The 71,791-nt window shown below is 41.8% G+C and overlaps 4 protein-coding genes across 8 annotated transcripts in view; 2 read left to right on the top strand and 2 right to left on the bottom strand.

Annotated features, from left to right (window-relative positions):
* Positions 1–2,482, top strand: part of pex7 (peroxisomal biogenesis factor 7) — a 49,547-nt gene extending 47,065 nt beyond the window's left edge. The window contains exon 10 of the mRNA XM_078289819.1: positions 1,825–2,482. Coding sequence (XP_078145945.1) covers positions 1,825–1,908 — 84 coding nt within the window. The 3' untranslated portion in view covers positions 1,909–2,482. The remainder of the gene's footprint in view (positions 1–1,824) is intronic.
* A 5,615-nt stretch (positions 2,483–8,097) lies between these two features.
* Positions 8,098–16,475, top strand: slc35d3 (solute carrier family 35 member D3). 4 transcript variants are annotated; one of them, XM_078290052.1, is made up of 5 exons: positions 8,098–8,322; positions 11,168–11,378; positions 14,725–14,882; positions 15,690–16,170; positions 16,273–16,475. In XM_078290052.1, exons 1-5 carry the CDS (start codon positions 8,098–8,100, stop codon positions 16,473–16,475), a joined length of 1,278 nt encoding a protein of 425 aa, XP_078146178.1. The 4 variants fall into 4 exon arrangements, with proteins under 4 accessions (XP_078146178.1, XP_078146177.1, XP_071772122.2 ...); XM_078290051.1 differs by having other exon boundaries at positions 16,240–16,475; XM_071916021.2 differs by having other exon boundaries at positions 15,690–16,199; positions 16,302–16,475.
* Positions 16,476–44,187: 27,712 nt separating this feature from the next.
* On the bottom strand, positions 44,188–56,978 carry txlnba (taxilin beta a). Of its 2 annotated transcripts, none has more exons than XM_071916018.2 (10): positions 56,791–56,978; positions 56,256–56,328; positions 55,739–55,824; positions 55,141–55,311; positions 52,823–53,017; positions 51,979–52,098; positions 50,840–50,914; positions 47,531–47,623; positions 46,592–46,687; positions 44,188–45,900 (listed from the first exon to the last, which is right to left on the bottom strand). In XM_071916018.2, exons 1-10 carry the CDS (start codon positions 56,968–56,970, stop codon positions 44,761–44,763), a joined length of 2,229 nt encoding a protein of 742 aa, XP_071772119.2. In that variant the 5' UTR covers positions 56,971–56,978; the 3' UTR covers positions 44,188–44,760. The 2 variants fall into 2 exon arrangements, with proteins under 2 accessions (XP_071772119.2, XP_078145942.1); XM_078289816.1 differs by lacking the exon at positions 50,840–50,914 and adding an exon at positions 50,700–50,774.
* An 8,704-nt stretch (positions 56,979–65,682) lies between these two features.
* cited2 (Cbp/p300-interacting transactivator, with Glu/Asp-rich carboxy-terminal domain, 2) lies at positions 65,683–66,411 on the bottom strand. Its single transcript, XM_071919189.2, has one exon. The coding sequence runs from the start codon at positions 66,409–66,411 to the stop codon at positions 65,683–65,685; it is 729 nt and encodes a 242-aa protein (XP_071775290.2).
* Between the last annotated feature and the right edge of the window lie 5,380 nt (positions 66,412–71,791).

Genomic DNA, 71,791 nt, shown 5'->3' with positions numbered 1-71,791 from the left:
TGAGTGAGGAGGGGAGAAAGGAAGGAAGGAAGAAAGAGATGAAGGAAGAAAAAAGAAAGAAAGAAAGAAAGATGAAGGAAGGATGGTAGAAAGAGATGATGGAAGGATGGAAGAAAGAGATGAATAATAGAAGAAAGAGATAAAGGAAGGATGGAAGAAAGAGATGAAGGAAGAAAGAAAGAGATAAAGGAAGGATGGAAGAAAGAGATGAAGGAAGGAAGAAAGATGAAGGAAGGATGGAAGAAAGAGATGAAGGATGGAAGAAAGAGATGAAGGAAGGAAGAAAGAAAGAGATGAAGGAAGGATGGAAGAAAGATGAATAATAGAAGAAAGAGATAAAGGAAAGATGGAAGAAAGAGATGAAGGAAGGGTGGAAGAAAGAGATGAAGGATGGAAGAAATAGATGAAGGAAGGATGGAAGAGATGAAGGAAGGATGGAAGAAAGAGATGAAGGAAGGATGGAAGAAAGATGAAGGAAGGATGGAAGAAAGAGATGAAGGATGGAAGAAAGAGATGAAGGAAGGAAGAAAGAAAGAGATGAAGGAAGGATGGAAGAAAGATGAATAATAAAAGAAAGAGATAAAGGAAAGATGGAAGAAAGATGAAGGAAGGATGGAAGAAAGAGATGAAGAATGGAAGAAAGAGATGAAGGAAGGAAGAAAGAAAGAGATGAAGGAAGGATGGAAGAAAGATGAATAATAGAAGAAAGAGATAAAGGAAAGATGGAAGAAAGAGATGAAGGATGGAAGAAAGAGATGAAGGAAGGAAGAAAGAAAGAGATGAAGGAAGGATGGAAGAAAGATGAATAATAGAAGAAAGAGATGAAGGAAGGATGGAAGAAAGAGATGAAGGAAGGATGGAAGAAAGAGATGAAGGAAGGATGGAAGAAAGAGATGAAGGAAGGATGGAAGAAAGAAAGGGAGCAAGGAGTGAAGGAAGGAAAGGAGGACGAGAGACAGACGGACAGTTCGGTCTGCAGAGTTGCGGCCAGCAGCCAGTCGGCCATCTTCCTAAACGTCTTTGTCCCAGACTTGATAATGGAAGGTAATGAAAGCCGAACCCTTTGATGTAAGTCTGATCTTCTCCTCTCTCAGCTGTCTTTCCTCCCTGAGCGCCCGCTCCTCACCTGCAGCTCCGACACGCACAACAACAACAACAACAACAACAACAACAACAACAACAACAACACAGAGGATTTCATTTCATTTCATTTCAGCAACAAGCACAAGTGGCATCGCACTTAGAAAGATCTGAAAACTACTGCTGCTGCTGCTGAGAGCCAAACACTCCACACTGTCTGGTCTGGAGTGTGTGTGTGTGTGTGTGTGTGTGTGTGTGTGTGTGTGTGTGTGTGTTGTGTGTGAGGCAGCCTCCCAGTCACCTCTTTCCTATTCTGTCACTCCTTTGTTCTCTTACAATAGAGCACATTCAGTCCATATGGTGTTAAAGCAGCTCTTCTCTGGCTTCTAGTGTGTGTGTGTGTGTGTGTGTGTGTGTGTGTATGTGTGTGTACACTTCACCAATGCAAGACTATGCTCTCTCTCATTCATACATGCACACACACACACACACACACACACACACACACAGTATATTAGGTGGCAAGATACATGTGTGTTTCTTCTCAACAGGGATGGCAGCACCTTACAGGTTAGAGAAGCTTATGACCGCAGGGTTGCAGGTTTGAATCCCAGTCCAGCTACGCTCTCCCGTAAATCTAGTACTACTACTGCTGATGTGCCCTTGAGCAAGGCACTCAGCCCCCTCACTTCCTTATCTCTACAGTATGTGTAATGTGTGTGTGTGTGTGTGTTGTGTTGGCAGGTAGTGGACTGCTCCTGGGACGAGACGGTGAAGATCTACTCACCTGCCTGTCTGTCTGCTGGAACACACAGTGCCGCACCGTAGAGTGCACACACACACACACACACACACACACACACACACACACAAACCATCATCACCATCATTTCCACCCAAATGGACTCTCTACGTTATCAGTCACATATTATTTTTGTTCATATTTCCATATTGAAAGGATTCGAAATGTTGGATTTTTATCATGAGAACTCAAATTTTCTTTCTGTTTGTTTCTTTTCTGTTTGTGTCGAGGGAATCAGCTGAGCGTGGTGTGATTATACTTTAGAAAAGCAGATAACGTGTACAAATGTGAAACAGAAAATTCATTCCTCTGTCGCATAATAAAGAATGCTTTCCTTTTAGCAGAAAAAAAAGGGAGGGAAGTATCATTTGAGCTGAAATTGAATTTGATGTATCAGAGTCCCCATAATAAGCCCGATTGTTTCCATAATAAATGCAGAAAAAACAAGATCTGCAAATGTCCTTCGTATGGTTGACAACACAAGTTCAGCTGAGTCTAAATGTATCATGTTCACTGAGATGTTTTACAGCTGTGTGTGTGTGTGTGTGTGTGTGTGTGTGTGTGTGTGTGTGTGTGTGTGTGTGTGTGTGTGTGTGTGATCCATGATATCCATGTCATTGTCCTGCTTTCCCTTATCTTACTGATATTCAGTAAGAACGGAGAGCAAATGTCATCTGTGACTGATACGACTTCACGGCTTAAATGTCACCATTGTAGTTGTGGTTGATGATGATGATGATGATGATGATGATGATGATGATGATGATGATATGGAACGTGCCATGCCTTGAATAAAGATGATGATGATAATTGTCAAAAATGCTATATATATTCATTTTTATTGGTTTATTATTTCATTCCAAAAACACACATGATTCTATCCTTAAAAGCACATCTATTTTTTTCAGTAAAGGATGTAAAGTGACTCATAAATCTAATAGGAACAGACTGGGTTCAAATCGTTTAATTCCAAAACATTTTACATTAATTTTGGAAAATTCACCTGAAATTCATCAGTTAATGTTTCAAAAGCACCAACGACTCTAAACTTGAAGCTGTAACTGTTCTCTATAAGGTCTTAAGATGACTCCTAACTCAACTTGTAATCCATGAGAGTAAGTGTCTGTGTTTTATTAAATGTCGGATATCTCATTTTGGAATGGAATCGTTATAATAAATGTGGCTTGGCAATCTGTCATTTCCTTTAATTTCATCCTCTGACACTTGAAAGAGAGTAATTAAATCCACCAAGGAGGTTGTTTTCCACACATTTAGTTTGTCTGTCTGCCAGCAGGATATCTCCAAACCTTGAAATCAATCAAATTGATTCGTTTTTTTGTAGTCATCTGGATCTGGGATTTCTGCCATTAGATGTTATCATTTTTTTGTTGTTGCCATAATTATGAAACCAATGGCTATAGAGACTTGATTCAAAGTCCCATGGGTATGTTTGCAGGGTCAAAAAATCAATAAAACTTAAAATGTAAGTGTTAGGAATGATGCGTTTAGGTGTAACAGCAAGTTGGGTAATTGTTGAGCGTTGGCACCCTCTTTCTTATTTGTCGTCTTCTCTGCCTGTTGCCTCTGAACAGATAACCCAGCTTCTCAGGGTGAGAAGTTAGGACGCTCTTCCTCTGAATGTTAAATACCAATAATACAATACTGATCCATGTCAATAATCTTCTCCTCCATTTTTGCATCCTACCATTGCCACTCCTCAAAATACATACGAATTGGGCCAATGGTGCTTAAAGTCTCCTGACAGGTTTCGACCCAGTTTCCACACACAAAATGCGTGTGTGCACCGGTTACCAGATCAAAATCGGCACTTTTTACGCACGCAACTACATTAATGACAATGCAAACTCTTGGAAAATAAGGCACTGAGTTGGCAGGTCGGTCCAGAGCAACATGATCTCATAAAAACGCAAAAACACAAACCAGGAAGCGCAATTTACGTGCTGTGGACACAAATTAAGTGAAGATTACGTTCCTCCAACATGAACTGGATTCTGTGACATAAAAAACACGAATTGGACACGACATTGTCAGCTAAAGGTCGACTAACAGTTAAGTTTAGGCAACTAAAACAACTCGGTTAAGGTTAGGGAAAGGCTTTGGTCATGGTTAAATAAGAAAAACGTTCGCTAAAAATTTTAATTCCACTCACGGTAGAAATTCAAACTCATCCGCCCCTCCACCACCCGACCACAACACCATTACTTTCCACTGACCTGCTCCAATGTGACTCTACCTCCTGTTTATAGTCGTGCCCCCTTCACGTCACCGTTTTGTGCTGGGAAAACTGAATTTTAACACTTAACATGCCACCAACACGTAATGTGGTGTCAACAAGTCGTGGTCATTTCATGTATTTGTGTCTCCATCAGTCTTCAGTCTTCAGCCGGACTGTGGAACAAGAGACAAATGATGAAGAGAGATGATGAGGATGATAATGAGGTGGAACGGCCCTGATGATGATGGTGATGATGGTGATGGAAGGTCCCATTTCCCCCAGAGGGGTTTGTGTTTTATTGACCCCACCCCCATCCCCCTCCTCCACTCGTCGTTGTAGCCAATCAGAGCTCGCTTGCTGGTGATGCGTAAAGGTTTCCCCTCCGCCTCCAGCCAATCACCCTGCAGGGAAAACACCATGAAGACAGATTCCCTACTCTACTTGTCATTTTCCTCTTCTTCTATCCTCCCTTATTTTCACCTCTCCTCTTTTTTTCTTCTCTTCTCTTTTCCTCTCCTTTACCCTCCTCTCCTCCTCTCCTTTCTATCATCTTCTTCCCTCTTCCAGCCCGTTCCTCTCCTCCCCTCCTCTCTTCTCCTTTCCTTCACTACTCCTTCCCATCCTCTCCTCCTGTTTTTTCCTTTCACCTCCTCTCCTGGCTTTACCTCTCCTCTCTTATCCTCTCCTCCATTCCTCTCATCTTCTGTTTTCCTCTCCTTTACTTTTTCAATCTTCCATCTTTTTCCTATCCTTACTTCCTTTCCTTTCATCCTCTCTTCTATTCCCCTTTTCCACTCCTCTTCTCATTTCCAGTTTCCTCCTTTCCCCCTGTTCTCTCCTTCTGTTCTCCTCTGCCTTCTTCCCTTTACTCTATCCCCTCTTTCCTCTTTTTATTTCAGCTATTCAGCCTCCTCCTTAGTCGTTTTCTGTGTGTGGGGGGGTTGATTTTCCCCGAACCAATCACTAGTGACCGACGTATCTGAACCGATCACTAGTGACCGACGTATCTGAACCGATCACTAGTGACCGACGTATCTGAACCGATCACTAGTGACTGACGTATTCGGTGCTCTGACATTATTTCAGTCACACTCTACATCCATGGTTAGCCAGCGGATTTACACTTCTGCACCAAGAATGTCGTCCATTTTCACAAAAATCTTGTTTTTGCAAAGACAATTTGTTGGTTAAGGAGGTGATTTCAACAAATCTATTCTGCGGAAACACCAATGAAAAACCGCTGCACGAACGGTTCAAACTTTAGTCCCGCCCACAAAGGCTCCGATTGGCTCGATTGTTTCTCCGAGCGAGAACAAGCCGCTGACGAGGGAAACTCTCTGAATCGCTCAACAAAATCTGAAAAGATGAGGATCCAGGAGTCTGGAACCAGGCTAGGATTTCTGGGTAATGAAGTACTTCAAACATTCAAAAATTCTAACAATTATCTCTCGCTGCCACTTGGGGCCGCCAAAGTGCGAAGCTGCCTACCGGAGCTTTAATTACGTCTGTAAACCATCATTCAGCTGTAGTGTTTTCTTATTTATTTCTCTCCTTGAATAGTGCATTAATTTGAAAACTCGTGTTAAAATGGACTCACACCATTTATCTGACTGTGTTTTAAGTTAAATTACGGTGGACTTAATCTGTTTTACCTACAGTTTGTGGAATAATGGATGTGTGCGTTGGGGTTTTTCCCTCCAGAGAGCGGTCCTGGTCTAAATCCTCGGCCCGGTCCTAATCTCTTAACGTCGAAAGCGTCTTCTTCTTCTACTGTCTTGGTGTGTTAATTGGAAGCTAATGGTCTGTGGTTGATAAGGGCGGATCTTCCTCCCTCGCGGCCTGGAAACTGATTTTCTGATGAAATATTTCAATTAAAATATTGTCCAAGCCATTTCCACGCCTGTTATGAATGATGCTAATGTCTCCATGTCTGATTGCTTCGTGGGGAGAGAGAGAGAGAGAGAGAGAGAGAGAGAGAGAGAGAAACAAAGAGAAATACAGAGAGAAAGGGAGAGACTTAGAAAAACACAGAAGAGGAGAGAGTGAACGAAAGGCAGAGAGCTAGAAAAACAGACAAAAAGAGAGAGAGAGACCAAACCAAGTGGAAAGAGAGAGAAGTAGAGAAAGAGACCTAGAGACAAAAAGAGAGAGAAAGAAAGAGAGACAGACTGAGAGAGAGAGAGAAAAGGGGGGGTAGAGAGACCTAGAAAAAACAGAAAAAGAGGGGGAGAGAGAGACAGAGAAAGAGAGAGAACGAGATGCAGAGAGCGATAGACAAACCGGGAGAAAGAGAGAGAGAGAAAGACAGGAGTGGGAGAGAAAAAGGAGAGAGAGGAAGAGAGAGGGGTGGGGCGAGAGAGACATGAAGAGAGGGAGAAAGACAGACAGAGAGGGGGAGAGAGAGAGAAAGGAAGGAGAGGGACAGATCTCGAAAGACAAATAGAGAGGGAGAGTGTGTGTGTGTGTGTGTGTGTGTGTGTGAGTGAGAGAGAGAAAGAGAGAGAGAGAGAGGGAGGGAGAGAGACATAGAGACAGAGTAGAGTCCAGGATTCCTTCACCTCTGGAGGGAAAACCCAGAAATAAAGAAATATTACAATCTGGAAATGAACAAACCGGTAAAGCGGGAAATGTTCATCCGGTGTGTGTGTGTGTGTGTGTGTGTGTGTGTGTGTGTGTGTCCGCTTCAGTCATTTACCGGTAGTGCTTTACACACACACACACACACACACACACCCCGACACACACACGCACACAGTCCTGTACTGTAGATTACAGTACTGCAATATGGATATATTTGAGAGAGAGAGGAGGGGAAGTCTATCAAAGTAAATGAGCTGGTCTCTCTCTCTCTCTCTCTCTCTCTCTCTCTCTCTCTCTCTCTCTCATTTCAGTTCATTTCAATCTGCTTTATTGGCATGAGAGCAAAGAGCAATATTGCCAATGATATTGCCAAGATAAAAGAACATGAAACATTGCTTGTCTCTCTTTTTCACACATTCTCATTCTAGGTCTCTCTCCTCTCTCTCTCTCTCTTTCTCAACGTTTTAACATGAAACCCTTTTGACCCTTCTCTCTCTCTCTCTCTCTCTCTCTCTCTCTCTCTCTCTCTCTCTCTCTCTCTCTCTCTCTCTCACACACACACACACACACACACACACACACACACACACTCCCCCTCTCTCTCTCTTGGGTACAAAGCCAAGAGGCGCTGCGGCAAAATGTCATATTTCACTTCCAGCGCTTACAGAGGACGACCTCCCTTTACTGTACATCTACTGTACTCTACTGTACTCTGCTGTAGTCTCTTCTACTGCAAGACATCTACTTTCTCTCTCTCTCTCCCTCTCTCTCTCTTCCTCTTCTCGTCTTCATCCCTCTGGACGTGAAAGGAGGAAAGAGAAGAACAAGAGAAGAGGAGAAAAGAGCGCAAAGAGGGAAAGAAAAGCCGCTGATGAAGTCTTATCCCGCTGCTGCGTGAATGGAAACTAATACAAAAAAATGACTGAATATCGCAGCTTATGAATGGAAGAACTGAATTGAAGTGAACTGAACTGAGCTGAACTACTGCAATTTCAATTAACGAGAAAGGAGCAGAGAGAGAGCGACCGGAGAGAAGCGTCAGCAGAACCGGACCGAGGATCTCCTCCTCCTCCTCCTCCTCCTCCTCTTCCTCCCTCTTTCTCTTCCCCCCTTTCAGATCGGACGTTTTGACTGAAAGCTCCTGAATGCAGATTGATTTTCCTGCCCAGACGGTAATAACTTGCGGGACGTTTTACAGCCGCGCGTCCTTCCCTCTCCTCCCGTTCCTCCATCCAGCAGCGGCAGCGCGTCGCGGCTGTGCGTAAAAACCAACCAACCCCCCACCCCTCCCCTCCCCTCCCCCAAAACCCCTCTCCAAACCCGGCTGTGAACGGGACCAGCATCCTCGCAGTACTTTTTATCCCTTGTTTTACTTTATTTTCCACCCGGTACCGGCACCATGGATGTGTGTAAGGGCCGCATGCTGGGGATCTCCGTGGCCGTTGCGCACGGTATTTTCTCCGGTTCCCTGAACATCCTGCTGAAGTTCCTCATCAGCAACTACAACTTCAACTTCCTCACCCTCATCCAGTTCCTGACCAGCAGCACCGCGGCGCTCAGCCTGGAGACCCTCCGGCGGCTGGGGAAGGTCGAGATCCCCCCCTTCAGCCTGCAGCTGTCCAAGGTAAAAAAAAATAAAGGGAATATTTTGGATTTAAGCAGTGTATTCCAGTGATTCCTGCCTCCTTATTTTGGGAAGTAGTGTGTTTTATCTTAAGTGATGTTGGGACTTTTTAACCTGCAACTGGCCATGTAAAAAACAGGCTAAAAATAATGGCTAAAACAGTCTAAAAAGTCAAGTTTCAGTGGTTCCCAAACTGCGGTCTTGGGACTTCCAGCGGTCCTTGTTTTGGAAAGTAGCTTCAAAAGTATTTTATACATGTATCATTAAATATTTTCCAGGTATTATTTACACACTAATGAAAGTTATTTTTTGTTACAATTACTAAATGAGTTAAAAATGACAGCTTTGTTTTCCGTTATTATCATTAGAAAGTTTATAGTGCTGTTCTTCCTTTACAAGGAACCTGCAACTGGGCATGTAAAAACAGGCTGAAAATAATAGAATTATTCTATTATTATTATTATTATTATTACAGATTTCTGTTTCTCAGTGACTCAGTGACATCTCAAACTGAATTTTTATTCTGCATCTGACCAATAAAGTGACCTGTGCCAATGTGAAAAAAGGGCAAAACGTTCTCAAGCTGCCACATCAGTACATCAGTGCATCAAAATAAGTTAATGTACAATGCACAGTTAATCTGCAGGGTATTAATGACTGAAAATTGGATAGAAATTCACACATTTGGTTTTAACATTTATCGTCTGTCAGTGGAATCATATGGTGATGACATGGTGATTTTGGGATATCATGATTCATGACAATTCTGCTGTCTGAACTGCTGATAACACGATATTTATATTTAAAAACTGTTTGACATCACACCTAACATTACCATTCAGTTCAATGGGATGAACATTAGTTTGATTATTTAACATGTGATTTTGCATATGTAAGCCATATCCATATCCATATCGAAATGATTATGGTGGGAGCTGCCCAGTAAAACCACCGTCTTCCACTGGAACAGCTGGTTTGAATTTGTGTGGCTCAAAAGCACCTAAATGTTAATTACTGAGTGAGAAGGTTCATCCCTGGTAAACCTTGGTAAAACTGCCTGTTGGCATTTTCCAGCTGGTGATTGGCTGACTGATTGATGGACTGATTGATTGAATGAACGAATGATTGACTGGCTAACTGACCGACTGACAGATTGGCTGACTAGCTGGCTGACTGATTAACTGATACAATTCATTAACTTTACTGGCACGACTGTTTATCAGAAACAATATTTCCAAAGCACTTTACAAAATGTCATTTGTCAAAAACCAACGCAGTCGTACTGAGATGATGAATGATTTGGTTTGAAAACATGCAATATACAATAGTCCATAATCATCAGGTCATCACACAGGAAGGAGAGGGCTGTGTTTCCTGTTACACTGCGAAAAATACAAAGATGTGAAAACCAAAATGGAAGAAAAAGACGATGAATTTGACATCAGTGGAGGTTCAATGATTCAGAGCCTCTTGGGAGAAAAAAATAAACCAGAAGCTGGAGGAAGAGCGAACCAAGCACATTAGATTCATTATATATTTCAGCATGTTCAGTGGTCATTACAGTAAATGTTGTCACCCGGTTTGATTATCCAATAACTTATCATATAATAACTTGAAATGTATTGTGTCTTCAGTGGTTGAAGTTCCACTGGTGAGTTATATTCAGAGCCCTTTCTTATCTGTGTTTTGTTGTCTTGCTGTTGTTGTGTAGCTGCTTTCTCCAGATGAGTCTCTCCAGTCGATCACACTGTGAGAAACGCCGGGCCTCGCTCCTCTTGAGAGTCAGCTCACTTTGGGGCGTTGCTGCCTTGCGGTATTTAAATACTTAAACCAATCAGAACGATGAGTCACAGTGTGCCGCCAGATTAGCTGAGCTGGTAAACAATGTTATGTATCTTAGCACATGAAAGCAATATTTACATGAACTTCATCCACAGCGATCCCCAATCAGATTTTCTTGATGCAACGTAGATGACAGCATGCGCCGCCATTTTTCGTTCAGCAACCAACATTCCTGGCAACCAACATTCCTTACATAAAACATTTGATTCGGAGCAAAAAAAAAAAAAAAAAACGTTGCCTTTTTTTCTGTTTTCCATTTTTTTTTGCTCCGAATCAAATGTTTTATGGTCACGATTCATCTCGTAGTTGGTTGGCTTGGTTACAGGCTTAAAACTCTTTATAGTATAAGGATTTTCTGAAACGTCAATGGAGGAATGAATGGGAAATTCACTTCCTGGAACCGGAGCCGTTCAAAAGTGGGCGGTCACTGTTGAGCTCTATAATAGACTAACAAAGTGTTTTTTTCAAAGCGGTCGAGCGGTTGTCGTTGTTTATTACCGGAGAGTTTTCCCTACCTGTAGCCGCCGGGCCGCGGCGTCTCACGTTTCACTCTCGAAACGGTTAGCCAATCGGAACAGAGGGGTCGTTAATATTAATGAGCCTTAAAGACACGGCGACAGAAACGGCCTGTTCTTGGTAAGGCTCAGAGAGATGCTGGAAAATGAACGTGGAGAAATGGATTGAGAGTGTTTTTGGTTCATGACACCACACACACAGCTTTGAATGGACCTCAGGACACAAAATAAAACTCTGGAGAGTGGAGAATATGGGACCTTTAAGGTGGTTAGACAACTAAAACAACTTGGTTAAGGTTGTGCCTCCTTCATGGAACCGTTTTATGCTGGGAAAACAGAATTCTAACACTTTTTAAAAATTTGGTGTTAAAAAGTCGTGTTCATTTGTGTGAGATCAGGTTTAATTCATCAGACCGGCTGACATGCACATTGATCTTCTTCCCTCTGTGTGTGTGTGTGTGTGTGTGTGTGTGTGTGTGTGTGAGCAGGAGTTTGGCAGTGTGTGTATCCTGTCCACGCTGCAGTCCACGCTGACGCTGTGGTCCCTGCGCGGCCTCAGCCTGCCCATGTACGTGGTGTTCAAGCGCTGCCTGCCGCTCTTCACGCTCAGCATCGGCGTGTGCGTGCTGCGGAACGGCGTGCCGTCCGCCGGCGTCATCACCGCCGTCATCATCACCACCGGGGGAGCCGCGCTGGCCGGTAAACACACACGCACGCAACACACACACACGCACACACACACACACACACACACACACACACACAAAGATGCTGTCTCTCTCCGATTGGGTTTCCCCCTAGTCTCTCTCTCTTTCATTCTTTTCCTATGTCTCTCGCTCGCTCAATTTCTTGATTTCTGTCTTTTTTACTCCTCTCTCTCTCTCTCTCTCTCTCTCTCTCTCTCACTTTTAGTCTCTCTGTCCCTCTCTCTTTTCACCCTCCCTCTATCTCTCTCTCTCTCTCTCTCTCTCTCTCTCTCACTTTTAGTCTCTGTCCCTCTCTCTTTTCACCCTCCCTCTATCTCTCTCTCTGCCTTTCTCTGTCTCTTTCTCTCTCTGTGTCACTTTCTCTCTCCCTCTCTCATTTCCTCTTACTTTCTCTCATAACTCTCTCCATCTTTTTCTCTGTCTCTCTCCCTTTGTCTCTCTATCTCTCCCTCCTTTCCCTCTTTCCTCCCTCTCTGGTTTTTACTCTCTCTCTCTCTCTCTATTGCTCAATGTCTCTCCCTCTCCCTTTTTGTCTGTCCCTCCCTCTTTTTTACTCTCTCTCTACCTGTCTCTCTCCTTCCCTCTCTCCCTCCCTCCCTCTTTTCTTCTTTCTCTCAAATTCTACCTGCTCTCTCTCTCCCTCTCTCTCCCTGTTACTCTCTCTCTCACTATTCCCCTCCCTCTCTTTCTCACTTTTACTCTCTCTTTTTACCCTTTCTCCCTCCACCTCTCTCTCAATCTCCTTTTCTCTCTTTAACTCTTGCAACAATAGAAAATACAAAACAAATGGCCCCTAAAAGCATTTGTTTTTCTATATAATCCCAGTTTCGCAGTGTTTCTGGTTCTATATAAACTTGTTTTTAATATTTCTTTACCTTTTGGATCCTATAAAGATCCTTCAAGCATCTTTCCCAGCAGTAAATTCTCATTCCTGCTCATTTTCCCTAATGATCCTGAAAATCATGAGCAACACCTACAGTCGATAATTCATTTCCTGACATAATCTCCATCGCTGTTTGTCCATTAACCCGGTGGATCTCAGCCTGTTTGGTCGTAATATGATTCGATAAATGTGCAAAATTGACGCAAATTTACCGTTCTGTCATAAATCTCTGCCTTTTCCCCTGTGAAATAGTAAATATTTGCAGCTTCTAGGCTTCTTCCAATGATTAATCAAGTAAGATAACGTCAAAAGAGAAAAGAAAAATCATCATTTAAACACCATTTTGCATGTTTACGCCTGAAAAAGTGGATCACAAGCGGCTGAGAAGCGCTACATTAGCCAAAACACTTAAACACTTGATTTTAATTGGTGTCACCCTAATGTAGAATGGACTTTTTAATGTTTGGTGTGGGTGTTGAACCTTTGTGTTCATTATCTGGAAGTACTTATCTGCACACACACACACACACACACACACACACACACACACACGTACATGCTCTTTCCCAGTTCCTTGCAGGCTGTGATGTATTTGTTCTATCTCTTGTTCTCATTATCTGTTGTTTTATGTCTTGTTTTTATCTGCTTTTTCATGTCTTCTGTTTTCTGTGAAGCACTTTGTGACCTGTTTGTTTAAAGTAATGAACCTCTTCAAGGGGATTATGGCATTTATGCAACAATTACCAGCTCATGTGTCGTGACGGAAGCGTTTTAGTGGACATGCATGAGAATAAAACATAGGTAGCTCTGGATGATACAAGAGTTTTTTAATATTGCACTGATTGGCCTGAGGGGGGCGCCACAGAGTTTGTTTAATTGTCTGTACGTCACGCACGATATCTCGGACGCCATTGATCGCATTCAGATGAAACTTTGTGAAATTATGTGTCTCATTAGGCTGCTGTGTTCTGCCAATTTCAAAACTTCGGTAATTGGCCTGAGGGGGGGCACCACAGTGTTTAATTATCTGTATATCTTGCACCTCCACCTCCTCCGCCTCACAACATGAAGTAACATATTTTCTACTTATTGCCCTGCTACAACTCTGCATCATTCGTTGGGGACGACATTTCCTAAACGTTTAACATTTCCTGTTTACTTTTTGCATTTTTAAACGTACGACTTGTCCGTCTCAACAGAATTCAATAGACCTGGTTAACTGATAAATTTGCTTGATTTTGTGTTTAGATAATGTGCGCTTGTTAGCTAGCTAACCATAGCATCTGGTCAGCTAACCATCACTGTCTTGTTGTTAACACATCTGACACATATCTCCACACTAGCTATCTAGGAAGCTAGCGTTAGTAGTGGCTAGTAGTCAGATGTGGTCATTCACACTTCAAATTTAGACTATTTTTGACACAAAAATTACCAAATTTTACGAAATATTCAGAATCGTCACGAAATATTCAGAATTGTCACGAAATATCAGCGGTTTTGATCCAAAATACATCAGTATTGGCCTGATCCAAAAACTCATAGGCACCCGGTCAAATCTTATTGGATATTTGACTAACCAGAAACTGAAACTGTGAAGTTATATTTAGCTTGTTGTGTATTTTAAGCAGGTGTGGGTGTGTTGGTTTATGCCGTCTCAGTCTGTGTGTGTTTCCAGCCTACATACACACTCAGCACAGGATTAACTCTCCCTGTCGTCTTTCTCCCTTCTCTTTCATTCTTCCACTTAATTCAACACTTGTCTTTTCCCTTCCCACATTCAAACACCCGCGCCTTCTCTCTCTCTCCTTTTTCTTTTTCCTCTCTTTTTACCTCGCTTTCCCTCCCTCTCTCTATCCCGCCTCTTTCCGTCTCTTTCGTCATCTTTCCCTCTTTCTCATGGACCTTTCTCGCCTCTTTCGCTCTCTCAATCTTTCTCTACACCTCTTCCTTCGCTTCTCCCTCCCTCTCATTCTCTATATACACAAACACAAAATTTCTCTCTTTCCACTTTCCTTCCTCTTCCTCTCTTTACCTTGCCTCGCACCTCTCTCCTTTCTCCCTCTTTTACTTGTGATTTGATTACATACACAAACACACATACTTTCTCTCTCTCTTTCCTCCCTCTCTCCCTCATTTTCTTTCTTACCTCTTTGCCTAATTTTTTCTCTTCATCTCTCTTCCTCCTCTCTCTTTTACTCCTCATTCGACTCTCCCTCCTTCTCCACATACACAAACACACACATACTTTCTCTCTTCCCTCCCTCTCTCCCTCATTTTCTTTCTTACCTCTTTGCCTAATTTTTTCTTCCTCCTCTCTCTTTTACTCCTCATTCGACTCTCCCTCCTTCTCTACATACACAAACACACACTTTCTCTCTTTCCTCCCTTTCTTCCCTCCTTTTCTTTCTCTAACCTTCTACTCTCCTCTGTTTTTCTCTCTCTCCGTCCCCGCCAGGCGCCGGCGATCTGACCGGCGATCCGTTTGGTTACGTCACCGGCGTTTTGGCGGTGATCATCCACGCCTCCTACCTGGTTCTGATCCAGAAAACCAGTTTGGACAGCGGCCACGGCCCGCTCACCGCCCAGTACGCCATCGCCATCATGGCCTCGCCGGTAATGAACGTTAAGCAAGGCACTAACACTGCCGGGGTTAGGGGTTCAATTCCCACTGTGCATTAATTTGGATTCAAATGTATGTTGTGTTTGTTTGCAATTACAAGGTTCAATTCCGCGTTTTTCGCTTTCTCTGCCCCTTCTCTTTTCTATCACTTTGTCTCTCTCCCTTTTTTTTCTCTCTTTCCCTCTGTCTCCATCTTTCTCTCTGTCTCTATCTCTCTCTCTCCATGTCTTTTCTCCATTTCTTTTTCCTTGTTTCTTTCTCTCCTGTTCTCTTTCCTTCTCTCCATCTTTCTCTCTGTCTCTCTACCTCTCTCTCCATGTCTTTCTCCCTTTCTTTTTCCCTCTTTCTTCATCTCTCCCTTTCTCTTTTCCCTCTTTCTTCATCTCTCCCTTTCTCTTTTCCTTCTCTCTTCGTGTCTCTCTATCTCTTTCTTTCACTCTGTCTCTCTACCTCTTCTTTATCTACCTTTCTCTTTTCTCTTTTTTCCTTTGTCTCTAACTCTTTCTTTCCCTCTCTATGTCTTTCTCTCTCTCTCTCCCTCTCTCGCTGTCTTTTCTCCATCTCTCTTTCTCTGCCTCTCTACCTGTTTCTCTCTTTCCTCCGTGTCTTCTTTTTCTCTCTACCTCACTTTCTCTTTCCCTCTATCTCCATGTATTTCTCTTTGTCTCTCTGCCTCTCTCTGTCTCTTTTTGTCTTTCCATCTCTCTCCATGTCTCTCCACCTCTCTCTTTCTCTCTCTTTCCCTCTGCCTGTCTCCGTCGCCAACCCTTCCCACCCACCACCTCTCCCCCCACCCACAGGTGCTGCTGGTGTGCGCCATGATCTCCATGGACGCGATCAATATGTGGTCGTACGAGGGCTGGCACAACCCCAACATCACGGGGATCTTCGTCGTCTGCATCGCCATCGGCTGCGCCATGAACTTCACCACGCTGCACTGCACCTACATCAACTCCGCCGTCACCACCAGCTTCGTGGGCGTGGTCAAGAGCATCGCCACCATCACCGTCGGCATGCTGGCGTTCAACGACGTGGAGCCGACCCGCCTGTTCATCGGAGGCGTGGTGGTCAACACGGTGGGCTCCATCACCTACTGCGTGGTCAAGTACTTCGAGACCAAGAAGAAGAGCATGTACCAGGACCTGGAGGAGGCCGGGAAGGACGGCTCGCTGCCCGGGGAGCCTTACCGGGAGAAACCCCCGCTGAACGGCGCCGGGCCCGGTGGCGATGCCGCGGTCCAATCCGAATCTGGGCGACCGGAGAGAGAGGGAGCGCCCGGAGGTGACGGGGAGGAGGCGCGGACCGGCTTGGCTAACGGAGAGTTGTGGACGGGAGATGGAGGAGAAGGAGAAGGAGGCGGAGGAGAAGGAGAAGGAGGAGGAGGAGGAGGAGGAGGAGGAGCGAACCCCAAGTTCATGACGGACAAGGAGGCGGTGGAGATGCAGAGGGAGCACCTCCACAGAGAGAGCGCCCCCTCCGGCCAGGCGGTCAGTGACAGCTACGTCGGCGTGTGGAGGTCCGTCAGACATCTGCAGTTCATGAAGAAAGACACTTTGCTCGATAACATGGAGCAGCAGAGTCCCTAAGAGCAGGAGAGAGAACTAGAAAGACACTAGAAAACAGAAGAGCGAGGGGAAGAGGGAGGGAATTAAAGGTGGAAAAACTGTTGATGGAGCGAATGGAGGGGCAGAAAAAAAACCCCGAGGAGAGGAGAGGAGAGGAGAGGAGATGGGTTGAATAAAAACACAAATACCTGGAGGCAGAGGACGACAGACTGAGGCTCTGTGTCCGTCGGGAACCTCTTTCTTTAGCTGGCACCGCTGAACAGATGCTCACGGGAAGCACTGGTCATGGCTGCTGCTGTTGCTATGAGACTATCGAAAAGCCTCTTTGAAGCTCTGCGCTCTTTTTTGCTAAAAAGTTCAAACATTTTCAACGTGCGCGGCTCTGTGTACTGAGAACAGACTCTTGAGCGGGCAACAGCAAGCTCTTTCCTTTGTTAATGAAGAGAAAAACGAGTAGAAAAAAAGGAGGTTCCCGGAGGAGATAGAAGACAGTGGAGGGCAAACTAGACGAAAACTGAATGAAAACTTTTGGGAGAAGCTGCCTGTGAGTGATAACTTACTGTATGCCTTGTCTCCTCCAGCTTGGTCTCTAGCCATGGCATGGTGTGATTAGGTTTGGTTTGCATTTCCATTGATTAGCCAGGTCTTGAAAAAAAATTAGTATATTACCAGTCGAGTCAGAGGACAGCAAAACAAACAGCAAAAGTTTCAGGTTTGTTATTCCTCTCCTAATTACTTTTGCGAAGCAGATATACATTTAAAGACTCCATGAAATAGCATCTTTATGTAGGGGCGGGATCATTCAAAAGTGTAAACCAATGGGATATCAGGGAAAGAAAGGCAGTTTTATTTGATGGGAGGGGCAGAGGGGCGGGATTGTTCAAAAATCTGTGATGGTTTTATTGGTTGGAATTTATATTTACGCCTCCTGGTGCAGAATGAGGTCATTAAAGATGCTCCAGTTTCCCAGGAAGTAAAAGTAATGGGAGTTCATTTCATGGGGACTTTAATAACTGTCTAACTGTTAGAACAAGAAACCGGAAGCTGTTAATCCTGCATGTCGGAGCTCACAGACCAGCTTTATCCAGGTTTGGACGGGTTGTGAAAGGTGATTGGCTCAACTGTCGTCCAACCAAATTTGGCCTAGTTTTGAGACTTTGGAGACCCTGTCAGTGCCGTGGCATGGCTAGACCGAGGCCAGAGGAGACAAGACGTTACCGTTAATGTAGGATTGTTTTACTGCAACTATACCTCCTGCTCCGACTTTAAAGGCAGACTCAGCAAGTTGTGATGGAAAATGTAAATCGACTAGTGATTACTCCCCTAAACAAGAGTCGGGATCCTGAGTATTTTTGGAAACGCATCTGGACAAACTGACGTCACATTTCTGAGACTGCCTTTAGGCTTAATGTGGGCTGAAGAGATTAAACACACTGTTTTCAATCATATTGAGACTATAGGGCTGGGTATCGTTTGGAAATTTGAGATACTGGTACCAAATTCATGCCGGCGGCAAAACGGTACTTTTCTCAATACCTATGTTGAATAAAAGCTTATTTTTGTTTTCCCAGCTAAAATAAATAACATTTAAACTCTTAAGTCTGAAATTTTATACATTTATTTTTCTCCAAACTATCAGATTTAAACCTTACTATAACTATTAAAGCTTAAATTTGAAATATTTACAACTGTAGCCTTCTCCAGACGACATTAGTATTACCAGGGGAGGTTGGTAAATTAGATTTTGCCCATGCACATCAGTATTTTCAGCTAGTCATCTGGATCGTTTTCTTGTCACAAAAGTTGCATAATCAAATTTAGTGGAGGAACAAATCTTCTGCACACTTAGGCCCACGTGACTTTCTTTATTTAACCAAGCTTTCAGTCTATTTTATCATCAGTTTTAGTAAAATGCAGCAAGACTTTGGGCTGTCTTACTTACTTTGCGCAAACCAGAGATGCGTTTGAACGAGCCAATCAGCAGTCACTTCAGGAAAAAGAACAAGTATGGTGATTGGATGAAAGACGATGTAAGATTGACCATTAAAGTACCAAAGTTTGGCACCGAACATTTCACATTTTTCTGTAGTTTTCTGTCCTGACGTGATGCACCAACCGTCGGTACCCAGCCCTAAATTAGACTCTCTCTCTACCAAGTGACATCTATAGTTGGGACTTGACCCAAAATGGCCGTGTGATGTGAATAATTCCTCCAGACATTTCCTCTGTTCCCCCGGCCCACGCGTGTCCCTTCAAAAAGACTTTGCGTGGGATCATTGACAAAGTTTATTAGAAATCGTCTCCGGGCGGCCTCGAGGTGGACAGATGGTCTCCTCACTCGGAGAACAGTGGTTATGTTGAAACCTGTTATTTGTTGTTATGTGATGTCTGGATGCCTGGATTCATGAAGCAGCTCTGCCTGAAATTACACAGGAACAAAAAGTCTGATTTCTAGGTCTTTATGGAGCAGATCTGAACTTTTTTTTTAGATAAGATTCTGTATAGTTTCTTCCCGTTTAGACCACTGATATGTTTAAAAAATAGATGAAGCCTCTGTTCGTTCCTAAAATGCTGACGATGCTGCTTCTGTGTGGGAAATTTTGGGTAAATGAGTCCCAAGAGCTTGTACTCAACTCCACCAATCAGAAGAAATGTATTAACACAAAGAGTAAATTCTGGCTCAGTTGCCTTGATCCAAGATGGTGATACGCCAGCAAAGAACTCGTAAATTATGTTCCACTGCCTGATTTTGACAGCGAAATCGAAAGACCCACAAGATCAAATTAATATACATTGATTGCTGATTATTAAAGAATTACAAACATGATGAGTTACTTAATAATTGACACTTTTTCTCTGGTTTACACAGCTACAAAAATCGGATCTGTGCCACAAAGTATTAAGCAAATCAAAACCTTTTTGTACCTGTGTATCTCTAGCCAATGCTTAATGCTGTCTGTACTTGTATTGACGCTGCATTTCAAATTTGGATAGGAAATCACCCAAAGAAAATGTAAAAATGTCAATCTAGGGTATAATCCACTTTCTGAATTTCGGTTCAGCCAGCAGGGTCTGCTGTCCCATCAGCCTGCAGCTGAGATGGAGGGTGAGGTTGGAAATTATTGTCTGAGAAAGTGAAGACCTAGATGAAGGTGTTGAGTAGGTTAGTTTCGAGAGGTCTGATGAATGTGTGTGGGTGGGATTTGGTGGTCCTGGGACAACAGAATAAATTGTTGATCCTTTAAATTCAACCAAACATCAGCGATGGGAGGTGACTACTTCATAACCCCAATTTCAAACCCATACCACTCCCTTCTTTCCTCTAAGATCCAAGCCAAGTTCCTAAACAAGCGTTCACCCTAAATATCAAAAGGGGGAATCACTACATGACATCCAGTGGATTGGTACAATGGCAGCAGGTTATCCACTTCAAAATCTGACCTAAATCATGTGTTTTCATGTATATTTGCAACACATTAATCTATTTTCCCCTCTTGTAAACTCTTTCAAGTGTATGTTTGTTTAGGCCTCTTGTATGTGGATTGTCTGGAGAATACTGGACGTCAAGGAACAAGCAGCGTTATTGATTTTTTCCCCCCAATCTCCAAAGTTCATTTACCAGAACACAGGATGTGATGTACCTTTCCCTCGAGCTATAACAGGATTGATATGACTATTGAAATGCAACGGTTTACTGTAAGCCAGTGGTTCTCAACCTTGAAGCAATACCTCCTTGTTGCAGGTGCAAACATGCTGAATTTCCAATTTTGACACTAAATTATCAGTTTTATTTCCCCCTTTTCAGGCTTTTTGATTGATTTAATTGATAATTAGTTGTTGGAAGAATCCCAAAGTTGTATATGAATGTATCTGAAATGTGTTTTCTCCCAAACTAAGATTTGATAACCACTGCTAAAACAATCTGTGGTTGATATCAATAGATGGACAAGCATGATGAAATGAGCATAAAAATTCATTCTGGTATAAATACTATTCATACCAAAAACTGAGGTTTGAATGAATAAGCAGGTATTAGTGGAAGTTGACTCTGGGTCCAGTTGTCTGAAGGTTGCAGTCTGTCTGTCTGCATGTGCAGGGAGCCGCTGTAAAAGTCCTGCTTCATGCATTTATCCTGCATCCATCCTGCATCAGTACTGCGGACGATTCTTTCTTGAGCGATATACAGTACAGTAGAACTAAATCAGTTGATAGTAACACAAAACTGGAGTGTCTGTCAACCAAATTGCAGCGAAGCAACAATGCAGGACTTCTACAACGGCTAAATCTGTATGTTTGTGTTTCTGTCTGTTTTTCACTGAGTCGGTTTCTCTGTCTGTAAGTTGGTTTCTCTGTAAGTTGGTTTCTCTGTCTGTAAAAATGGTTTGAGCTTCAATGAATGTTTACAAATTCACTTTATCTTATTATCACAGAATATTTGGAAAATGGCTACCAATGAAACGGCACGTTGGAAGAGTGACAACTAAATAAACAGCCTGGTCTCACAAAAATTTTGTGAAATGAGCATGATAAGATGTTTCATGCACGAAAAGTAAGAGAAATACGTGAAACTGTATAGTGAGTGAAGTTTTAGTTGCCTAAACCTAACCAAAGTTGTTTCACTTGCCTGAACTTAACTGGCAGCTAATCTTTTCATGTGACAAACAGGTGAAAATGTCGAGTCCAATTCCTGCTGTCGTCACTTCATAATCCTTTCATTTCAATAAACTGTGTGAGACTTGTGTTAAAATAAACATTATACATAAATATATGTTTATATAATCCTTCCTGATCCATTTCCGAGCAGCAGTTTTCCGTAGGGTTTTCTTTCCATGCACAGGCAATAACTTTACAATGTCTTTATTTTGTTGTCACTCTTCCAACATGGCGGCTTCTCCCTTGAAAACAGCGGTAACATTTCTCCAGGCGTTCTGAGACTGTCTGGCTGGCTGTGTTTCATCCTCTGGAACAGGCTTTCGTGTGTTTTTCTCCACGGAGATGTTTCTGCGTGAGTCGGGGTTGAGTGCCAATGTGCTGAGTCTTTGTACAAACAGTTAAGGAAGAAGGTTAAATGTTTTCTATTGAATTGTGAGTCGTATTGACAGCTTGTTATTGATGCGAGCCGGTCAATGAGAGCAGTTAACAGTGCATGCATGCAAGCAAGGGCCATTCACACACACACACACACACACACACACACACACACTCACACACTGAGAGCAGTTAATAGTGCATGCATGTAAGCAAGAGCCTCACACACACAAACACACACAGAACAGATTAAAGTGCATGCATGGAAGCAGGTAAAGCACATGTGCGCATACACACACACACACACACACACACACACACACACACACACACACAGTAAGAGCATCTAACAAGAGCACGCATGCAAGCAGGGATGAAAAGTGCACACACACACACACACACACACACACACACACACACACACAGTGTATGTATGCTGAATAAAAGAAGAAGTATTCCCTAAGGTGTCGAAAGCGAATTGGAAAAGTTTTGAAGGAATAAAACAAGCTAAGAAATGATTATTCTCAGGTTTGTTTTTATTCATATGAGGATTATTTTCATTTGCATGTAAAGTTAAAGTGCCTGTGTGCAGGAGTCTGTTCGGCTCCCGGGAAAAAAAACAAAAAACAGAAACAGAAAAGATCTTTGGCAAGTAAAAAGAACCATCTTCTCTTCAATTTGCATGTTTAATGCAAAGTAAATTGAAAACCATTTTTTTTACAGAAATCCCTCCAACCGACACAGTTTGTTTATTGTTGGGAGGGAAACCCCATTTTCACTGGGGTTTCCATGACGATGATGGTGCTTCCATCAAATTACTATCAGCACTGAAGAGGTTCACTGCACATGAACATGTTGAGGCAAAGATCCACACTGGAGATGATGAGATGATTGTATTTATGCTAGGGATCATTACCTTGCCTGTGTGTGTGTGTGTGTGTGTGAGAGAGAGAGAGAGAGAGAGAGAGAGAGGGATTGTGTGCATTTGTAAGTGTGTATAGGTGCATATTTCTGGGTGTGTGCATGCATGTGTCTGTGTTTGTTTATGTGTGTTTGTGTGTGTGTGTGTGTGTGTGTGTGTGTGTGTGAAAGAGAGTGAGACGTGCATGTGCTTGTATGGCTGTGTGTTTTTGTTGGTACAAGCATTTGTGTGTGTGTGTGTGTGAAAGAGAGTGAGACGTGTATGTGCTTGTATGGCTGTGTGTTTTTGTTGGTACAAGCATTTGTGTGTGTGTGTGAGTACATTTTGGAGTGTTCACGCGTGTGTGTGTGTGTGTGTGTGTGTGTGTGTGTGTGTGAGTGCATGTGTATGTCTCTATGTAGTTTTTGTGTGCTTGTGTGTGTGCATGTATACTTTGCTGCATGTGTATAAGTGCATGTGTGTGCCCCTGTCTATTCTTGTTTGTGTGTGTGTGTGTGCACGGTTCGTGTGTCAGTGGATGTGTGCGTCTGTATTTTTGTGTACTCTTAGGTGTGTGTGTCTGCGGGATTTGTATGGATGTGTATGTATCTCTGTATCCGTGTGTGTGTGTGTGTTTTTGTGTGTGTGTGTGTGTGTGCAGGTGTGTGTCATATCTCCTCCCAGATGTCAGCATCAGATAGTTGTGTACAGAAGAGAGGGCGTTCTCGCTCTATGAAGCTGAACGTTTCATCATTATGGCAGAGATCATTATCGTCCTCCGGGGGAAAACAACAACGCTACAGCCTTGTTTTCTGCAACCTTTTGTTTGCGAGCTCAGTTTGTTGTTTTGTCTCCACAGCCAGGCCGACGTGATGAATAGAGACGGGTAAATTCATTCTGTAAATGTAAGAGAAACGTCCTAAAATGAGACACTTTGATGTGAAAATGTGTGTTTGCTCTTGGAGAGCCGCGGGTCAACAACAGAGACACCGAGAGTCGAGGAACGTTCTGGAAGACGTTGGTTTATTTCACATTAAGGCTTTTATTAGAATTAGAAAAACTAAACAGGACAGCATCAAGGGAAAGCTGACCGAGCAAAAAATGCTCTTGTTCAGCAACGCATTCCCAAGTTCCTGCTGCCACTAGTTTCCACTGCAGCTGCTCTGGATGATTGATTTTCCAGTTTCACAAACTCTGTCCAGTTCAAATTGCTTGCGTGGAAATGTTTGGCTAGCTAGTAGAGGAGGGAGCATATCTATGTTCCCAGGGTCCTATGTTCCCCAGTTCTACATATGTGCTCTCCCAGGGTCCTATGTTCCCAGGGTCCTATGTTTAACCCTAACCCTAACTAACCATATTAAGCAAATACAGAGCTGGGGAACATCTTTTTCAGGTTCCCATTATGTGCTATATAGAGCTGGGGAATATAGGACCCTGGTAACATAGGACCTTGGAATATAGGACCCTGGGAACATAGGACCTTGGAATATAGGACCCTGGGAACATAGGACCCTGGGAACATAGGACCTTGGAATATAGGACCCTGGGAACATAGGACCCTTTGTCATGTTCCCATTATGTGCCATATAAATCTGGGGAACATAGGACCCTGGGAACATAGGAATGACTCCGTATCGGATTCATTTGAAGTTCCTTGGTTCCCTGATAAGGTAAGTTGTGTCATTTGACAACATTAGATTAGATTTAGGTTTTTCATATTGTCTGTTGGAGTTTTTTGTTATAAGTGGCGTAATCCATCGAGGATGTAATGTTAGCGTAGAAGGCCTTGCTAAGCACATGCTAGCAGTAATGTTTGTTAAGTTTTAGGGTTTTTAGGTTGCATAGTTATATTTTCATTCCCACAATTTGCCTGTAAGTGTTCAGCTTGGTTGCTGCCAGTTGTAGCCTTTTGTTGCTTTTGTTGTCCATCTAGACGGCTTGTTAAGTCAAGACACTGCTGGCTAGTTTTCCAACGTGATTTCAGAAAAAGTTGTGAAATGAGCACAAACTCTGAAATACAGATTTACATGCTGTGGACACAAATTATGTGAAAATGATGTTCCTCCACCATGAATCGGATTCTGTGACAATAACACGAATTGGACATGACATTTTCAGGGAGTGTATCTATGTTCCCAGGGTCCTATATATTATATTATATTCTGTTAACACACATTAACCCTCCTATTGTGTTCGGGTCAAATTTGACCTGTTTCAAGTTAAAATAGTCCAGTTTTTTTCATTGGAACAAGGCTTCAAAACAACTATATAAACACATCAAAACCAATGGTTATCATTTTATTTGATTTTGAAGGTCTCTAACCCTAACCCTAGAACTGGGGAACATAGGACCCTTTGTCATATTCCCATTATGTGCCATATAAATCTGGGGAACATAGGACCCTGGGAACATAGGAATGACTGCCATTTTCAGCTAAAGGTTGGCTAACGGTTAAGTTTAGACAAGTAAAACAACTTGGTTAAGGTTTGGGAAAAGCTTTGGTCACGGTGAAATAAGGAAAACCTTCGTTAAAAATTGAAATTTGCCTCGTACAAGCTGGGAATTGAACATATTTGTGTGAGACCAGGTTGTAGTTTTCACTTATTTACATTTATTTATCCAGGAAAGTTGACTGAGCTCCACGCTCTTTTTCAGTAAAACTAGTTTCACATTCACACAGTTCCACACTTTCCCATCTGGGCGCCCACTGACCCACTGACCAGCATCTCTACTGGATCTACTGCCTTGCTCATGGGTGCTGCCATAATAGAGAAGATCAGCGCTGCATGTGCACAGTTCATCTCCACACCCTCAGGTAACTATTTCACCTCGGCCTGGTGCTGTGGGAGGAGGGATGGAGCGAGCTGGAGGGGGAAGTGAGGAAGAGGAGTAATCTGTTCTGTTCACCGTCGTTTCTCCTGCTAACGTCCACTCAGCACTTCACCGCTGCAAAATCCATCCCAAAGTGCCTTTCAAATGCTTCGGTAGGACTATAGGACACACACACACACACACACACACACTCACGCTCACACACATGCCCATCATGGTACAATTTGCAGGGACTCGGGTTGCTGATAGCCAGGCCATTTCCAGAGACGGGAGTGACTGAAACTCATTTGTTGGGAGGAACAGGAGGAAGAGGGGAGAGTTTAAAGGAGAGAACGAAGAGAGAGAAAAAGAGAGTGAGTGACAGAGAGAGAGAGAGAGAGAGAGAGAAAACCAGAGGGGGCAGTTGGCACCTATAGCTTTTATCTTTTCAGTAAAATGAAAATGAATTTGGCTCAGCTTCAGACAGAAACACCAACAGACCGCCTTCATTCTGGATCATCAGCAGAACAGACAGTGATTTCAGTTTTGCAGCAGCTGTGAAACTAATTTTGGGATTAGTACTGTAATACTGTACTTCATATACTGTACCTGAGTTGCCCTGCATTTTATAACAATTGTAGGTTTGCTGCACACGTAATCATTCAGATACAGACTTGTATCACTTTTCAGGTTGTCATAATGTAAGGATAAACATTTGAAATGAACATTTACTGAGAACTTTAAGATAAATTTTATGAGAAATTTAAGTGTGTAAACCTACACTTTTATCACCATTGTTTTCCTGCATGTTGCTCGCATGGAAGAGCTACGAATGTGCACAGGACAAGTTGTTGTTTGATATTGATATTCTGTCCCAAGGGATTCAGAGTGCTTTGTCTTTGATGAGGAGAGTCAGCGGTTTTAATTCTGCGTGTCTGCTGGGAACCTTTCCTTCCAGCGCCGGCTTCTCTCATGATTTTCAAAGGAAAGGGTGTCGGCTGCTGTTGAGAGCCCGCTGTGCTTTTAGTCGGCGAGTTTTCAGAGGTCTAAGTGCTAGAACCTAAAACTCTTTCAGCGTTTAGCAAAGAAACGCCTCACTTCAAAACACGATTACAATAGTCACACAGCAACAGCACTTCCCCAAAGCATTGTTTGGGGCTTAATAGGTTGAAAAAGTATTGCTCCATAATAAATACAGTAAAAAGGATGATGTATGATGGTTAAATAACTCAAAGGCAGCTCACAGGGGTTTCAGGTTTTAGTTTAATTGCACATATCCATCCCAAAGATAAAACCTCTTTTAAAACACGGGAATAAAGAGAGAGAAGAAAAAAGAAACAAACAATGCAATGGGACAAAGACATCCTGAGAAGCTTATAAAAAATATCTCACCCTCCAAAGAAATGAAGAGAATCAAGACGACAAAAACAGGCACAGGGTGAGCTGGGCAACAGAAAGCAAATGACAAGAGGAAGAGAACGGTAGAAAAACAAAATGCACAAATAACAGAGTCTATAGACCTGAGTGGTGCATCATCACAAACAATTTTACAATGATATATATGCTTTAAATCACCTCCTACATGGATTACCTTTTAAATGAGTGCTATCTATCTATCTATCTTTCTATCTATCTATCTATCTATCTAGATGAAGACAAAATACAAAACTAATTTTGTGCAGATCTGGAGTAGCCAATTCTACATTCACAGCTCCCAACCAATGATCATTAATCATATTTTTAGATTTTTGGTGCAGAATTTATGGCGCGTTCGTGTCATATCGGAAAAAACGCAACAATTCAATGACATCTCGTTGCTACAACATGGAAGCGTTCACGTGTTTAACTCATTGGAACGCCCACATTCAAAATAATTTTTATTTAAGAATTTTAAATCAACCATACTTGAAGCGCAGCAGTCATTACTCACTTCTTCTAAGTGGACTTGATTGTATTACTGTGAAAATAACCGATAATTGTGATTTTTATCATCAGTTCGTGACGCCAAGTGGGAGAAATCGGAGCTCGCAGAAAAGTCCCATTTATCCTACTTGTAATTACCACTAGGAAGTCGATGTGAAGGGTTTTTCCCAGTCGGCAGGTCGTATTTACAGTCAATCTGATATGACATGAACACAGCATTAAATACAAAAGTTGTTTACAAAAGGCGAAGACACTGTCGGCTGTCAACATCAATCAAAACAGTGAAACTGCCTGGCACTTTGGCACACTGCTCATTTGTTTACTGTTGCAGGAACAACAAGGAAGTTGCTACATGTAGCTAGCTAGCTTGATTGATCCCTGGTGTGGACAGTTAGCTTCCTGATACTGTGATTGCTGCAATAACAATATATTACTGATGAATGATAGAGAGGAAGGCTCCGCTTGGTCATGACTTTGTTTTGAGGAAAAATTGATTTCCATTTCATCCAGTGCTTGTGGTTTTGTTATCAGTGAGTTTCACATGTAGGAATACATTTCCATCTCCTATGTAATGCATCACAGGCTGTCGTCCAAGTGAGATAAATCAAACTTTTACCAGACTGTCGCCACACCATTACATCCCCATTGTTCCCAGAGGCTGTAAAGGCTTTGACTTAATGTGGTGTAACGAGCACACTTCTGGAAAAACATCTTGATTCACAAAATCCATCCATTTTCTTCTTACTTGTTTAATGAACCCAAAAATCTGTATATTAACTTGAATTTACTCAGTGAAGTAGCTAGTGTTGTACCTAAGCTAATGATGCAAACTTGTTCTACCTGGGCAGGAAAACAAACCAGAAGTGCCGTTTCTGTGAGTTTGTGCGAGAACACTATTTTTTGTTTACATGCACAAAATAGTAATAATACTCTGATTAAGACAGTAGTGTGTTTAAGCTGTTTATATGATTCTATAAAGTGACGCACCCTTTAATAATCCATTTTACATGACATCGTTATTGTGAGTATTCAAAAGGAAATTGACAAAACAACACACAACATGAACTACATCACCAACTACACATGATGTGGAACTTAAACACACTTAAAGGTCCCATATGGTGTAAAGCAGGACTCCCCTTGCCTCTGTGATGATAAAGGAGTTGGATGGTCTATCTAAACATGGTGAAAGTATCAAAACTAAATCCACACAATCCATATTAGAAAAGCGAGCCTCTAAACGAGCCGTTTGGACTTCCGTAACTTTGTGGCGTCACAAAGGTTCGCTCATTATCATTTCTGTAAGAAATAATAGACTAACAAAGTGTTTTTTTCAAAGCGGTCGAGCGGTTGTCATTGTTTATTACCGGAGAGTTTTCCCTACCTGTAGCCGCCGGGCCGCGGCGTCTCACGTTTCACTCTCGAAACGGTTAGCCAATCGGAACAGAGGGGTCGTTAATATTAATGAGCCTTAAAGACACGGCGACAGAAACGGCCTGTTCTTGGTAAGGCTCAGAGAGATGCTGGAAAATGAACGTGGAGAAATGGATTGAGAGTGTTTTTGGTTCATGACACCACACACACAGCTTTGAATGGACCTCAAGACACAAAATAAAACACTGGGAAGTGGAGAATATGGGACCTTTAAAGAAATGCAATTAAGATGGATACATGTTCTGACAGAAAATTGGACATGACCAACATTCCCGCTCGATAGTTAGATAATGGGAATTTCTCCTCGCAGACTTTCATCATCAGACTCCAGCTGCCTCGCTACACAGCTGCAGTGGCGCTGTTCATTTTTTACTGGGATCGTGACTGGTGGAGATAATCTGACGTCGCCGTTTGAGATGGAGGCTTTTCACAGCGGCTTAGGAATTTGAATAGGGTGATGAGGTCACTGGCAGAGGGATTTGACAACAGCTCCTCTGGATCCATTACCTTTCATTTGAACAAAGACGCTCTTAGAGCTGAAGATTGGTTTGGGAAAAAGCGAGCGCTGTTCCTGCGCCTTTATGTTCACCAAGCCTTCAGGTTGCTGTCGTTTTCTAAAAGTGTCCGATGAATCTCTGTTGTGATCGATTGACTCTGTTGATCCCTGAGGGGGGAAATTTGTTTTTTTTCACCTACCCCCCTCCTCCACAGGGAGGTCAGAGGCCACGGAGCTGGTAGGGATTCAGCGTCTTGCTCAACGACACTTCAGCAGCGGCAGTTGCTTGAAGTCGTAGGGGAATCGAACCTGGGACATTACAGAGTAGCCTCTCTAACCAGTAGGCCTCCCTGCTGCCCCTTTCATGATAGACCGTCATGGTTTTATATTTATATTTTCATTTTAAGTATTTAGCAGTCCCACCAGGATTTCGCAGAGTTTTTTTGTGATTACTGCGGCCAAAAATGCTTGATTTTGCTGCGGCTTTTCTCAAAAATTGCGATACAATTTGCAAGGTTTTATGTGCTCTTTTTGTGGTAAAATTGCGGGAATTGGGAAAAATTGCAAGCAAAGGACATTTTTTTTTTCTCTCTCACTCTCTCTCTCTCACTCACTCACTCACTCACTCACTCACTCACTCACTCACTCACTCACACACACACACACACACACACACACACAGCCTCCCCCTATTCTCTCCCACTCTCCGTTTTAAGCTATTAACTCTTCCAAGAGCTTGAATTTTGCACTCACCTCAATTCTTGCAGCTTTTGTTTTGTTTTGCACGGTCTATGGCAGTAATTTTTGTTGGCAGGTGAGCTTTATTCATCTTCGTGCTGCGATGACGTAAGTTACCACGACACCGAATGCAACAATTGGTCCAAATCACAAGCGGTCTGTTGATTTGGCCATTTCATGCGGAAAAGTTGCGGCAACTTTGCAAAACTGCAAGCTCTAGCAAATATTGCGGAGATTTCTTGAATTTGCGTTAATTATTGCGATCACAAAATCGCAAGTTTCTGGAGGGACTGATTTAGCTGATTTATCCAGAGTGTCTTACGATGAGTGGAACAGTAGAATGAGTTTCAATTCCTCGATCACCAACATTACAAGCAGCTAATAGTAAGGAGTGGAAAGGTCAGGGCCTTATGCTGCGTTCCTGTCATATGTTAGTTACCGTAATTGTTATCTTCCGAATGGGAATTTTTCCGGTCAACTTCCGAGTGGCAACTCCAATTAGGAAATATGTGAACTTCGTGAAGGCTCCGATGTCTCCGCCCTGACAGTAAAAAACATGGAAATGTGTCAATGCAGCAACAAACATTGGTCGGCTACAATACAATTTACAATATCAGTTTAAACCATTTTCATTTTCTTCGCTCCTCCGAGTCATTCAGAACAAGGTAGTAGTATTAGTAGTAGTAGTAGTTGATCGTAAAGTACCGAACAGTAAAGAGAAAGAGTGAAACGACGACTGAGGTTTCTGATGCGACATGGGAACGCTTCCAAGTCGGAGCAATGGGAAGTCGTCCCGTCGTTCTGCTTCCTCCCATCTGACGTGAACGCGGCATTAGTGCCATTACAATATTCCTGCAGAATGATGTAATCTCTTGTGAGTGCTTGTAAAAGCAAACAACACAAAATTGTCTCAGAAAATTTGGTGAAATGAGTGTGTAAATACAAAAATGCAGATTAAGTGTTGTTGACAACGAATTGTGTGAAGATTACATTCCACCAGCATGAAATGATTATGTGACATTTTCACCTGTTAGTCACATTAAAAGATTAGTTAACGGTTAAGCTAAAACAACTTTGGTTAGGGTTAAAGTTTTGGTCATGGTTAAATAAGCAAAATTGTACCTGAAACTGACAACTTAACTTCTTTGCATGGCCTCCACATCTTTACTTTCCACTGCACTATTTCAACGTCACTTTTATTGTCAAACCTGTGCCTGTGTTTGCATACTCCCCTGAAATTGTGTAATTAGCATGAACAAGTTGATGTAACTGGTTTGTAAATAGCATGAACACACATCTTGTCTAATAGAGATGTAGGCTTTGAAAATTTTAGTTTTATTGCATGCTTGTTGAGCTACTGCTGCACCGTTGCTCCATCCACAAGAGGAATTGTTTAAAAAAAAGAAGAAGTTTTGCAGTTTGCGATCATCAGATGTTATGAGGTCTGTCTGGTAACTTTGGTTGATGTTTGAATTTTGTTTTGCAATATACAGATATGTTTCTGCTATATAACATTCAAAGAAGAAGTGGTAATAATGCGGGATAGATGATCGATGAAGGAGGCTTCTACAATATCCTCTATGCTTCATTCAGGTCCTCCATTTCTTGATCAAGTGTATGGAAGACCTTGGCAGCTCCTGGAGGACACATTTACACTACATTAAGTCCATATCTTATGCTAATGAGCTGTAACCAGAGCTAAAGCGATCTTTTACAGCTCGGGCTGCAACTGCTAAAAGTCACATGTACAGTATCAAGTTTAAGTTTTGCTTAGTTCTGTTTAGTTAAATGTAGTTGGATATATTTGCACAGAGACAAAACATGCAAAGTGACAATAAACAGGAGTAAAATGCAATGACAGAAAGTACAGAAATATTACAAAATTTCTAATTTGTTTAGGTGAGATAAAAAAAATTAAAAAAAAGACCCAAGAGAGAAAAGTTCCTGGTACAAGAGGATGTGTAAAATGACAAGGAGAAGAAAACAAATTAAATTAAAGAAAGGCCCTGATGCAGAAAATGAAATCATAAGGTAATTGAGAAAGTGTTAGTGCGAGGATATGCATGAGTGTGTGTGTGTGTGTGTGAGCACCAGTGTGTGTGATATATCTAGGCTATAGCAATCACCCTCTCAAAATTCCAGTGGGTACAGTAAAGCGATCGATTTGGCAGCGAGTGTTCAAAGTCAAAGTTAAGGTGATGCACATTCAGGTAAGAAGAATGTGCATCAGCAGTATTCTTCCACAGCCAGCGAGGCCTGCAGCAAGCATTATTCACACTGACTGGTTTCACATAGGTAGCAGCTACGAAATGAAGATTTAGCTTAATTTAGCTGACTCTCGTCCGGAGCGATTTCCGGCAAGTGCGGCAGTAGAAAAGGCTTCAATTCGTCGATCATTAACGTGAAAAACAACCAGTGCAAAGGTAACAACACCCTCAAAAGAGACGTAGCAAAATATTGTTGTGACACGAGAATGATCTTGTATGAGAGAGAAGAGCTGGATGATGAAATTCGAGCTGAGGAAGTAGAAAGGATTTTCTTTCACACTTCGAGACAAGAGATCATGGGATGTCTGTTCTGGTTACACTGACGGTTTACAGTTTAATGGTTTCCACACTGCAGTTTCTTAACCCTGTGTTATCCAAAGGCTGAGACTGGATCCAGGGATAAATCAGCCCCTTTTTCACAGTTTGGACCAGGTAGGGTTTTGATTTTTTTGCCCAAGTTGCAAAGTCAAAATCTCCATATTCAAAAATCAATCGACGATCAATCGACTTCACCTGGACACCATGGGTATTGTCGGTGTTAAGCTCACTCTGAAAGTGTTACAAAAATTGACTGACAATTTTACTGTGAGTCAGAACAGCAAAGTCACTCCCCGTCTTCCTTCAGAGGATGAAAACTTCTTCCCCATGTCATGAATCATCTCTCCTCTATCTTCCTCCCCTACTCTACAACTAATTTGTTCTTTATTCTCTTGGGAAAAAAAAAACCCAAAACATGTCTACCTCACTTCTTAGCTCTTATTGTCACCCACAACTATCTGGATCGTTCCCTTGTGCAAACTGCTGGTCGGATTTTGACTAAACTTGAGAGAATGATGCGTCTCACCACTGTGCTTTGCCCTTTTCAAAATTACACTAATTGGCAATTACAGGACAAAATGAAACGTTTAAATAACCACTGATCTCCCACACCACAAGTTGGCATGACATGAAATTTGGTCCAGCTATACTTGCTCTACAAATTTGTCTGTACTGTACGCTTTATTGGGATTTTCCACCATTATGAGTTTCTTGGAAAACAGTCCAGACAGCAGGTGTTTAGAACAGCAAATGGTTTCACGAACTGGATCAATATTATGTTAGAGCAATCGGTGACAGAGAGGAGAAAAGCGTATCGCTATAAAAATGTTGCAAATTATTACTGTGAAAATACAGATATTTTACTTTCCAGGGGAGAACACTTTTGGATTCGCCACCTGAAAACCTTGTCACCTTATTGATTTGTTGACTGTGTTTCTCTATCTATTGGAAATGGTTTTGTAAGTGTGTAAAATGTAAACATTATCATTATGTGTGTTGCCATGAGAGCTTTGTAATTCATGTCATTGTTTTGATCGGATGATTGGTCATCAATTTGTAAGGTGTACAGATCCTTAACATACATGTTGCTGTTTCATTCTCATCTGTAACACCCAGAAGAAAGCTTTTAAAAACTATTATTCATATGGAGCTAGAGTGTGTGATGCTTTTTTCTTCTTTCATGGCAGATTATTACTTTAACCAAACATGGAAATATCTCAGATCTGGGTTATACATCTCTCTCTCTCTCTCTCTCTCTCTCTCTCTCTCTCTCTCTCTCTCTCTCTCTCTCTCTCTCTCTCAGTCTCTCAGTTCATTACAGGCAGCAGGATCCAGTAGATACTGTCTCTATCAGTCCCGCTGCACATCATTGGCTGCTCACTGGGCTGTGAAGAGCTCAATAGAGCCGACACCATTACACACTGCATCAATAATGACAGGACTCCCGGAGAGGAGCTGCACCGGCAGAGAGTAGAGTAGAGTAGAATACAATAGACAAGACAAGACTAGGTTCTGATAGAATAGAACTAGACTGGACAAAACTAGACTAGAATGGACTACAACTCGACTACACTGGAATAGAGTAGATTAGAACTAGAGTAGACTAAGCAAAACTGGACTACAATAGAAACAAAATAGACAGCAATAGAGTAGACAAGACTAGGTTGTGGTAGAACTAGACAGGACGAGAATTGAATAGATGAGCTCAGACTTGATTGGACTGGACTAGATTTTGACTAGATTAGAATAGAAATCAATAAACTAGACAAGACTAGGCTACAACAGACTAGCACAGAATAGAACTTGACTACACTAGAATAGAATATAATAGACAAAATAAGACTACAATATACTAGACAACAGTAGAATCAAATACAAAAAACTAGACTAGAATAGACTGTAATAAAATATAATTTATGTAGACTAGATTACAAATAGTCCAGACAAAACTAGACTAGAACAGACTAGACTAGAACAGAATATGACTAGACTAGAATACAATAGAATAGATTAGAACTAGAGTAGACAAAACTAAACTAGACTACACTATAATAATTAAAGAATTAGACTAGAATAGACTACACAATAATAGAATAGAACTACACTAGACAAAATTAGACGAGAATAGACTAGAACTCAACTACACTCGAATAGAATAAATTAGAACTAGAGTACACTAAACAAAACTGGGATAGAATAGAATAAAATAGAATACAATAGAAGCAAATGAAAATGAAAAGCAGTTTCAACTCTAGTCTGGGCCGTTATTCACTTTAATCAAATACAATAAATGTATTGGAAATGAATAATGCTATCATACAGTAGAATAAAACAGAACAAAATCAAACACACACACACACACACACACACACACACACACACACCGACAACAATGATAGACAATGTCATTTAAAGCTGTTTTATTGATTTAAAGGTTTGAAGCTAAATCAGACCTCTTCATTAGACTTTGTGTGCTCCAGGCACACACACACACACACACACACACACACCACACACACACGCACACACACACACACACACACACAGCTCTCCCCTGGTGTGATATGGATTTCCTCTGGAGGCTGTCAGACAGAAACCATGAATCTAACAGAGGTGAATGTGTGTTTCTTGAGCTTATCTTGCAGTTCAACACACACATGTCCATGTCCAATGTGAGCGCACATTTATCCATGTCTTGTGCCGTAATGCGATACATGTATGGAAAATAAATGTAAGGCACACAAAATTGATTTTTTGTTATAGTAAACAAAGGAGAGATAGAAGAGAAGAAACAGATAAATGAAAACAAAAAAGAGGCAGTTGATGCTGCTTTGAAGTGTGTGTGTGTGTGTGTGTGTGTGTGTGTGTGTTGGGACTCTGTTCAGTTACTACACACGATTTGACAATCCATTCAGACAAATGGGAGTGTGTTTTTGTATGTGTTTCACAAGTCTATCTGGCTGGACAACACACACATTTCTCTAATGACTGTGAAAGGACAATTACCCAGGTTATAGGGCAAATTCAATGTATGTGTGGCAAATAATTAACTCACTGCACTTTACTTGATGTCACAATTTACCCTTCTCAGGTGCGTAAGTCTCAAATGATACAAATATAGGCTAGTTTGTGGAATCAAGAAATTTATGCATGCTATCACTTACCATACAAAGCAAGTAAAAACTAGCTTAGTTAGCTAGTTACATGCTAGTCAGCTCTGAGCGTCTCAGCAGATTATGTGAGAAAAAAACATCACTGTCATCACAAGTGTATATTACAGCTAACATTACTGTTAGCTGTAACGTAACAGATGACATGTATTGACACAGTGCTGTTCGTGAAAATATCGCAACCCAGTCCGTCAAAAAAGATTAAACTAGTTGAACGTTTGATGGTAATCGTCATCCAGCTAGCAGAGCTAATCAGCCAATGAAATGTGTCCAAATTGGTTCAAAAGGTTTGGAGACCCGCCCACAACAAAGAACAGACTAGAATAGACTAGATCCAGGTGGTTTCAATGCAGAATTTTATGTGAATCTGACGGACGCCAAATGTCCATGTGAACGCCGCCTACAGTTACTACCACAGGCTTTTCAGACTTGCAGTTCAACGAGGACCTAATAAAAATCCTACTGTCTCTAAGCCACATCAGCACATGTGGATACAATTTCTTATCACAAAATATAGCAGAGATAGGAGAGAAGGAATGACAAATGAGACTTAGTTTAAAAAAAAAGGCATGTGTGAGTGTATATGTGTGAGTGCATTCTTGTATTTCTATATTTATGGGGACCAAATGTCCTCACAAGGATAGAAAGAAGAAGAAAATCCTCCAAAGTGAGGACATTTTGACAGTTTTCATTGACAGATTTAGGATTAGGATTTAGGTTAAGGGTTAAAGGATAAGGCTGGTGTTTTTTAATGCATTGCTTACCGTCAACTAATCCTATGAAAATAACAAAATCAACAATGCGTTAACTCCCGTTACTTTCTGACTTCCCACGTTCCCTTTTTAGCCGTCAACCCGGAAGTCATTGGCTCCAATTGTAAGCTAAAAACCTTGAAATACAGCTCACAAAGACATAGTTTACATTTTAAAAATCGCTAACTGTTACCATGAAAAGTCAGGCTGTTGTAGTTATTACCAAATCAAATTCAAATGGGAACAAATTCTTCATTACGCCGGGGACTATTTTCTGTGCTACGGAACTACTTTCCTGAGATCGCAAACGTGTTTACAGCCGGCTTATTAAGTTGTTTGAGGAAAAAGAAGTAGGGTATGTTTAGGGTATGAATGTAGTCAATGAAGGTCCTCACAAGTACAGTAATACAAATGTGTGTGTGTGAGAGAGTGTGTGTGTGCAGGCTTGTGCATGTGTGTGTGTGTGTGGAATAAAGACTTCACTTTAATGCCTAGCGTGGGTGAGTGGGTGAACAGAGAGGTAGGCACAGTTGGCAGAAGAAGAGTTCGCTTTCTCTCTCTCTCTCTCCAGTCTCTTTGTCTCTCTCTCTTCTCTGTCTGTCTCTCTGTCTGTCTCTCTGCCTGTCTCTCTCTCTCTCTCTCTCTCTCTCTCTGTACCTACTGTATAATTTCCTGTATCCTCATCTTCCAGGCTCGTGGCATTGAAAGGCACACGGCTTAGCTTAATCGCCTGCACACGAGAAACTTAGCAGGCGTCTGGCACGCTCCGCGCAGATCGGCAGGAGTGTGTATAAGACTTGGGGTTCTGTGGAGATACGTAGCCTATACACACACACACACACACACACACACTCGTTCACATCTTAAAAGCCGTACATTCCCGTCATCGCACCTCTACTCTACATTATCCGTGTGCAGTTTCTCATTGAATGCTTCTGTTGTTGGGATTTAAGGCTAAATCCCTTAAAGGTCCTGTAATGTTCACTCCTCTTGTGTTTCTTTTTTCATATGAACTGCAGTGGCAGTCATTTATGTTGTTATCCTGCATTAGTACTTAATACAGTGTCCTTCTATGCGTTTATATCCCTGCATTTATCTTGCATTAGTGCTGCAGGTAATTCATTTTTGAATGTTATGAAAAAGAACTTAAAGGAGAAGTTTGGCGATTTTAGACCTATATATAATTCTCTTCCATACCATATGCAGTACTTGGACCCACAGACAATATTGGCTCCAGAGTCAGCTGTCGGTTGAAGCAGCGAGGTCTGTGAAAACAATATGGAGACGACCGACGTATTTCTCTCCACGGCCCGGAAAGCAGCGGCACCGCAGCGTTTCAACTCAGCGGATTGTCTTCTACCTAACCGTCCAAAACTAGATCACTCCACCAGGAACTACCTTTCACCCCACAGCGGTCTGTGCTGCGGCAGAGAAAAATAGTTCTGTGATTTCCAGATTAGTGAAAGTGTTGGAAATGTCAGAATTGTGTCATGAAATCAGAGCTAATTGTAATTTATGTACTTTGTGACTTTTCCGTTTCCTCCCAACTCTCCTGTGGAGCCACAAACGTAGGGTGACCACATTTTCAAACCCCCAAACCGGGACCCTTAAGTGTACCGCACGTTCATGCACACACACATGTATGCGCTTATGCACGCACCATAGGCGTTTTCATCAGGATGGGGGACAGTTATTTCAGCGCTTAGCACACCTAGTGACTGCACCTTTCAACACCATGGACAGCGCCTCAGCAAACAAAAAATGATGTTTTGTCTCCAAAAATCCACCAAAACATAGTTTATTTGAAAACGTACTGACAGATCCTATCAGACAGAGCCACAAGCGTCACAGGCTAGCAACAGCCTTGACAACGACACATTGATTGATTGACACACATACAGACAAATCAGTGTTGAATTCAGACGCATGGTGCATTGTTTATGTTTTTTGATTGGGTTAGGTAATAATGAGCGGGACAGAACATGATAAACGTCTATGTAAGCGCTGAAAACAAGTATAATACTGTTATTATTATTTTAATTGTGGTGAAAACCGGGACAATTTGGTAGTGAATGTTGAAAACCGGGACATTTTAGTGTTTTACAGATATTTGTTGGGACTCGGGACACCCATCTTGAAACCGGGACAATCCCGTACAAACCGGGACGTCTGGTCACCGTACACAAACGGCTTTTTTGAAGATATTTTGACAAACAGTTTGGACTCATTGTTGCAGCAAGAGGCAGCGGAGCTCGCTGCTTCAACCGACAGCTGACTCTGGAGCCAATATTGTCTGTGGGTCCAAGAATAACAAGTATGTAAGACACAAATTATATGTAGGTCCAAATTTGCTTATCCTTTAACTACTATGTTGCAACACAAAACTATTTCAGCAATCTAGCCATCAGACAATTCCTTGTAAATATGAAAAAGAAAGCAAAACTTGATATTTCCCAATAATTCCTCTTAGGGATAGAGTAAAAGTGCAGCAGTAGTTCAGCTGGCATGCAGGAAGACAGCAGCTGCATCTCAGGAAAACCTCTGCAATGTTTCTCTAATCGATATTTTAAAGATGATAGGGTGTTTCTTGAATGAATGTGAAGAATGTGTCACATTATCCATGTGCAGTTTCTCACTGAAACTCTCATAATGTGATACAACACAGCAGGCGGCTGCCATCAATATGTCATTGTGCGTGTGTCATACACATACATGCATACATATACCGAATGTACAAAACATTACGCACATCTTCCTGATATTGAGTTGCAGCCTTATTTTGCATAATCCACATCTCAACTGTGTCAAAGCTTAGAAATCCTTCTCGAACTCGTCTCTGCCTGGATTCACCTGATTCAGTGTCTGTAATGTTTCCTACATTCAGTGTACTGTACATTTGACAAAAAACTCATGAAGATCGATGTTTTCCATAACAGCTTGTGCATACACACGTCTCCAGCTGCATACAAATGATTGGTAGAGTGTGAATGTACAGCGGTAGCCATCAACTGGCTTCATCTGTTCAGTCACGCTCCTCCACCAGCTGCAACACACACTGCAGACTAGTTTTTCTCAAAGGATATGATGTGATATGATATGATGGATATGATGCAGTTTGATTGATTACATATTTATTGCAGAATTGATCAATACTACACTGGTTGTCTGTGGAAAGCCCTCAAACTGAATTGACTCTAATTCAGCAATTTAACTGGATTCCACATGCATGAATGTTCTTATTATTACTATTATTAGTAGTAGTTGTTTTAATAGTTTTAGTGTCCCATAATGGTGTAAATTCTGTTTTAGAGGCTTTACGACCCTGACAAGAATACAATTCTTGTGGAAACATTGAATACTTTATTTTTTGCCATGAAAATGGTCCAATATAAAGCTGTTAAATATCAGCATATGCTGGTTATTTCAATCCAAAAATGCTGCTGTATCAATCGAACCCTACTTGAAAAAGACACAAAATCTGAATTTTCTGAGCAGGTCCTCTCAGATGCGAAACAATAATGCAGCAGTAGTGCAGTAATCATGCAGTAATCATGCAGTAGGATGTCTACAATGGCTTCTGTACAGAGAGATAATGCAGCATGCAGATATCTGTGTGCAGAAGATATTCGCTCTTAAATGAGCGTGGAAATCTGCCTGTGAAGAGGCGTAGCAGTAAAATACAGAAGCAATGGTGTTGGGAGGCAATGTGTCATAGTAACTTTTTACTTTTCCTAGTAACAAGTACCGCAACAAATTACTATCTCAATTTGACTTATACTATCTCTTATAGTATAATAGTCTTTCTGCCACTTATCACGGATTTGGAGGTTGTTGTATCTGTCTGTGTCTCCATCGTCTCCCACCAAGGATCTCAGTACCTGCATATACTGCCTGAGGGAGGGAGGCATCTCTTCTTCCCATGAGGAGGAGATTTGGGGTTAAAGGATCAGGATCAGCTACATCCGCAGATACATATCCAATGGGGTTTAGAGTTTAAAATCCCTTCTATTTCAGCCAGAACAGTGGCAAGGACTTCTTCAGTTACAGTTTGAGTCCCTAACACGACCCTTAAGGCGGACTTGATTGATCTTCTCTCTCCCACATACCACCAAAATGAAGGGGCATTTGGTGGATTGAAGCGGAAATTTATTTGTTGTTTTTCTAAATGTTCCTTTAGATTTGGACTGAGGGTGGAGAATGCCCCTTTAAGCTCCCTTTCTCCTCCCTTAAAGTTGGCACAACAATCGGATAATAACTCACAGGTTCCCCCTCTACGGGCAATGAAACCGCGAAGGGACATGAGAAAACTGTCAGTATCAAGACTGGTGAGTACCTCTGTGTGAGTGCAGTGAGTGGGTGGAGAGATTAAGAGTATATCTCAAGATTATGAAAAACTTGAGATGTGCCTCAAGAAGGGAATCTTTTTTTGTAGCAGATTTTATTTACAAAGCTTGGGAGAGAAGGCAGAATATTTTGTTTAAGACTGAGCTGTATAATAATCTGTAATTTTGTAATGAAATGAAATGTGTGACCACTGCAACTGTAACTTTGGTGTCTTGTAAAACAATGAGGGTTGGGCACTTTATGTGCATGCAAAGAAAATCAATCAATCAATCAATCAAATATACTATCACAGTTGCCAATCAAATAAATAAGCTTGTAGTGGTTTCTTCAATCTTTGAGTTCTTACTGTAGCCACAGTCCTGGGTTAGAGGAGGAATTCTTATAAAGACATTACTAAACTAAACCTTTTACTGTTGTATTGTCTTGCTGTTGTTGTACAGTATTGTTGTTTTGTGATGTATTGTTTTATGTTTTGTAGTATAATGATATAAAAAAAAAAGGGACTTCTTTCTGACTCGCACTTTCATCATTACTGCCACAGAACTTCCATTTGAAGCAGCAAACAATATGTGATTCATCCTCCACTTCTAAACAAAAGGACAACAAAACGTGTGGGTTAAAAGACTTTTTCGCCCCCCCGTCTTGCCGGGACAATTTCATACTCAGTGCAGAAAGAAGAAACAGGGCAGCGGGGGGGAGACCAACTGTCTATATTCACACAGGTATCTCAGGTAAATACAAACAAATATTAGATTCAGAGAAACAAAAGGAAATATGTATCAGTTTCTCCATTCATCAGGCAAAATAAGCCTTCTTTTCAATTATTTAATAGCTCTAACAAAGCTGTCGTTTTTGTTAGAACTGCCTCTAAATATCAGATAATAAGTTGATTTATCCAGAAAATATCCCACCATCGTCCTGAGTCATCGTCCCCTCGGCTGATGTGGGCACATACAGATGGGAAACGGCAGAAGATTTGACCTTTTCGGAGTGGAAGTGTTCCCACTACTTAGATGTTACTGAGCCAAAGGATGACAGGAACATTGCAGTCGATTGTAAATGAGGCTCAGGGACAAAAAAGTCTTTTCACCGCAAATCAAACACATAAAGCCAAATCTCCTGAAGGCACAAGTCTCTGGCACAAAAATAAAGTCACAGGACGTGGGATGAGTTCCCACTCTCAGGGGGAAATGTGTAAAGCATGAAATGTGTAATGATACTTTTTTGAATAACAATCCTAAGGACATAAAGGAGTGTCTAGTATCTTTTTACACGCTGGTTCAAATCCAGGGCAGGAAACAAACTGCTGGTCAAGTGGTGGATGAATTTTACAATCATTGTCTAATGAGCAGGGGTGGAAGTAACTAATTACATTTACTCCCCTTACTGTAATTGAGTAGCTTTTTTTGTGTACTTTTTTGAGTAATTTTACTTTTACTTAAGTACATTTTTACTGAAGTATTGTACTTCGCTATTGTACTTTGCTACATTGTATTTAGAAGTATTGTACTTTGCTACATTGTATTTAGAAGTATTGTACTTTGCTACATTGTATTTATAAATATTGTACTTTGCTACATTTACTCTGTAATGGATGCGATTTGAAATCACATCCATTACAAAGGACACGTCTCTCCATAAGCACCAGTAACTGGACCATTATAAATTGGCCAATTGTAGAGCGATTCACAGGGAACAGACAGTCAGTAAAGAAGAGAAGAGTATCGGGCTTTACTTTGTTTCTGCACTTTATTTTGTCATTTCTAATGTTTCCAGTTAAAAGAATCTAGTTTGAACTCTGTCCTCTCTCCTTTTAGAATCACATGGAAAAGATCACAGATAACGTTCTCTTTTCTAAAAAAGTAACATAAAATTTGAATACTTTTACACATTTTAAATGAGCTGCTTTTTACTTTTACTTAAGTAAATTAGTAATTTTACCTCTACTTATGTAAAATACCAGCAAAGTAACAGTACTTCCACTTCAGAAGGACATTCTAGTACTCTTTCCACCCTTGGTAACGAGACAAATAGGATTTTGAGACTAGATTAGGAGCGGTTACCTGCCAAAGTGGCTAGTAGAGTAGATACCAGCATTTGGCTAGTGGCTGGTAGTGATTTCCTACCTTGGTTGGGACCTTGAAAAGGTTTGCGGCTCTGTTTCTGATGAACCTCAACGCGATAAACATAATTTAAGCAGGAAGATTACCACTTAATTATCCAATTTTCACAGTCTAATCTGAATTTGTCTTCCCGCAAATCCCTCCTTGATACACCCTGACACATTAACACCCACAAAGCCCCCTGCAGAGTCCCTCCTATCTTCTGTCGGAGGCTTAAAACTCTTCAACAAATGCTTCAGGTCTGCCTCCCCTCCTCCCTATCTCTTCCTCCTCTTGTTCTAATATGCTCCTATCTTGAATTTTAAAAAGAATTCTACTATTCTACTATCTACTCTATCCTTTCTACCTCTCTCCTCAGCTCTCTCTAGCTTATACTAAAATATTATGAGACTAATCTTTTTTCTGCTTACTGCATAAAACATGGCGATAACAAATACTATTTGTTTCATTTTTGAGGTTTTCTATGTTTGTGTGTGTGTGTACAGTATGTGTGTGTGTGTGTGTGTGTGTGTGTGTGTGTGTGTGTGTGACTAGGAGGGGATAAATCCTTTCTACTTATCTCCCCAGCTTATTTCCTTTATTTCATCCATCCAACAGAACTACATCCAACTACTTTTTGAGTCTTTTGAAAGTGAAAGGTCATGAATAGGATTTAGACTTTGTAGCAACGAAAAATATGCTATGAAATAATACAATATCAACTTATGTACCAGCAATACTTTTGTTGGGGTTGTAGATAGACTTGGAAGTCATTTTTCTGAGTTTGGTGACCAGGAAAACTAAGAGGCAGAACACAAGTAATCTCCCATTAGAAATGAATGGAAGATCTCTGTCCAAAAATGCCCTTGGAATGCTAAAAAAAGTTAAATATCACAGTTGTGAAAATGTTGGAAACAACTCTCACACAGTGCAGATGTGATATGAACAACATCGACCCCATCTAGTGGCTGTAGAGTTGTATTACATTATGATACATGGCAACAGACAGGTGTACAATCCTTCACCTGTAGAGGTAAAATAGCTCCATCTACTGGGCATTATATTGTACTGCATCATGAAAATGGTTGGCAAAGGGAAAATATTTCTTCAAATCTATGAAGTAAAGGTATATTATATTGTGTATACATTTATATAATGTATACAATATTAGTCTGTCGGGTCATTTTAGTGTTGCTGGAGGTGCTATGCTTCAATTCCAAACTGTGTCTCTGTCATACATTTACATTATATTACATTACACACACTGTCACCCGTGTGTGTGTGTGTGTGTGTGTATGAGAAAGACAAAGAGAGAAAGAAAGCAAGAGACAGAGAGAGGTAGGCTATGATATATGTGCTATAAAAATCTGGGATGATATCAGATGTCACAAAGTTTCAGACACAAAAGCACACAAGCTTTGTCCAAAAAATCACTTTTATTTGAGTTGTAGCAGTGCATTGTGATTTCTGGTGGAAAAAAAGACACAGCATTTTGATTGGTGTAAATGCCAACCGTGGATTTATTATTTTTTTTGGTGTATGCATTTCTTTTTTTTTTTTTTTTTTTTGCATAAGGCAAAACCTATTCATCATGTGGCCCTTTTGCTAAAGCTAAATATTTCTGGCTATAAAGATTATTTACTGGCTTTAAAGATTACTATCGTGTTTTATCTATCACTCATTTAGACATTCTTAATCTTCAGTTACGCCTTTCGTTTTCTCCGTTAGATCATTCTAACTGGTCATTTAGGCCTTTATAGTATTTGAAAACTGTAAAATACAGTTGGTTTATCTGTCTGTCTTCACCTGGTGTTGACCCTTGACAAAACCACCACTCCAGTTGCACCAGTTGAGACAAACCGAGCTTTTAACCCTTACAAAAGGCACAAGGTATGATTTCAAACACACACACACACTATCCCCAAATAACACCACACACACACGCACACACACACACGACCCCGCCGACCTCCCCTCTCCGTCCCATCAGGCACTCACACACCCTCTCCACGCCCTAAAGCTTAGCTCGCTTTCTTGGCGTTCTTCTTCTTCTTCTTCGATGCCTGCTTCTTGGAGGAGTCGCCGTTGGAGGGCGCTGTTGTTTTGGGCGCCGTTGTTTTGGGCGCTGTTGTTTTGGGCGTGGCGCTGCTTTCGGAGGGCGTGGCCGACGACTCTGACGCGGTTGGCGCTTGCTTTGGTGCCGGTTCTGGTTCAGAAGGCTGCTGCGGGGCCTTCTTGTCTTGCACTGGTGCCACTGGTTTGGGCTGCTGCGCCTCACTAACCTCGGTCAGTGCCTTGCCCTCTGCCGCTTCTGATTTTGGGTCTTTTGGTTGATTGGTCTCGACCTTCTTTGGCTCTGGTGTCGGTACTGGTTCAGAAGGCTGTTGCTGAGTCCTGTCGCCTTGCACTGGTGCCACTGGTTTGGGCTGCTGCGCTTCACTGACCTCGGCCAGTACCTTGCCCTCTGCCGCTTCTGGTTTTGGGTCTGTCGGTTGATTGCTCTCGACTTTCTTTTGCTCTGGTAGCGGTTCAGAGGGCAGCTGGGTCTTCTCTTCGTGTGTTGGTGCCGCCGGTGTGGATCCAGCTGGCTTCTGGACCTCCTCCACTTTAACTGGTTCTGGGAGAACTGGTTCTGCTGACATCGATTCTACCTCCACAGCTTGCTTGGTCTCCACCTCCTGAGGAACTGGAACCGGCTTTGAAGGCTTCTCTGCGACCTGAGTTTGGGTTCTGAACTGGATTAACGCTGAGGCCACTCCATCTTCTTCAGCGTCTACATCATCATCCTCATCGTCGTCGTTGTCGGCGGAGGGGGCCAGCAGGGAGGCGGCGAACTCCTGCAGCCTGGCCTGCTCTGCCTTCAGGCGGGCCATGTCCTCCGTCAGCACCGGGTCCTCCTTCTGGATCTCCTGGAGCTCCTGGACCTCCTCCGGGGTCAGGAGGGAAGATGCGGGAGCAGCTTCAGGGACGGAGGACTCATCCTGGGCTGGGGGATCGGTGGCGGCGGCGGCGGGCTTTGACGAGAGACTGGAGTTGGAAAAGCGGACTTCCTTAATCTTGTCGTAGAGGCCTTTCCTCTCGTCCTGCAGTGAGCGGCACAGATGCTCCAGCTTCTGAATCTTCAAGACGAACAGCTCAAACTCTTTGCCTTTCTCGGCTCTCTGGAGGAGGAGGAGGAAGAGGAGGAGGAGGAGGAGGAGGAGGAGGAGGGAGGAAACCAGAATGTGGAGCAAGAAAGTGAGAAACAAAGTGAAATATCAGCAACCAGATCTAGGCTAAAGAGTATTCGCGTATCATTCTCATCACTTCTTTTAACCTACTTAGAGTATCAGATGGATGGAGTTTACCACATCAGGACAATGCAGGCCAGTGTCAGGGAAGGTATCAATCTCAAAAAAAAAAAAAATAAATTCTCCAAACTTTCTGCCACTCCATGTATTGTCCTATGTGACAAACCCCATCCATTTGGCACAAAAGCAGAAAAAACAAATGATAAAAAAGTATTTATAAAAATGTTTGTTGGCAGAATCTGGTGGTTTTACTACAAACGGTACTAACTTGGATTTGCATTTTACATTTTACGTTTGCCAATACACAAAATATGATGAAACTGTTCCTTGTGCCCCTTATGGAGAAATCTAGCTTGAATGTTACAGTAGAGGAAAAGGTAAAAATAGAGGAAAACCAAACGAAAGATTTTTGGTTGAATTAGACCCAAAACACCTTCAGAAGACTCAGCCAGAATCTAATAACCACCCTCTGTCCTCCACATCTATTCTTTACACTGATCAGACCTATATTTATCTGCAGTGCACCTACACTACTGTGTGTATTGCACCTACACATCCGTACCTCTTCAATCATATCAGCCAGAGCCTTGTTGCAGCTCTCGAACCTCGTCTTCCACACGTTGGACTCTTTCTCCAATTTCTTCATCTTCTGTGTCATCTAAGGGGCAGAAATGGTGACAGTTAAAAGGCTGCACCGACAACATCTGAAATCCCTTCTTAACGTACATTGTTTTTGTCCTGCTAATGTGTGTGTGTGTGTGTGTGTGTGTGTGTGAGATACTAGAAACATGGATGTGTTCAAAATGACACATCCTGTTGATCTGGCCAAGAAAGCAGCAAAAGTTGCAGACAGACAACATACCAGTTTATGATGTACAATGTAAGTGAATATGATCAAAAATATGATAGTACATTAGGACATTATAGTAGAAGTTACAGATGAACAATAAAGGTTTTAATTATATTTATAGATATAAATAGAGAGGTGGAAATAAGGGCAAAAAACATGCAAGTGGGGTTCAAACTCATCTTCTGGTTGTAGAATCTAATCAAAACCATGTTGTTGTTATTATTAGTAGTATTATTTTTATCAACAACAATAATAATAAACCTTGTTTATCATTTATATAAAGACAGTTTACAAAGTGCTTTACATAAATGTATAAAAACAAGAGCAAAAACTATAAAAACAGGATAAAAATTTAGAAACACTGAAAAGAAAAGTAGTTAAAAATATAAAAACACAAGAAACACAAGGTCACTGAACAAAATCTAAGCTTGTATTGTGTGTTTTTGTTTGCCTGTCATGATAATCATTATCCTGTCTCCATAATTAACCATGTGGACTTTTACATATTTGGCTGTCTGGGCTTTCCACAGACGCTGAAACAGCTGACAGACATGTAGACAGACTGGCAGCATGACAGCCAGTTAATGCAGGTGCCTGGATGCATTATTTATATCCACAGTACACAACGACATATCAGTGGTCACCACCTACCTTATCCATCTCCTGTTTGAAGCTGACGTAGATGTCGTTGCTCTTGGCCAGTGTCGCCTGAAACTCATCAAACTTCTGAGAGTAGAGGGTCAACTGTGGACAGACAGGAAGACAGACGGTTAGACTGAACCACAGACAGACAGACGGAGAGACAGACAGTCAGGCAGAGCTGTGAGCCAATTTCTCAAATCCGGTTTATGCTACAGCCAGCCTTTACATCTCTGGATTCAAGAGAGAGGACAGTATGCTGGAATGTTTTGACTCTGTGTTGCTGCCAGGGTGGAAATGAAACCGCAGCCACCAGCCAAATGCTGCTAGATATCGGCTGCTGAAGGTTGGCAAGGCTGAAGCACATGAGTCCGGTCTCCAAAACTTTTCAGACGTCTTGGTCTCCTGCCTGTTTTGACTCAGACTTGTCTTGGTCTCAGCCACTACAGGCCGTTTTCACGTCGTCATGGTAACAGCTTACGCGTTGAGAAATTCACCAACGTAAATCGCTCCACAACCTGCCCAAAGTTAACACTGGTGAAGTACAAAGACTATTTTTGTTGACTCCCGGATCTGAACTAAAGAAAGGCTACAAGTTCTTCGCCTAACGTTCCCTCTTCGATTATGAAGGCGAGTTTTTAGCTTCAGTTTCTCCTTGTCCAATTGGCAGTCATCACCTCATTTGCATAACGTTATTACATTATGTATCTAGTGCTAGTAACCATTACAATTTTGTTGCTTTTGTTGTCTCTATTGGATTGGTTTGTCAATAAGTCGCAAAAACAAAAGTTGACACAGGAGGGTGTGTTGCACTGGTTTCTCAATATGGAAGTTGTTACCATGACGACGTGAAAAGGGCCTATAGGATGTTGACTCGACTTTTCCCTGACTTAAAACTTTAAAAATAGGTCATTTTATTGATGTTTTTCCCCAGCGCTACAAATAATCTACATTTTCAACCCATATAAGTAATAGTCCTCAAACTTGCAAGCATTGATTAGTCAATTGCCTATATGATGGTACATTGGATTACCAGTCTACAGTTGCAACCTATTATATGCCATGTTGCCTGAATGTATATAGAAATAGAGTTCTGAAAGTAGAGTGATATGTACAGTATAGTCTCCTGTCCATATGAAGCGTCATATTTTACTGCATACAGTTTCTTTGCACTGTATGTGAGGTTCTGTTGTCCCTGTTATTGTCAAAATGTTCCAGCACTAATGTCACCAAGGCAAAATCCTATACATTTATTATATTTGGAGAATAAAGTGATCCTGATCCTGAATGACAGCTGACTGTCAGTTAGCTGGATTGTAAAGAAGCCAAAGCTCTGTAGTGAACCTGACCATGACCACTATTCTGGAGGCCTGAAGCGACTGTTACTATGCTGCTGCCTTTGTTTGTTTGTTTTTTTTTTTTTACTTGAATTTAAGCTTTATGTGGTCATTTCTGGGTTGAGTGACCTTTTGGGAGTTATAACCTGTGAAAAAAAACATTGTATAATTTCAAAAAGATATGGCTATTCAATGAGACAAAAACAATCTTTCCCATATTCCTGAAAAACATACTATATACAGACACATGGTTGTAAGTAGACAGGAGCAAAAAATAGTATTTTGGGGAATGATTTAGCTGGGCGGAGATCTGGGAAAACATAAGGTATGGAATAATGACCGGGCTTCCAAGTGATGAATTACAAATCGTATCAGCCATTAATTATGAACCATATACACTGCCAGAGGCAATTTATCATTCATCCTTGTATGGTTTTACATTTACCATTACAAACGAGGCAGTCCTACCTAATTTTCATTTCAAGCTCTCAGAGCAACAGCAGTCGATCATCTCGACAATCAATAACAGACAATGAACCAGTAAGAAAGTGTTCACTGCTCTTTTTGTCGTGTTTTTTGTTTGTAAATCCATATTCAGCCGTGCTACAAGACAGAATAAACCCTACGCAGACACATGAAGGAACCTCTGCCACATTCTGGTCAAATTTGGCAGAGGGCGGTAAGTTTGTCTGCAGCCATCAGTTTATTTGGCTGGTTCAACATGTATGCTACAAGCTAGCATACATGCTACTAGCTATGAACACTGTAACATGGTGTTCTCTGTTCTTTTCTTCAGGGTGGCCGCTTGTAAATCAACATTCACCAGAGCTTGTAAAACTGAATATTTCGGTTCTTATTTCGAGATATGAACCTGTGAGAGACAGCGGTCCTGTGTGGGTCAGCGCTAACACGCTACAAATGCTAAAAATGCTAAAACTGTGTGCTCTCACGGTACTGTCAAGTTCTGTGGAAATGCATCGACCGTATGACCTGTGTGATGTTGCATTTCTGTTATATTACTGTTGTTTTTGTCAGCATGGTAGTTTGTAAATGAACATTCATCCATGCTACATGACAGAATACATCCCACTAGCTATGAACCTGTAAGAAATTGCTGTTCTTTTTGTCAGCTTGTTAGTTTGTAAATCAACATTCACCTGAGGTTACAAGACGATTAGGACCACATGTGAAAAATGTATTGAGTTGTGACTTAAAACTCAGAATTGTGACTTTGAATTGTGACTTTAAAATCAGAATTGTGACTTTATTCTCAGAATACTGACATTAATCTCAGAAACTCAAATTTCACATTTTTCATGTGGCCTTAATCCTCTTTAGTACAAGACAGAGTATATCCTACTAGCTGTGAAATGATAACAGAGTGTTCACTGTTTTTTAAAGGGGCACAAAGTAATTACCTCTATCGCCCTCTGTTGGCGACCAGTAGCAATTGCAACAACATTGATAGAGCTGATCTCCTCCTACATAAGTCTCTGACACAGTGGGTTTTGGAAACTAGAAATCTCAGCATCTCAGTAATCGATCAGTCATTGGCATTGATCAGCAACCCTATCAACCTCTGCAGATATATTGTGGTCGTTTTGTGCTATGGGACAGTAAAAATCGTATTTTTGCCCCTTTAAGGCTGGTTACATTCGTCCGTGTTACAGGGCAGAATGCATGTGGAAGAGACTGTGTCCACTGTTCTCTCTGTAAGCATGGCAAGTTTCTACGACAGTATTCACTGAGCCTGCAAGACAGAATACGTCCTACTGCTGTGAACATGTGAGAGATTGTGTTCACCTTCTTTTTGCCAGCATGTTAGTTTGTAAGTTAATATTCACCTGTGCCTGCATGACAGTCCCTTGCTCTCTGAGTTGCTGAGCCTGCAGTTTCCACTCTGCAGCCTGTACCAGTAACTGGTTAGAACAGAACAGAAACACACGGCGCGTCAACCAGAGAGAGATGAAAACAGTTTCATTACCTTCTTCTTCATGGCCAGCTCCTGCTCCTTCATAGCGAAGCATTTCTTTGTTTTGTCAATAGCCTCCCTAAGCAACTAGGCAACAGAGACAGTACAGAATCAATCTGGGGGGCGTTGATACAAACACATCAAGGACAGTTAAAAATGGATTAATAATTATACTGAGAATATACTACTAGTGCTTCTACTGCCACTGCTAAATAATATTAACATGAATGATAATATATCAAAAGTAATAGTATCAATTATTGTTTATAACCATGTATATAATACATTTTCACAAGTTATGAAGTGCTTTACAGTCAGTTACATATGAAGCAAATACAAGCAAATAGCAAAATACATTAAAAACAACGAATAAAATGAGATGATAGATCAATGAGATAACCGGAAATGAATATGAACAAATATAAAATTAGAAAAGTAGAAAAAACTATTGATGACCAATCATGAATGATCAGGAATGGTTATAAATACAAAACTTGTAAATTTAATAGTAATTGGTAATGATTTACCTTAATATTGGCCAATCAGCATAAACAATCATGCATATAAAATGATAACTGCAATAAAATGTTAGCAGTGTCAAATAATTCTGGGTTACAAGCAGTCAGTTTACACTGAGCTGATCATTTCCAAAATGGCATATATCTATTTTAGGATAAAAAAAAAACAAAAAACAAAAAGCATTACCTTAAATACATCATTCAGTATCTCTAAAATGTAGAGGATCCAGTCTGTTAAAGTGGTTTCATTTTTGGTTCATTGGTTTCAACAAGGTCTTAACTTACCGATTAACCTTTAAGAAGTACCATGATTGTTTTAACTTTGCGGCATTACTCATTTTGTCAGAGTAGCTGTCACTTTTTTCTAATGATGGAGATCTCTTTAATATATCCTTGTTGTAATCTATATAGAGGGGCATGTTACAGAGCACCATTATTGTAGATTGAATAGATTAAAATAAACCTTTTTTTATCCAATCAAAACAGTATCCTGCTTTGTGTTTCCAGTGCACTAAGTGTAACAATAAGTAATATATAAGTAATTTTGTTAGCAGAATAGGTGTCACTTTCTTTTTCAAACGGTGGATCTCTCATTTTGGAGCGAAACTGTTCACAAGCAGCATGAGAACTCACGTATTCCTTCTCCCTCTTGTGTTTCTCCTCGGCCTCGGCCAGCAGAGCGTTGGCCTGCTCCAGCTTGGCTTCAGCCAGTTTCTGCTGCAGGTCGCGGTGCTTGTTGATCTTCTCCAGACTCTGCAGAGAAAATCCAAACGCAGATAAGATAAGATAAGATAAGATAAGATAAGATAAGATAAGATAGCACTTTATTGATCTCCTTGGGGAAATTCAGGTGCCACAACAGCAATTGGCGGACGAAATAGTTACTAAAATAAAATAAAGGTAATGTACATAATATAGAGACAGTGCAATAAATACTACTGACACGAATGAATCTGAACTAAGGCTGGGTGATAGGGTTGAAAACAATATCACGACAATCATAAGGATTTTTTTCTGATATCAATATATATCACGATATAGCTTACATATGTAAAAATCACGTGTTAAATAGTCAAATTGATGTTCAAAGCATTGAACTGCAGGGTAATGGTAGGTGAAATGTACAAGTAATATTTCTTAAAGTGTTTCGTACTAAATGTGCTTGTTATTATCAATTTAGACAACAGAATTGTGTATCGTGAATTGTGTGTAAAATTCTGGGGAAAACGCTGAATTTTCGTATTTTTGTTGCGATTTTCTGCCATGAAAATGGTTTTAAGATTTGGAATATCGGCACAAAATATCGGCAGCTTCAAACCAAACATATTGGTAGGTAATGGTATTGGCATTCAAAACCCCATATCGGTCAAACCCTAATTCTGAGTACATTGTATTATATGCCTTGCTGCAAACCACATTTCCCATTTGGGACAATAAAGTCTCTAACTCCGACCTCTGACCTCTGACCCCCCCTCACCTCCTCTTTCAGCTCGTACTGGTTCATGAGGCTCTCCAGCTTGTCGGCCAGGTTGGCGTTCTCCTGGCACAGCTTGGTGTTGCGGTTGTTGTGCTGCTCGATCTGAGCCTGGATGTCGGTCAGCGTCCGCTGGAAGTGATTGGAGATCTCCTTCCTCTTCTCCTCATCCTCCCTGCAGCGCTGCAGCGTCTCCTCCTGGGGAGCGAGGACAAGGAGGGGGGGAGGGAGGACAAGGAGGGAGGGAGGGAGGACAAGGAGGGAGGGAGGGAGGGAGGGAGGGAGGACAAGGAGGGAGGGAGGGAGGACAAGGAGGGAGAGAGGGAGGACAAGGAGGGAGGGAGGACAAGGAGGGAGAGAGGGAGGACAAGAAGGGAGGGAGGGAGGACAAGGAGGACAAGGAGGGAGAGAGGGAGGACAAGGAGGGAGGGAGGGAGGACAAGGAGGGAGAGAGGGAGGACAAGGAGGGAGAGAGGAGGGAGAGAGGGAGGACAAGGAGGGAGGGAGGACAAGGAGGGAGGGAGGGAGGACAAGGAGGGAGAGAGGGAGGACAAGGAGGGAGGGAGGGAGGACAAGGAGGGAGAGAGGGAGGACGGGGAGGGAGGACAAGGAGGGAGAGAGGGAGGACAAGGAGGGAGAGAGGGAGGACAAGGAGGGAGAGAGAGAGGACAAGGAGGGAGAGAGGACAAGGAGGGAGGGAGGGAGGACAAGGAGGGAGAGAGGGAGGACAAGGAGGGAGGGAGGGTAAAAGAAAAGGGGAGAATAATGTTAGAGCAGTGTGAAAGAGAGAAGTGATAGCTTGTCCTTTCTCCTGACATATTTTAATTATTTAGCTGACATTCTTATCCAGAGTGATTTACAATAAGTGCAACAGGAAGGTAAAAGAATAAGTTTCAATTCCTAGATCACCAACATTATAAGCAACTAAAAGTGATTAGTGTCAGAGCCACAGCATCCTGACAGACAAAACTGATAGAAAAATAGATAAAACAAATAATAGATGAAACAACCATTAGCATAATATCCTTCTAGACCACGACTAGAACCAAAACCAAAATATGTCAAGACAACTTCTTCATCAAATTTCAAAATAAAGTTTACATTACTAAATATGTGTATTTCAATAAAATGTATGTAATTTGTATTTTGAAAATACAGAAAAAGTTTTGAAATGAATGAATGAAATGAAATGAAATCTTTTCAACTTCACAACAAAATTTTATAACAGAAACTTGGCCTGCTGTAGAGGTGCAGGGAGGAAAGGGGGACAACATGCAACATCCCAACGTCCCACGCAGTAATTGAACCCGGGACGTTAGAGTTACATGGACAGCGCTCTAGTTGACTGAGCCATCAGGGCAAGTTGCTGCAGGCCCCTCTTGATCCCATGAAATCCTATCAAAATGCTAATTGAAATGATTCCATTAAATATGAAGTGAAACTGTAGGCCTATATACGGCATCTTGCATCTACGAATATATGCTGCGTAAAAAAAGCAGCATTTGCGTTTTCATTTTCTACAGATTACTACTAAATAAGTTCTTGACTTTCACTTTGGCACTTTGTGTCACTAAAACATCGCTCCTTCATTCCTGGATAGACAGATAGTGTAGAGGTTAAGATCTTCGCCTCTGGAGTCAGATGTGGCCTGCAGGTCTGGGATCAAATCCCACCAGAGACCAGCAGCAAGGTGAGTGATCAAAGAGGGAATCAACGGGTTATCAATGACATTGCATCATATGACACAAAGGTACCTGATACTTCTGGTTTCCAAAGAACACATGAAATGGTCCAAGTCAAAGAAACAACAAATGAAAGAAAGTTCTCCAACCATCCATGGGGGAAAGAAAGACATCAAAAGGTTCTAACAAAATGCACACTCACACCAAAATCCAACCATCAAAAACTGCCCTCCACAAATATAAAAAAACAACAACCCAAAAACTGTGAAACAATAAAAACCACAACATCAAAACAACAACACACAGGTACCTGCTGTTTCACAAATAAAAGGGGGTATGACATAAAAAATGTCAACATGTTTCACTTTAAAACTTTTCATACCATCTGTGAATTTTTATTTTCACCTCGGTGCAGCATGAGGTCACCATTACAAACACACTGTTGTCCAGGAAAGTAAAAGTAATGGGAGTTCATACAGAAGGACGACCACTAACATGTGATATTGTCCCCCACAAACACAGACCCTCCGTGTCTTGCTCAGTGACACTTAAGTATGGTGGAGGGTTAGGGTTTCTGTAGGGTTTCTGTAGGGTTTCTGTAGGGTTTCTGTAGGGTTTCTCCCCCCCCCCCCCATGTACCTTGAGTGTGTTGTTGTGTGTGTGCAGCTCCCTGCACAGCGCCTCCAGCTTGCTGCGGGCCACGATGCCGCGCCGCTGCTCCGCCTGCAGCTGCTCCTTCTCCCTCACCAGGCCGGACAGCTTCTGCTGCAGAGCACACAGCTTCTTCTCATCACCCCGCCACAGGGCAGCCTGCACACACACACACACACACACACACACACACACACACACACAGGCGGAAAGTAAGAAGCTTGTTGCAGTATGATGGCTGTATTTACATATAAAAACATAATGCGATTTGATATGATTTGTGCGATTTCAAACAAGGCTGAAAAGAGATAGAGCAATGAGATTGTGTGAACTTGTGTGTGCACGTTTGTGTGTGTGTGTGTGTATGTATATGTGTGTGTGTGTGTGTGTGTGGTTCTAGAAAGTATACACTCTACAAACCATTCTAAAAGTCTCATATTATAAGTTATATAAGTCTTATAAGTCTTATAAGAGCAAATGTGTATCATGTCTAAAAGGTTATATCAAAATGACACTTAAATTTCATTACTATTATTGTGTGTGTGTGTGTGTGTGTGTGTGTGTGCACGGATTGACTGGCTCTCACCACTTCAGCGTATTTCCTGACCAGAGCTTCCATTTTCTCATCTGGGGAAGAAAGCTTGTTCAAACTCTGCATGATGACAGAAACCTCTGGAGAGAGAGAGGGAGAGAGAGAGGGAGAGAGAGGGAGAGAGAGAGAGAGGGAGAGAGGGGGAGAGAGAGAGAGAGAGAGAGAGAGAGAGTAATCAGCTTGAGGCAATATTTCAATTACAACATTTACATGGTTTGAAGTAACGTGATTTCTCTAATAAACGGGTTTGCATGGATTTGTTTAATAATCAGTCTGTCGCTCTTCACTGCACTGCACCATGTTGTTTGCTTTGTAAAGAAAACATCAAACATTTTTACATAAATAAATAGAAAGAGAGAAGAGAAGAGAAATCCAGCTGTGTTCTGCTCACTCTGATTATGACTTTAGTCGGAGTACTGACTTAATCGAATTATTAGTATGCATGTAGAGTAAATATACTTATGATCAATAATGTCGTGGCCTGAGACTCTCAGCATCTTCCCCGCCTCACCTGTCTCCTTGGTAACGGTGATGTCATCTCCTGCTTCCTCCTCCATCTTCTCCGCCTCTGCCTCCACCACTGTCTGACTCATTCAAAACAACACAAAACTTTATTGACACGCACATGTGCATTCACATGTATGATAAGGATAACTTTTAGACCCTTAAAGCTGCAATAAGCGATTTTCCAACCACTAGAGGGCATTTGTAAATAAAACACAGCAAAACTACTGCACTATGGAGGCCTACTAAGGACAAACCTAGCAAAGCACCGTGCATAAAGGCTAACAGCTAAGCTAACCGTACCTACGGAGAAGTGTCACCGGTTACCAGTCTCACTTTGACAGATCTTTCTCCTGCTGAAGGTCACATGACCCACAATGACAAGTGAAGGGGGAGGTAGCAAGTTTACTAGTTTAACAAGTTTACTGGTTTAACAAGTTTACTAGTTTAACAAGTTTACTAGTTTAACAAGTTTACTAGTTTAACAAGTTTCTTATTGCAGGTTTAAGAGATCCTGTCTTAATATGCCTTTAGCTCCCTACCTGTTTGTCCAGCAGGCTGGCTGCGGACCCGTAGGTGCTGATGACGTCCTCCAGCCGCCTGCTGAGCTCCTCCATGGGGTCGGAGGGGCCGGGGGGCGGGGCCTGGCCCTCGGCGCTGCCGTCCGGGCAGGAGGACTGGGGGGGCGCTAGCACCTCAGCTGCTTTCACCGAGGCCTCCATCCTCTGTTCCCTGGGACTGGAGAGACACAACATCAGTATTTAGTCGTTCCTCTGTACGTTCAGTCTGTAGGCACCGCTGTTTTCAACGGACATTCACTCTGGGTTTCTTCACTGACAGAAAATGAACACGTTCATATACAAACCGCCAAGATAAGAATTAAACTTTATTGATCCCCATGGAGAAATGTGGTTGTTGCAGCAGCAAAAATGATGGGCTTCAGGAGGGAAAAAGTAAAAAAAAGATTATGTTTGACTTAGCCCTTAAGTGATTTTGATCACATTTTTGCTTTTGTAGCCTACTACTAATACTACTACTACTGCTACTAGTACTACTACTGCTACTACTACTAGACTAGTAATACTGCTACAGCTACTACTGTTATGGCTACAACTGTTGCTACTGCTTCTACTATTAGTACTACTACTACTACTAATACTGCTATAACTACTGCTACTGCTACCACTACTCCTACTACTCATACTCATCTCATCTCATTTAACTAAACCAACATGTGACCAACACCAACATCTGCATTTTACCCATGAACTCATTTTTGCATATCTCAACTAAAGTCCACATGCCCATGCTGTAAATTGAGCTGAATAGAACTGTGTGTGTGTGTGTGTGTGTGTGTGTGTGTGTGTGTGTGTGTGTGTGGTGGGATGGAAAATAAGGACAGAACTCAGCAGTCTGCCACCGGCTGCCTGTCAACATGCCTGTCATCTTACTAATGGGACATGGATTTAAATGTGGGAGGACATAAGCCTCCAAACCCCCGTGGCGCCCCTCGCCTCCCGCCGGGATCTCATGGTGTGACTTTACTTAACACAATAAGAAAAACATTTTGAGACTGCAGCTGCCAATAGCTGGTATTTTGGGACAGTATTTAATACAGCCAAATATTTAAATTTGACCATTTTCATGCCATAAAATACCCTCAAAATTTCAAGTATGTTTTTCCCAGAATTATTATTCTTGCTATCAGACCATGGGACTTAAATCTCCACTGAAACCCAGGATGATAATAATAAAATAATAATAATAAAATATAGTACAATAAAATAATAGTAGCCTACTTTAAAATACTTCATAGATCCAGTAGGATACCCGCATCATTTTTTCTACCTCCTTTATTAGTTCAATATGCGCTAAACTGACGCAGTGCACAAATTTAGCAACACAAGTAAGTCATTAATATTAAAATCCCTTACAAAAAAAGAACATTAATGAGCCGACAAAATACGTTAGGAGGAGACTGTACAAATATCACAGCAAAAGTAAGCTAAATCCCTATGAATATGATTTGAGGGAATTATACCATTTTATAGCTTGTTATGATACAAAATGAGATTAAAAAAACAAAAAAAACACCATAAAGTATAATAAGGTCACTGTAAACGCACTACAGGGTATCATACAGACACTATAAGTCCCTATAGGAATATTATAGGAATATCATAGGAATATTATAGGGATTTTCGTTAGGGATGGGCAGATAAACCGTCAACTCACAGGACATCTGGTCTCCTCCTGCCTCTCCTCTGCTGTCGGGAACATACTGGAGGATCAATACACTGGATTCATTTAATAATTCATCGGCTGGTCGAGGTCGCAATCACGATCAATATCACTGATCCTTTAAACATTTAGATTTCGATTTTTGATCGGTTCTGATGCACCCAGGCTGCCATGGGTGGAAACATCACTGCTGTCAAGTCAGCCAGAGCAAGAACATGACTTCCGCTCTGTTCTTTTCAAAATAAAAGTGGCGTTGGTTTAAACTCCAAGGCACTCAAATATTGACTACAAAAAATGTATTCTGCACAAAAAACAACAAAACTGCATACAAATAGACAACTAAATACAAATAGTGTTTTTTATAGGAATTGTTATAGTCATTTTGATGAAGCTCCTTTTTTCATCTAGCCTAAATTGAGAAATAAAATATTTGGTCTACATAGGCTGCACAGATTAAACTACGCATTAACTTTCATTACTGCTGCATATATTTTATAGAGGAATACACACTTGCACCTCAACAACACACTAACATTTAGGCCCAAGCAGCCACAGAAAAAAAATACAGCAGAATGTTTAACTTCCTGTTTGGGTTTTTTCAAAATAAAAGTCGCAGTGTTATGTGCTGCTTTTACAGTAAAAGCTGACTAATGTGGGGAAACAGAGTTGGAAAATCAGCAAGCTCCTTCCTGGTCTGGATGTTCAGCCTCCAGCTGGTCGATGCTTGTTTTACCGTAGCGCCTGGTGTACGAGCGCACACTGGATTTCCCTTCTGCAGGACTCTGAGCAGTACAGACCGTAATTCACCTAAACAGTGTGCACGGCAAAAAGCCTCACACACACACACACACTAACAAATGAACACACAATTTCCACTGAATTTTGTGACATATCTGCCACTGTTGCCCCTCCACCACCTGCCACGGTTACACAAATTGTAGAGGAACTACTGTAATGATTTGTAACCATGTGAATTATTGGTACACTCAACAAAACATTAATTTTATCTTCATTTTATCTTCTTAAAATATTCATATATGGAGTAAAATATAGATTTACTGAAGATAGATATGGATAGTAGATACATGTATGGTTGTGTGTTTCGTGTATCTATCATGTGTAGCTATATTACATATTAAAAAGCATATAAAAACACAAAAAGACAGTTAAATTGTATTACTGTTGTTGTGTGTGTGTGTGTGTGTGTGTGTGTGTGTGTATCATGTGGCTGTTTATCCTGCACAGCTCTGTCGCAACATGACTGCTGCCACTGCTATTATATCTGTCGAGTTAAAATTAGCCGCCTGAGCTATACCCGACCCCCATTCTGTTACACACACACACACACACACACACACACACACACACGCACAGATACACAAACAATTACTCATCTCAGACAGCCAGTCCCCTCTCCGTCACACTCAGAATAAACACTTGTGTAGGTACACACACACACACACACACACACACACACACACACACACACACGTTCCTCTCCCCCTGTGCTTCCAAACCACACCTGTTGTGTTCGGATCTATTCTGAGAGCGTCCAAATATGGTCAGCCTGCCTCTTATGTCAGTCACATATACTGCTGTTACACACACACACACACACACACACACACACACTGTCACTGTCTTTTCTGAGTATGAAGAAAGCTGTTTATGAAATAGTGTGTGAGCTAGAGAGAGCAAAAGTGTGTTTGTGAGAGAACGTGTGTATTAATGTCCAAGTGATAGAGATTATGTGTGTGTGTGTGTGTGTGTGTGTGTGTGTGTGTGAGAGAGAGAGAGTCCAAGAGTGTCTCTATGTGAGAGCATGTGTGTGTGTGTGTGTGTGTGTGTGAGAGAGCGAGAGAGAGAGAGAGAGAGAGAGAGAGAGAGAGATGTTCAAGTGTGTGCAAATAATAAAAATTGTGATTGTGTGTGTGTGTGTGTGTGTCCGTCAGATTGCTTCCCTGTCACACACTTCCACCCACAGTAACTGCCCCTCCCTCCAGCAAAATAAGCCCCGCCCACTATGTTATGCAACCAATCACATTCCTTCTCTTGGAACTTCAGTCATGCTATCAATCAAATCAAAGTAAACAACTCATATTATTTTTCACTGGATTATCAGCTACTCAAAATGCGTTCAGGCCTGACTCCTGACCTATAGCGGCTGGGCAAAACGCCACATAAAAAAAGGGCTTTTACTTTGAAGTAACTGAATCACAATTACAAAGGCAGCTACACAGGCGAGTTATATTAAGTTGAATTGGCAGTATGTGCCAGCTTTAAAAAAAGGTCTGACAGTCACTACTTTCATATCGCTGTTGTTGGTGAAAAGGTTTTCAGGAACTCAGAAAAACAGTTTTGTTTTTAGTTTGACCACATCGCAGTTTGGAGTTTATCTAATTGGTTTTGAAACGGTGTCTTAAACTCAAAGGTTGTACAATTTTCTCATAGAGGAACATGTAATAGTTCAACTGAGGTTAAAGTAAAAATAAAGTAAAAATATAGTAATTAATAATAATAAATAATATGATTATTATCGCAAGTATTTGCCCATTTTGTTACTGTCAATTGCTGATTGATGCAATACAACAGTGATCCAACCTATATCCAGTTCATAAAGCTTCTCCACTGTCTGTTCTAACCAGTCTGTGTCTGGTCGCTCTTTCCTGGGAAAAATCCTCTGCCGCACAGGAAGTGATGCGTTTTACGTTTCCTGGTTTGTTTTGAATAAACAGAAGAAGAAGAAGAACTGGGTAATTAGCATGAGCAGCGATAGCCACCATGGCTGAACAGACAAAGAAATGAGAAACTCAAACTGCAGCGACAGAAAATCCAAGGAAAAAGAAACGGATTCGTCGCTCAGAGGAAGGAGAGCTGCTGAGAAGGATCGTCATCGCCTTCCAGAGATGAAAAACACTCCAAGAGAAGAAGGAACAATGAGGAGTGATGCAGATGTGGCTCGTTTTCCCTTAGACAGATAGATTGCGGTTTTGTTTATTAGCCGCAATCTACACTGAGCGTCTATATTACAGGATGTTGGGCCGACATTGAGCGCAAAAATTGTCGCCAAAACCAAGAAAAACAAGAATCTTTCAGTCTAAAACCTGAAAATCACTAAAACTGGAACGAGGATTTCACCTGATGTGAGAGTTTTCAAAGCAACATGAGGCAGCTGACGGAGCTCCTAAGAGGCCAAAGAGTGTCTGAACTGCAGATCTATCGGATCACACAAACTGCGAAATTATTTCACGTGGCAAAGAAGACAGTCTGGAAAATAAAAAACGACAACATCTGCCAGATCAACTGCATCGGCAAAGAGGAACAGCGGTGGCAAGTGGAAGCTGACTGACAGAGGTAGACGGACGGAAAAAGTGGAATGAATGAATAAACAAAACGAAACTCAAACCCATAAATATCTTTAAAAAACTCAACACTTCTGTGACAGTCTCAACAAAACAGCACACAGTGAGCTTCATACTCTAATCTTACTCCTTATTAGGTGCTTGTTAGACATCACACATCTTTTTCTCTCTGCTATATTTCCATCACTCTCTAGTATATATATCGTCAAATTAAGGAGAGAATAATCTTTAAAAATTCAACATTTATCATTACAAACCACCGTGCATCTGAAAGCTCGGAGCTGTTGAGGTGATGACAGATTATTTCACAGTGACTCAGCAGAATCTCTACTGAATAAATAAGAGACTGAACCGACTGTATCCAGTGGCGGCCATTATGGAAGTCCTCCTTCATGCGTTTATCCTGCGTCAGTAGCTACTCTCTTGTTATATAGTAGAACTAAATGAATATATTGTCGACAAAATTCATGCATCTCTAAACCGACTAGTTGCAGACTCTTCCTACTGCTGAAAAAAAAAGAGTATTTTTTCGAAATAATTCCTCTCGGGGAAGGAGCCATGATGCAGCAGTAGTTCAGCAGACATGCGGTAAGAAGTGTCTCTCTCCCAACACAACATGAACACAAACATGAATAGATAAATACACTAAAAAAACAAGTGAATACTAGCAGTGTAGAAAATGAGGAAGTTTCTTACCTGGATCAGTGAACGAGAAAAGGAGAAAGAGAGGTAGACAGAGAGAGACAGAGAGACAGAGAGAGAAAGGGAGAGAGAGAGAGAGAGAAAGGAATGAGAGAGGAGGGTCCTGTTTGGACGATGACGGCTGGAACGACAGCTGACCCTCAAAATAACCACCCAGTCTCAACTCACACTCTGTGCTGAGGGCCAGCTGAGTGTGTGAGTGTGTGTGTGTGTGTGTGTGTGTGTCTATGCACCTACACGAGTGTGTGTTCTGAAAGTGACAGAGGGAGAACTGGAGGGTTAATTGTCAGCGTGTCCTTGTCTGTGTGCATGTGTGCTATAGGGGTTTCCATGCATTTGTGTGTGTGTGTGTGTGTTGGTGTGTGTGTGTGTGTGTGTGTGTGTGCTGATAGGACCTTCCTGGAGGGCAGCATGGCTCTTGTCGGCCTGTTTGCCTCCTGGTGTATGTGTGTTTTTGATAGATGATGCACCGACGAAAACAAGTGATGGTCTACTACCCATTTTAGAAGCATTACATTATTTAAAGGGGAAGTAAGGAAGACTTTTATAGCTCCATAACACAAAATGATCATAATATATCTGCAGGGGGGGTTGGTGATCAATACCAATGACTCAGTGATTACTTGTCCAGCTGCTGAGGTTTCTAGCTCTCCAGTCTGTAATCTGTTTTGGAACAAACAACCTGTCGGCATTTCAAGACAGCAGCAGCAAAGTAATGTTTGGATAGGAATAAGCCTAAGTGTAGGCAGAGGGTAGCGGAAGTGACGTTGGCCATATTTGATGTGGAGTGTGTGTGTGTGTGTGTGTGTGTGTGATTGTGTGTGTGGGGGAGGTGTTGTGGGCCTAAGGCTAGTGCTTTTTTTCAAAACTGCCACCGTCCGCTCCTGAAAAAAGCGCTGCGCTCGGAGGCTTTCAGAAGTTAAAAAATGTTCAACTTTTCAGAAAAGCGCCGGATGACGTGAACCACTTGTTTCTCAGCCAACCAATCACGATGAAGGAGAGGCCAGCCGTTACCGTAACAACAATAAAGATGGAGGAAGTGCCGGTGGATAAATTGGTCGTTGTCATGAGTGAATTTCCGTTACGCTGCAACACCAGTCATAAAGAGGCAGTGTGGATCAGACTGGATGTGTATTGGGAGTATCTGGTGAGTAAATATCTGCTCAGTTAGTTAGCGAGCTAGCAGCTGCTCAGCTGACGTCAGATGATGTCATCGTGATCGCTCACAAGAAGCTCCAGTCGGCGCTTTTGCCACACAAACCAACGCTACAACATCCTGTTAAGCTGTGTTAGAGGTGTTATGGGTTGAATAGCAATTTCTTCTTCTTCTTTTCCCCCTTCTTCTTCTTTGAGACGGAGTGAATATGAACAGACAAAATGAGTGCTACAGCCCAATGTACAATCGCTTGAAGTCTGCTAAATTCATAGGACAAGAGTGGAAATGTCCTGTCAGCACTAATTTTGGGCGAATAAGGGAGATTGAAAACTTGGCAGCAACCGAACTTTCTGGATAACACCTCCGATCAGCATCCAGTCACACACTGATGTCGCCGTGTCTCCTGCATATCATCATAAGGACCGCACTGAACTGAAGCTTCAAGGTTTAATCATCACACAATGCCTCACTTTATGTAATGCTCTCCAAAGCTGCTTTATTCATTATTGCAAATTAAACGGTCAAATCTCAGTAAATTAACATTATTGTCATCTAGAAGTGTACAAAAATACTTGTCTAACTTTTCTAAAAAGCTGGAATACACAGTAAATTGCCATGTGCTGCAGAATGTATTTCAGTGGTATCGCCAGTATTTCAATATTCTACATGTTTGTTTATTTACATTTTTACAGTTTAGGCATTTAGCGTCAGTGGACAGGATTTACGGCTGCTGATGGACGCCTGATGGCCGTTACAGAGATCAAACCTGAGACCTTTCGGTTACAGGACGGTCTTTCTAACCACCAGCCCAGCCTGCCAGCTTGTGGGAAAATGAACTTGTCAGATTTTAGGTTTTTAATAATGTGTGTTTTCATCTCCCGAGTTACAGAAGCATCATTATTCAGTATGTGGAACAGCGGCTCTCTCTGCCAGGCTGCTCGGCCTCGTTCGGGGCTCTAATTACATTTTGTGCAGTTCATTTTATGGCTCTGTAGCACGACCTTGAAGATTTGTCCCTCTGGCTATTGACTCAACAAATAAACTGAGCATCAGATGCAGCGCAGGCCTACTTGCTCTCATTTTGAGCCGCTGATCCTCCGCAACATACAGGAGAAATACAGCGAGTCTGGTAAAAATGATGCTGTTTGGTGGACGATTTTATCCAAAATGTCTCATGAGTGCATTCATGTACAGCATGGATGGCTCTATTGAGAATCAAATCCTTAACTCTGGCAGTATTAGTACCATGCTCTATTTTATTCTATTCTATTCTATTCTGTTCTATTCATTGGGGGACAATTTTCCAAAGCATGTTACCATTTGGTCACACATTTTTAGCTTGGGTGCTCCCAATGAGAATAGTTAGTGCCATAGTCTACCCATTGACCTACAGGTTCTATTCTATTCTATTCTATTCTATTCTATTCTATTCTATTCTATTCATCTGCCATTTGTTGGGCAATTGTATTCAAACCATAATGCCATGAGTGCATACATTTTGTATCATTCCCCAGTGGGAATGAAACCCCTAATGCTAACTTCACAGGTTTACTTTTCTGTTCTATTTTATCCTATTCTATTCTATTCTATTCTATTCTATCCCATTCTGTTCATTGGTGGACAGCTTTTCTCCAAAGCAGGTTACCATTTGGTCCTACATTTTTAGCTTGGGTCCCCCCAGTGGGAATGGAACCTCTAACCCTAACCTATGCTCTACCTATTATTGACCTATTCTATTCTATTCTATTCTATTCTATTCTATTCTACCGTTGCTTGGAAGCAGCCCCCTCATCACTCATGCCAGTGTCAGCGTCCATCAACACAGTAATCCTGCAGGACGCTGAGCCTCCTGCTGTCTGTCCGCCTGCAGCTCCAGGCTCCAGGATCCAGGCTTCAGGACAGAAGTTCCTCTCCTCTGTGGAGGTTTTGTTGTCAAAGTAGAAACAGGTAGAAACAGCTTTCTTCCACTCGGCTCAGCTCACTCTAGTTTGCTGTTTGCACACCAAGTCCGCCACCAAGTCGAACTCGTTCTGTCCCAGCCACAGTTCGGGAAGCTCCTTCACCCGGTCCAGACCGAACTCCACCACCAGAGCCATCAGCACCTCCTCGTCCACCAGATCCGCGTCTATCCCGCCGGGAGGCAGCATCGCGGCGGGGACGTGGTCCAGGAGTCCCGCTGGAGTCCATCCGGGCGCGGCGAGGTGCGCGGCGTCGCTGCCGTCTCCAAACCGGTCCGTCACGGTGCCACTAAGCTGGTAGTTCACGGTTTGTATCTCATGCACGTGATGCTGATGGGACGCGGGTCCATAGTTACTGTAGTACTGCGAGTTCAGCTTCTGCAGGTGCCTGCTGGCCGCCAGCTGTCCTTGCGAAGCGACCGCTGCGCAACTGGAGCCTGGGAAGAGGGAACCGTTGCGCACTCCGACACTGTTGCGTATCCCGTTACCGTCCATATGCCCGGTGTTTACATGTACACTCCCGACTGAAGGCACACTCCCCGAACCCCCGAGGTGCAAATGACCCCCCGTCGGCCCGTCATATCCCAGCTGCAGCGGTTGCTGTAGGTGTAGCGGACCGGAGAACTGTCCCATGCCCAGCTTGCTGTGCGCTGTGTCCGGGTAGGCGGAGTGGGGGAGACCGGTGCTCAACGCGTCGGGGAGCCGCCCGGCATGGTTCATCATGGCCATCATACGCTCCACCATCTCCTATAGGAAGACAGGTAAACGAACGAATAAAGGAGTGGTTCAAGTGATTCAATAGCTTTCTGCCAGATCAACCAAAGATGCTGAATTTGTCTCAGTATGTTCGGGATGGACACGAGACGAGACATCAGGTAGCCTACACATACTGTACATACAGCCTCCCCCCTCCCCATGCAACACCCACTGCCAATGCACATTAGGTCCCAAAATTGCATACATTGTATATATGTTATGTATTGACATATATGGAACCACATATATAAAATGCATCTTTTATGTACACGATATGGAGGGAATCTATGTCATTATTACAAACATGAATGGCCATTTTCATATGTTCTACACGCATTTACATATATATACACACACGTACAAATATACATTTGACATAGAATATACTTACATGTATTTAAAGGGCAGTGTGAGATTATTTCGGGTCGATCACAGTCCACATAGTGCGGATATAAAGCATCAACTCGCAATTTAGTTTGAACATATTCCTAATTCGACATCACGCTCTCTTATTAATCCAGTAAGAAACTGACACCCACCGTCCAAACGCAAAGTCGCCTACATTCCCTCCTAAAGTTGCATTGCAGGAGTTTGTCATCGCTGGAAGGGCATCGCGCAGTAACAGCCGGTGCGCCTTTTCCTTTCCCCCAACATTTGCGCTTTTACGCACGAAACTCGCTAACTGTTCCTCCCCGGCTCTCACCACACTCCGGATCTGTCCTCTATCAGGTCCGCATCACACAAACCTCCAACTCCAACTGTCCTGCTGCGTTTTGATCTCGCCTTTTTCTCCGAAACCGAACTGAACGGGCGGTGTGTTCCTCCAGGCGCGCTCCTCTCTACAGAGGATACAGCTGCACATCCAGCCAGCCGGCGATGGGTGGAGCTTCCCAACTCCTGGATCTGACAAGGAGTGGGGCGGGGGGTTGGAGGGAATATGGATAACATTGTAGAGCATCGTGTGTTTTTACGCACCGTTACCACCTCTCTGATCAGCACAGCAGCAGGACCAACACATCTAATAAAACAGTAATAAAGCAACGCAGCGCAGAACTGAACCCACTGGTGTCCAATCATCTGCACAGTAAATTTCCCAATGTTAATAAATGACAATTATTTTGAGTTAACAAGTGTTGATTGGAGAGTTGCTTGTCCTCTCATACAGCTGATCTGGCTCTGAAACGGCTCGTCAAACTATGTAAAGTGTTAAATTATCTCTGATATAAACACTAGCATACTGTTGACTTTTACACTGATGATTTCCCTATATAAGTGTTACAAGGGATGGCAGCAAAAACAAAATGTAGCATCACCCATGGACAAGTGAATTTATCCATATCCACTAGTAATTTTCCATTGTTATCATTAGAGCTTGAGATAAAATCTTGAGGTAATTGCTGGGAGTGTCTGGTCTTGCCAGTGAGAGTGATTTCTCAGTGTTAATGACACTTGTTAATTATAATAATATAATGTTACAGACCGGACAAGACTCTCACAGTTAAATTAACCATTTTTTGATTTCTCATGTGATGCAGACATGAAAGTTTGTGTCATCACTCTACCTGTGTGCATATAGGTGACCGCAGTGGGACTGGAACCCCCGACCCAGACTGGTAGTGTCATGCTTTACCCACTGAGCTACAGTGTGTGTCAATAGAAATCAATAGAAATCAATAATCAATCTCTTTTACCTCTGCCTCTTTTCTCTGTTCCTTCACTCCCCAGCAAACATTCTTCATGTTTTGTCAAATGTTCAAACCATATTTGTCTAATTACTTGTCTCAGCGTTGGTTTGTGCATGTTGAATTTCTATGGAGACTCTATAATTTCTATTAGAACTTACTGTTGTAACTTTAAGAAAAGTGCTATGTAAATATTATTCATAATCTTGTTATTGATGTCATTATTGTTGCTGTTTTTGGCCTCATGCTTGTGTCTTTTTGTGGCTTTGCTTGGTGCTGCAAACTGAGCAGAAAACAATATTTTCGGTCAAAGTTTGGTTTCATTTGACCACAGTCTTTCTTTCTTTCTTTCTTTCTTTCTTTCTTTCTTTCTTTCTTTCTTTCTTTCCTCCATTCATCTCTCTCCCTCCACAGAAAGACTGCTCAGAGTTTTGAAACGGTTTCCAACCTGAAGTCACCTTCTTCCTCACCTTGAAGTTAAAACAACCCACTGAGGAGAAAAGAGAGAAGAAGAATGTTAGGAAAGTAGATTTTGACACCTGGGGATTTGTTTTGTTTTTACTTCAGCATGAGAGCGCACCGGGAAGACGTGAAGTATTTCCTGAAGAGACGAGTGTTCAGACAGGAGGTGACTCTGCTGTCCCGACTGGAGTCTGAAACTGACTCGTGTCTTTATGTGGATCAGTTCTGTGCTGCGATCTGAGCAGGAAGGAGGAGTTTTTTTTCTTCTTCTCTGCTTCATTTAACCAGAGTTCTAATTAGCTGCTTCTCTCTGGTTCTGATTAAGACAAAGCTTCATGTCTAGACCTCCCACGCTCCCTCCCTCCTTCCCTCCTTCCTTCCCTTCCTCTCTCAATTACTCCCACCCTTCCTTGCTACCTTCCTCTCTCCCATCCTTACTCCCTTCAATTACTCCTTCCTTTCCTCCTTTGCCCACTTCCTCCCTCCTTCTCTCACTCTCCCAGTCTCTCTCTCTCTGCCTCTGTCTCTCCCTCTTTTTCTCTCTGTCTCTCCCTCTCTCTCTCTTCCACAAGGATGGACACAAGAACAATAAAAATGCATAAAAACAACTTGTTGAAAAATCGAAAATGCAAAAACACTTGACCACCTCAAATCTCACCATCTTATCATGTTAATAATGATAATGTCCCAACAGTAAACCTGAGATGGAGAAGAAGGACACAGAATCACTTTCAGGCTTTCCATCTATAATTTATTTCACACTGCAGATAATTCAGATTTTTATTCCTCAATCAGTTCTACTGCAGATATTTTGCCTCTTAATGCTGTGATCTGTACCGTCTCACACTTTCATTCATACATTTCTACTTGTTGTTTATGCATGTTGTAGTGTTGTTTGTGCATGTTCTACTGTTGTTTGTGTATGTTCTACTGTTGTTTGTGCATGTTCTAGTGTTGTTTATGCATGTTCTAGTGTTGTTTATGCATGTTCTAGTGTTATTTATGCTTGTTTTAATGTACTATGTGCGTGTTCTAGTGTTGTTTATGCATGTTCTAGTGTTGTTTATGCATGTTCTAGTGTTGTTTATGCATGTTCTAGTGTTGTTTGTGCATGTTCTAGTGTTGTTTATGCATGTTCTAGTGTTGTTTATGCATGTTCTAGTGTTGTTTGTGCATGTTCTAATGTTGTTTATGCATGTTCTAGTGTTGTCTGTGCGTGTTCTAGTGTTGTTTATGCATGTTGTAGTTTTGTTTATGTGTGTTCTAATGTTTATGCATGTTGTAGTGTTGTTTATGCATGTTCTAGTGTTGTTTATGCATGTTGTAGTGTTATTTATGCTTGTTTTAATGTACTATGTGCGTGTTCTAGTGTTGTTTATGCATGTTCTAGTGTTGTTTATGCATGTTCTAGTGTTGTTTGTGCATGTTCTAGTGTTGTTTATGCATGTTCTAGTGTTGTTTATGCATGTTCTAGTGTTGTTTGTGCATGTTCTAGTGTTGTTTATGCATGTTCTAGTGTTGTTTATGCATGTTCTAGTGTTGTTTGTGCATGTTCTAATGTTGTTTATGCATGTTCTAGTGTTGTCTGTGCGTGTTCTAGTGTTGTTTATGCATGTTGTAGTGTTGTTTATGCATGTTGTAGTTTTGTTTATGTGTGTTCTAATGTTTATGCATGTTGTAGTGTTGTTTATGTGTGTTCTAATGTTTATGCATGTTCTAGTGTTGTTTATGCATGTGCTAATGTTGAAATTCTGTGATGTGTGTGTTTACATTACTCTTTTTTTGCTATATTCTGATTTAGATTCTATTTTTCTCTGCTGTATCTATTTGCTGCTATTTGCAAATTTCCCCACAGGATTCACTGAAGGTTTGTTTTATCTAATCTTTTCTTTCCTCTGTGTTTTGTTACCCACCTGGAGAGAAATCACAGATTCCAGCTTCCTGTGGCTTTAACTTTCTTAAGTACAGTTAAAACCAAAACACTGGATGTTGTGTGTTCATCTGTCGACCGGCTCAGAGCTGCAGACTGAACCGGAGAGAGAATACTTCATTTAATTGGGAGTCCGAATTAAGTTAAGATGAAACTTTCCCCCATGATCCCTGTGGGGAAACTGGGTCGTTGGAGTTGAAAATAGTAAAGGGATACAGCAAAGAAAACTAGGATATGAATAAAAATAGAGCAAATGCGGGTTGTATAAACACATGCAACTGACAATTCAAACATTAAAACAAAGTAGAAATGTATGGATGAAAGTATGAAAAGGTGTGGATTAGTTTTAAGTGTGTGTAACATAACAGCAGTAGTAGCAGTGGAACGTACTGAGACAAAAAATAAATGAAAAATATGTACAACATGAGAATATATCACAAAACTATGAAATATGTAAAGAATTATCTTCTTCTCTGGTACTGAATAAAATGGAGAACTCCCATAATATCTCACTTTCCCTTTCTCATTGTAACTCTTGCTCTCTCTCTCACTTTGTTTTATGTTCATGTTCTATCTCTTTATCAATTCAATAACTTTATTGGTATGATTGTTTATCAGAAACAATATTACCAAAGCAGCATGCAACTTGTAAAATTAAAAAAAGCAACAAACGGTCAAATCTACATTCAAACCATATTGAGGAGGCACTTTCTCTCTCCTCCTCCTCCCTCTCTCTCTTTTTCTCTCCTCCTCTCTCTCCATCCTTCCTTCCTCCCTCTTTTTCGTTACCCTCCTTGGCTTCATCTCCTCCTCGTCGCCACGGCAACAGTGATGAAAACGAATGACAAATGTTTGCTGCTGCAACAGAAACTTGCTCGATGAGTCATCGGCTCCACCGTCATTATCATCGCCCAGCTGGTCAGCAGCAGCTTCTTGTGTGTGTGTGTGTGTGTGTGTGTGAGTGTGTGTGTGTGTGTGTGTGTGTGTGTGTGTGTGTGTGTAGGTGTGTGTGTGTGCGTTTCAGAGCCCTCTGGCTGGCTGCCCTTCCTCTTCCCTCTGTACTGTACTCACACTGCCTGGTGCCTGGGGGAAGTTTACCTTTTTCATAAGCGCTCAATGATTTATGAGAAGTCTTCGATACACACACACACACACACACACACACACACACACACACAGTACAGCAAAAGAGCACTACGAAACAAGCTAACCACAAGCTAAGACATCAAGGTGACTTACTAGAACACACACACACACACACACACACACACAGGAGAGGAAAGAGTGAAGAAAC

Source organism: Centroberyx gerrardi, chromosome 18, assembly GCF_048128805.1.
Source record: "Centroberyx gerrardi isolate f3 chromosome 18, fCenGer3.hap1.cur.20231027, whole genome shotgun sequence".
Taxonomy (NCBI): Eukaryota; Metazoa; Chordata; class Actinopteri; order Beryciformes; family Berycidae; genus Centroberyx; species Centroberyx gerrardi.
The sequence above is the reverse complement of the archived record's forward strand: the minus strand, read 5'-3'. Positions and strand labels throughout refer to the sequence as shown.

Excerpts from the sequence above, each read along its gene's own strand:
- cited2 (XM_071919189.2), bottom strand. The coding sequence starts at position 66,411 with ATGGTGGAGCGTATGATGGCCATGATGAACCATGCCGGGCGGCTCCCC.
- txlnba (XM_071916018.2), bottom strand. The coding sequence starts at position 56,970 with ATGGAGGCCTCGGTGAAAGCAGCTGAGGTGCTAGCGCCCCCCCAGTCC. Across the intron at positions 50,915-51,978 it reads ACAAGAGGGAGAAGGAATAC|TTGCTTAGGGAGGCTATTGA; the intron begins GTGAGTTCTCAT and ends TCTGTTGCCTAG. Across the intron at positions 47,624-50,839 it reads AGCTGGCCATGAAGAAGAAG|TTGACCCTCTACTCTCAGAA; the intron begins GTAATGAAACTG and ends GTCTGTCCACAG.
- slc35d3 (XM_078290050.1), top strand. The coding sequence starts at position 8,098 with ATGGATGTGTGTAAGGGCCGCATGCTGGGGATCTCCGTGGCCGTTGCG. Across the intron at positions 14,883-15,689 it reads TCGCCATCATGGCCTCGCCG|GTGCTGCTGGTGTGCGCCAT; the intron begins GTAATGAACGTT and ends CCCCACCCACAG. Across the intron at positions 16,246-16,287 it reads TGGAGGAGAAGGAGAAGGAG|GAGCGAACCCCAAGTTCATG; the intron begins GCGGAGGAGAAG and ends GAGGAGGAGGAG.